Below are 72089 nucleotides of genomic sequence, written 5' to 3'. Positions count from 1 at the left end.
AGGAATCCACTCCTCAGCACAGCACTGAGAGAGAATAGGAGACTTTTCATACCATGACAGACTGTTCTCCCATTTTATGTCCTACCCAGACTGACCAAAGAAAGAAGTCTCTTTGCTCCCCACATCCCTTCATTGCTCTTCCAGGGGAAGTCATGGTGACTGAACCTCTGAGGATTCCATGATCTGAATTTTTGGGTAGACCTGTGTGGTGCCAGGAGTTAGACTTGATGATCCATATGGGTCTTTTCCAACTCGGGATATTCTATGATTCCATGATTCTATGATACCAATTTGGCCTCCCAGGAGCATGAAGATGAGGCTTGTTTGATGCTGTGCCAGCTTTTGTCATACAAGTTAGAGCAAATGCTCCCTCAGTTTTACTGAAAGAAGAAGCAGATATTATTAATGCTTACACATTGAAATAAATGTCAATAATATTTCACTGAAAGATTGTTTTTACTAAGAACTTACGATGTAAAAGGCCTTGTGTTAAATCATACATTAAAATAAAGCTTGCATACAGTTCCCATTTATTATGGTAAAATTTGTGACAGATGGAAAAACATTATTTCATCAGAGATTACATTAATGCAATGTGTATTTTTTTTCAGTGACAGTATGCTTGTACGCTTACTTGATGGATGGAAGACATTTATTTATAGCTGATACATAACTACCCAACTATTTACATGTCTAACTGCCATTGACACGTCAAAATACTATTGTGTTTTTCTATTGCGATACAACTAGAACTTTCCCAGACCTGGTAAAAACAACAGAAAAAAAAAAAAAAGTAGTAAACAGATACCCCTCATTTTACTTATAAATCCCAATTTTTTCAAAACCTCAGGGATCTCTTTCAAAGCCTGAGGAAGAAGCTCAGTCCTTATGCTATTGTAGAGGGGAAAGATCTGTTTCAGTCCAGGTAGAAAGAGATTTCCACTGCCCAGGAAATAACTCATAGGCAGTTCCCAGGCTTTAAGATAGCTATCCACCTCTGGCCAGGACTCTTCAGTGCTCTAGTATTACAGGTAAATAAAGAAACAGAAGTGTTAACAGCAAGGAATTAGCACTTTCAATACTTCCAGCATCACCTCTCATAGCTGCTATCCATAGGGAGATAATAATTTAAACCAATGAGCTTCAAGACAGTTTGGTCCTCACAGTGCTTAATCAACCCAAATTGCACCTAGAAAAAAGAAAGAGGCTTTGGCCACTGAGCACACAGGACCCATTCCCACAATAATTGAGAAGAATGACACAGAATTACTGCATCACTCTCACCTGACCAGTGCACAATTCTGAGCAGCTGAGCAGCTTTGAAGGTAGCTGTAGATAAAAAATGCTGTAGTGGCTTAATGCAATACAGATTCCTAGATTCAGTCAATGTAAGTGTTGACTTGACCTGGTAATTGGTGCATATCACTTAAGGAAAAAAGGCTCTTGGCAGGAAACAAGAAAGTGCTCTTCTAATCAATTATGCTGTGTGTTCATCAAAAACACCAGGGGGCTCAACTGTATCCTTGGGGAGGGATTTCAAGTACCAAATTTTAGGTGACATTTTTAAATGGCAGATACAAAACTCACAAATTCTGTACTCTCTTACTTACATAAATAATTGTTTAATTAATAACCTGTTGAAAACCTCGGTCTTGCAAAAGTACAGCCACATATATGCAACCAATATTTTTAAACAGTTTTAAAACAGGCAGAAGCACTTCTCCTGGGTGAGATTTGAGCTATTTTTGTCTGAGTTTGGAGTTTTCTCAGGTGTCAGCACAAAGTGTGGTAAATCTACGGATGGTATAGCCCCTTCCACCCCCCTTTCCTGGGCCAGGTAGGGGACAGGAAAACTTGTTTAGTCTTGTGGGAATGTTCTCTGATGTATGGGTTTCCATGTTTTCTGCCATTTCACTTGCTCTCCTTAAGGCTTTTTATTTATTTATTTTATTTTTTCCCTGCCCCATAAAGGGACAAAGATTATAAAATAAATCCCAAGAAGGGATTCTACCAATATTATTTTCTGTCCTTAGACCTCTACCTTCATTCTTCGTACTAAGCATTTCCCCTCTTTATAAAGTTTCAAGACGATTCACATCTACTTCATTCTGTGCATCATCTCACAGCTAAGTTACAAATACTCACTGATTTTAGTCTTTGGTTTTAATTTTCTCAGTGCTCAGCGAGAGTAAGTGTTCAGACAAATGAGCTAGAAGGCACTTTCCAAAATATATATTGCACTTTGTTCTGGCTTTTGTTCTCTTTTCTTTTTAATGTTGATGGAGGCTATTATTTGCTGCAAACTGGACTGGTTTTTAAAGGGTTCACCCCTACCTAGTTAGAAAGGTATTTTGCACTTACTGTGGATGTTCTGCTCAGCTCTGTTAGAAAATGAAACAACTGCATCAAATCTTTGAGTGATGTTGTCTTGGAGAAAATAGGTGTCTACAAGCAGGCTTGTTTTGGAACACAAAACAGGGTTTGAAGGAAGATTTTCTATATTCATGAGAGCTCACAAAAGTAATTAAGACAGTTAAACAACTGAATTTGCTCAACAATAAGCAAAGTCAAAAGATGTATGGGTCAGAAGTTCAGAAGATGATCAGTATAGGGAAAGGTTACAGCTGCAGACATGTGACAGATACAGCTGAAAATTCAAAAACCAGTCAGAAAATGCACTGATACGTTGTCCTGACAGGAATTTAAGAAGGAGATCTCCTTCCTCCTATGTCTGGAAGAAGAGGCTTAGTGCTTTGTGAAGAGAGGCTGTTACCCCTATCCGTCAGTGTATCCAAAGAAACAGGTTGTGCAGACAAACAAACCAAACCACGTACAATAAATATATATATAAATAAATACATTTTATCATCAGTTTCTTCTAATGGGGAAAAAATGCCTCAAACACTGAATACTAGCCACACAGAAAAAGAGGAACATAGGAAGCACAAATAAACAGACATGACAAGTTATTCCCAGGGTGGTAGGACTTTCCTGTGGCTTTTGTCCACCAGCTGCCCTCCTTTTTGTTGCCTTTCACTGCTCTGCTAGCTTTGACCCAATTCAAAACACACATGTGGTAGATGGCTTTCAGTACAGACACACTGACTGTCTTAAGTGCTGCTAGGGAGGTTCAATCACATTAAATTGCACAGAAGCATGCTGGAAAAGGCACTGATTTTTGTGTCTCTCTTCTGCCCTCCTGCTGGTTTTCACAAAATGTGCAAGAGTTTATTTATAAATTGCTAGAAGATACAGGCAAGGATGATGCATCTACAACAGTGGATTTTGTGGAAAGGGGTGTTTGTGCTTTCCCTAAACAGCCTCTCCCACTTCCACCGACTAAGGCAGAATTCCAGTGGCTAGATGTGCCATTGTGTGAGCTGGGAGTGTATTTCTTGTGTTCTTAAATGTGAGACATCCATACCTGTCAAATGTGCTTGATGTTGGCTGACAGCTTCAGAAGTTATGGGGACTGTGGGAGAATTAATAGGAAGAGAGACTGTATCAGTTTCATTTCCTTAGAAACCAGGCAAAAATATTCCAACCCATTATCTCTTTATGAATTATTTCTGTAAAGATTGCCTTTACATGCTTTAAATATCTAAGCTACACAAGTAGAAAATTCACAGTGTGTAGACTAGTCATAAATGTTTTGAGATGATGTTTTTATTTGCTTGAGAAACACAAGAAAGCAAGAAGGCACAGATAAATATAACATATTTTTGTACCTACCTAAGCCTAGCCAGTGTATTTCTCTATGTAGCTCACCAGGCCTGAGGTAAAGGTGGAATGTGATTCACAGCAGTCTGCAGTCACTCCAGATGCTGTGTCCTTGCAGGAAGAGGGGGCTCGAAAGGGATCACCCCTGAAGCTGAATCCTCCAGCAAACCTTTTGTGAATGCCATCACATTTGGTGAGATTGTCAGACTCCTTGCAGTGCAACAAGTTTGCAGTGTGTACACTCTTCCGGTGCCACAATTCCAGAGCATTTACGGCTTTAATTCTGAAAGGAATATCACCACTGCAAAGGGCCCATAAGATGTAACTGGCTTTTAGCCAGTCAGCATGTGCAGCTTGTGGTGTCTCTGTGGAGGTATGTTGTGCTTCTAATTAAACCTCTGGATTCCTTTTCTCTTCTCTGCTATGACATGAACAAGCTTTGTGGTTTGAAGCAGGGGTTGATATTTTTGTAATGAGTTCTTCCAGACACTTGTGAGCCTTAGTTCAGCTCAATCAGGGAATATATCAAATACAGGTTAGCACTGATAAATCCAGACCGTTATTAATTTTATACAATTAGCTTCCCTAGAATATTCTTTCTTTCTCTTTCTTTCTTTCTTTCTTTCTTTCTCTCTTTCTCTCTTTCTCTTTCTTTCTTTCTTTCTTTCTTTCTTTCTTTCCTTTCTTTTTCTCTCTCTCTCTCTTTCTCTTTCTCTCTCTCTCTTCCTTTCTCTCTCTCTCTCTTTCTCTCTCTCTTTCTCTCTCTTCTCTCTCTCTTTCTCTCTCTTTCTCTCTTTCTCTCTCTTTCTCTCTCTGTTTCTCTCTCTCTCTCTTTCTCTCTCTTTCTCTCCCTTCCTTCCTCTCTTCCTCTCTTCCTTCCTCCCTTCCTCTCTTCCTTTCTCTCTTCCTTTCTCCTCTTCCTTTCTTCCTTTCTTCTTTTCTTCCCTTCTTCCTTCCTTTCTTTCATTTCTTCCTTTCTTTCCTTTCCTTTTTTTTTTTTTTCCTTTCTTTCACTTTTTCCTACTACTTTACTTTAGCATTTCATTTGAAATACAGTAGTGGAAATATAACCAAACCTGAACTCCATTAGCCTAGTTATAAATCTCTTCTTTTAACAATTCCTTTACATGTGCAATATTATAATAATATTTGGAGCTTGGGTGATTCCTTATATTAAAAGCTGGCAGATAGGTAATACCAATTTTAAAACAGAAAATAGATGTATAAAGATTCAATGGTGAGAATGAGACACTGGGAAATGATGGCTAAAGAGCACTCACAAGTATGTTTAGTGATTAGTTTTATAGCAATTATAGCAATTATTCTTGTATTTTTTTTTCCTGCACAGAATTAGCACTGTCTCTTTGAAATAGATATTGCAGAAGCATCCAGAGCCAGTGTAATATCCATCCCTCAGAGCAGGGGGAGCACAGTGAAGAGCTCAGCATAATGCCAGCTACAGCCTTTTATGGGCTGAGCAGCTCAGCTCTTTTTGGGGCTGTCCTGTGACTTTTCACTATGTGCAAATACTGCTTCATTAACAGCACAGATTTAACCTGTCTTACTGAGGGCAGTGAAGCTTATGTTATCTCTTTCAGGAGTATTCACATAAACAGAGTCTGAAGTTTTTTGGTACAAATAGCCCCAGTGATAGAAATAAACATATTTCAGTGGTGAGGTTTATTGGCCATAGGGACAGTCCTCCGCTCTTCAATGTCTACAGGTTATGATTAGCTCTCTTCTTTCAGTGACATGCTGTCTCTCAAAATGAATTCAAAGACCTGAAGGAAAATATTAGTGGCTGTGGTTCCTAAGCAAACACTATTTACCATGGCAGAGTAATAATCCTTGATAATTTTTAAATTTCTGGATTGCTACAAAGTTATTTTTGAATTTAAACAAGAGACTATTTTTAAGTGTTCATATTCTGTGCCAGGCAGTTTGACAAAGGTAATGATGTTTCAAGTAATTTTTTTTTTTCTCTTAGTATTTGTGTTTGAATGTATGGCCTACCACTGCATAATTAACATGAAATTTTGATATTTTAAATTCAAGTATCCCACACTAATCCTCCTCTTAAACTAGCTTAACAATCCTAAAAGGAATTTTAGGCATTAAGAATTAAACATGTAACATAAATATTAAATTTTTATGATTTCTGTCAAAATTTTAAACTAGTCTTAAACCAGATAGAGACTATTTATTTATTTATTTTAAATAAGCTTTTAAAATAGTTGAAGAATCACAAGAGGAACATAATATTTAATATTTAAATAAAAATGTTAATATTTAAATGCTGAAATATATTTCCTATTGTTAAGGACAAAAAATAGAGCTGTACTAAAATAAAATAAAAAAGTAACATATAAAGAAATGAATAGCCCCTATTCTAAATAGCCCACTGTAGCTGAATTTTTATTTAAACAATAAAAAAAACATTAAAATGATATTGCACATAACTGTATTAACTTGCATTTAATTTTTAAATCCTTATTAATTGTTGTTGGACACTTCTTACTTTGTAACTTTGAGCTTTTTATCAGCTGTGTTTACAGCCTCTCCTCAAACTGAAAACTATCCAAAATATCTCACTTGGAAAGCAAATTATTCGGCAGCAGCAGTAGCACAGAGAAATGCTGTCTTAGATTTTAATTTTATTGTGATTATTGAAAAATATTAAGTTTCTGATATTTGGATTTAGCTAAGTAATACAGAAAAAGTAATTTGAATCGATCACTATTTCTGCCTTTTTTTTTTTGTTAGTTGTTTATTTTCTTTGCTTGTTTGTTTGTTTTCTGACCCTATGTGCTACATTAATCAAAATGTGTTTGGATTTGCAGAACTTTTGCTAGACAATGTCATCAGAAGGAGATTTATCATGAGAGAGCCAGCATGTCATTCTTTCTTTTTTTTCCCTCATTAGTGTACATTTTCTGAAGCATAAGACCCTCTTTTTTTTCATGTCTTCTAGCTCATGAGCAGATCAGCCAAAATGCACAGGTAAGAAAAATCCAACAAAGATATTTTAAAATAATATGTTTTCAAGCATATGAATTAAGTCCTTGTATTTTGGCAGTTTTTGTTGACTTCAAACAAATTCATTAGAAGCCCTGACGGCAGCTGTATATGTAAAAACAAAGATCTACAATATACTTTTATTACATATTACAACCCTTTGTGTTGTCAAATTCCTCGGAATTCTTTGGAGTAATTACGTTTCAGTGCATTACACAATACATCCCAGGTAGTATATTCAGATATTCTCCTGTTCTGCAGCACCAAAACTTGAAATTAAATAGAAATTAAGGGAAACTCCCCATGGATGAAGACCTGACAGAAGGTGGCTTTATAGGAACCAAGTGTCACTTTCAGCATCACGGTGCTTCTCTGGTGGACCCCTGCAAGCTACCCTTGGTTCTGGCAGTCTCTGATGTCGGTGGAGGTAGCTGGGGCAGGTTCAGAGCCAAGTTCCAGCAGAGACCCCCTTTCTGCAGGGGACCTTGACCCTTGTGACAGCTCCAGCCTGGCCATTGGTTGGTGGATCCCAGATTCCTGCAATGGACCTTCCATGCCTAAGCTATCCCGCTAGTGAAAAGCTGCCCAGAGATATAGGGCGTGGAGTCTCTTTCTCACCACCTCCAAGCAAATAGATAATGATCATACTGAAAAGAAACTTTCTTGGTTGTTTGTGTGAATGGTGTTCTCTGGATTATTCTGCAAATGCCTTTTTTTTAATGTGAAACATGGAATAATTTCTCATTATTTTCTGACCAGGAGAAAAAAGCAGTGTACTAAGAGTGATCCAAGCTGTTATTGTTTACAAATGATTGCCCAGAAAGAAGATGACTGAAATAAAACAAGTTATCTCAGAAGCAGAGAGGAAAAGATGACAATATATAATAATGGAAAAAAAAAAATAATAAAAAAAAAACCCAAACAACTGCACATACATAGTTAATACGCCCAATAAAGTTAACATACAGTGAGGGAAAAGAAATGCAATCCTTTGATCTTTTAATAGATAGACTTTGTGTTCAGAGAAATTTGAATAGTTAAAAGATAATATTTCCTAATTAGCTCTTTCTTTAGCACTTGTTAAGAAGATCTAAGATTTCTGTTTTAGGGAATATAACCCAGTGAGATTCACATGGCTGATAGCCCTCGCTGTGTTACTTGATTGCCTTCTGCCCTTGAGTGATGCTGCAGTGAAGTCTATGCATTATGCTCCCACTTGGAAGCCAAACCTCGCAGATGCCAGAGAAAACTCTCAGTGATGTTTCTTTTTTCTTAGAAGGTTTTTTTTTTTTTTTTTTATGCAATATTTTGCCTCAGCAAGTAAACAATGAAGATTTAAAGCAAAGGATGGCAAATGGGAATCATGCTGTTGGTAACAACAGGATGGTCATGCATGTGCTAAGCAGGGAACATGCCACATTCCTCTTGAATTGTCCCCACTTGACTTGAATTGTCCTAAGAGGAAATGGTCTGTACAGTCAGAAAAAGACCCTGAGTAAGAGTTTTGAAAACATTTTTCCCCTATTATTTTTCTCCTATTACTTCTTCCTCTAGACAAGCAAGCCACAGTAGTTTTGAAAACAAATGAAAAATGGTTGCACATATTATTTAGCAGAGATATTTCTGCCACCTTTAAAGTAAATCTCATTTTTATGTTCACTTATATATATAGAAAGGAAATCAGTAGTCTTAACTAAAAAATGCTTTGGAAAGCAATAGTGCATGGCATCCTCTACTGCAGGTAGAGGATGAGCCTTATTGAGCCTAAGCTAGACTTTCAGGGTAATTCTGTGCGTTAGAGTGGATCTTTGCAGAAAGAAACTCCTCTCCATCCCACCCTCATCCAGAGGGCCTGTCACTCTCTGCTGAATATAAAGGGAGTTCAAACTGCCAGCTTAGACCAGATGCCTAACTTCTAGGTAGCTAAAGCTAAGTGAGATAGTCCCACGGATAGTAGGCGGAATAAATATGTCTGTGATATAGATGCTGAAGTTCTACAGCGAGGTAGAAGCAAGTAGAGTGGGCTTGTGTAGGCAAGTATATCATTTATTCCAGATGGTGTTTTGCTTCAGTAAAAGCTGCAGACTCTCTTAAAGACTCTTCTGTGTCCCTCAACATAGAATCTGAACAATTTGTAACTGATGTATTCGTAAAATTTATGAGACATCGCTAGCAGAAGAATGTATGGTCAATGTCATCAAGTACTTGTCTTGGCAGGGCAGAAGATGAAGGAGGAGAAATTGGTGTGGCTGCATTAATAGTGAGAGGACTCAGAAATAGCAAGCTGCAACACAGGAACGCAGCTGGGGAGCCCCTGAAGGAAGCAGTTAACTGTACTAACTGGCCGCGAATGCAGCTGCGTCTGGGGCCAGTTGATACTCAAGAACAACCTCTAGTGAACACACAGGACGTTCTGGAGAAAAACCCAAGCATTTTGAACACAGACTTTCTGTAGAAATCATTCCATCAACGCCTACGATAATTCGACTCAAAAGTGTGCATTTGTAGAAGGTGCCTGGGGAGCTTTTTAATTTGTTTTTCTCTTTAGACAGAATTCTTTACCCAAAACCATAAACAAGGAGTTTAAGAAGGCAGAAACAGAACTAGAACATGCACGCACATGGATACACACACACACACACACACACACAGGCATTTGGCCAGATAACGTGATGCACCTAAGTCTAGGTGTGCCCAATCATGATTCCAAAATACAGTGTGCAGAAAAATCATCTGGTTTGGAAATAATCTCAAATGCAAATTTTGACTGAATTTTCCTAAACAGCCTTAGCTATAACAAGAACTTACCAGGCTGTGATATGAATATTTCTGCTGAAATCAGAGGTGCTCGCTGACCTGTATGTTATAAGTCACTTCACTTCTTTCACTTCTTTTGCTTCAGTTTCTTTGCCCTTTTTTTATTTTTTTTTATTTTTTTTTTCCCCTTAGACCCTTATACTCCAGGTTAACTCTTGGATTAGACTTTATCTTGGCCATTGATTCTAGTATTAGCGTAACAGAGAATATAAGTAATGAGGCAATTTAATTTATGTGTGAAATTACATAATTGCAGACCTACACGATTCAACTACTTTAGATTTTGTTTATTATTTAAATGTGAATAGAACTTTAATTATCATATTATCACATTTTCTTTTTTGAAAGAATCATCAGTAGAGATTCCTACTCTTATTTCTGACAAATAAGGAATGAGTATGACTTGACTTCCTTACCCCCAAAAACACATTGTGAAGAATATTCTCTGCAGTGTGATGTTCCTAATGAATTGTATGTGTCTTCTGGCTGCCTCTACCAATGTGACTGTTGAAAACACTGGGTTATGTCCTTTTCCTGGCTCATTCAAAAGGAAGTAAAACAGAACATTAAAGGTCCATGGTGCTGTAGTGTGGTTTTATTTGTCCTAGGAATTATATATCGTGTACCACTGTGAAGAGATATTGCTCTGTTCTTTTAAAAGAAAAGAAGGGGGAAAAAAAAAAAAAAAGCAGGGATGACTCCACTGTATGACTAATAGCAGAGTTCTGAGGAGATACTTCAAACTCAATTTATAAAAGCTTTGCAGCTCAAATGGTGACATAAAAGTTGAAAAAGATAAAAGAACCAGTATTTTAAATGGAAATAAAAGAAGAGGTGCCTTTGATACATATAAAAGAATAACAGCAATTTCTGAAACACAATAATTCTAACCAAGTAAATGTAGTTTAATGGTTATGGATAATAACAGATAGCATGCAGCTACGGAGCTAGTCATATTAAATCGATCAAAATAACCCCCTAACAGTCACCTCTGTGTGTGATAACCAGAAGGTAAATAGAATTAAAGATTTGAATAAGGTTAAAGAAAAAGAGGAGACAAAAGAACATTAATGATGAAGTAAAACAATAAAAGCTAAATATGATGAGAAGGGTTGCCTTGGCCATGTTTTACATATTGGCCTTTTCAGTGAGTAAGGTTAAAAAAAAAAAAAAAAAGAAAGAATGCAGTAATAACATTTGGTAGCCTTACCTCATAGGTAAGTTGTGGAGATTCATTAAGCAATTTTCCTATGGTAGCTGAAGATTGAAAGTACTGTGCAAGCACAAATTTTATACCACTGATAGAGCTGCTCATATAAAACTACTATAACCAAGAAGAAATAAAACCACATGACATTACAGAAAAGGGGAAGATGAGATTTAAGAAAAAAAGAAAAATGGGAAAAGAGGAAAAGCAGATGACAAGGGTTAAATAAATAAATAATAAAAAAGAGCTTTAAGGAGAATATAAAGAAGAAAAAAAAAATGTCATACACAAAAAAAATATAAGGAAGGAAAAAAGGAAGAGGTACTAATGTCACAGTCTGAGATTTATTCACTGAACTGAGGTGTCCCAGTCAGGATCCTAAGCTGGAATCCAGTCAGCCAAGCTTGCAGCCTTAAATTATCAGTCACCCACTGAAGCAGTCCTTCTGAAATAAACGAGCGAGCTGTCTAACTGTGAACAGACAGGAGTAAATGCCTCTTCTAGAGGAAGAGCCAATCTGCCAAGGTCCATTTAAGATTTCTGCTGAAGCTTCATGCTTGAGGTGGGGGGCTGTTTTCCCTCATAGTTTCCTAATTTAGCATGTCAATGAAGTGTCTGTAGCCTAAAGGCTTCAAGTCTGCAGCCTGAAATTAAATAATGTAGTTACTTTCCTCTTAAATAATTAAATTAACAAACTGTGCAGGTGCAGTGTGCAAACAAAACATTACTGTTTTCCCCAGCGTTGGTGCCCTGCTTCCAGGAAAATGAAATCATGCTATGTGAGTGTGTGAGTGGTTTTGTTGCCAGTGTATGAAGTCCAGCATGAGATAAAGTAGTACTAGGATGTTATTAAAGATTTTTGGTTCTAGTCATTGTGGTCCACATCTAAACAACACAGACTAAATAATACAAGAGCTAAAGAGGTATGGTGCTTGCATTTCTATATTCTTGCAAAAGAGAAGGCAAAGGGACAATTCCACTAGCTGTCTATTAATAATCTGAACTGCTATGCACCACCAAAGGAGGGACTTCTGCCCGTACAAAATCTGCTTGAACTCAGATCCACCAGTGAGGGAACATGGAGGAAAACTGTGTGAACCAGCACAACTCTGCAACTCTGCAGACCAAAACACAGAGGTTGTGTGATGAATGTACTTGTACTCCAAGCAAAACAGAGCACAAATGATTAAGCCTTCATGGGTTTCCTCATTTCCAAATAATTACTTATTTTCTTAAATTGATTTATCTTGGTATGGACTCATGTTGGCAAGTCCTCATTAAATCCCTGTGTATGTTAGCTAAATCTCCACAGACAACAGAACTCTTCTGTTTGACTGTTTCTGCAGCATGTTCCCATAAAAAGAATGCATGAGATTGTTAATGTGACAGTCCTTCGAGGCAAAGTCTATTTCATCAGTCGAGAAGAAATCTTTGTGGAATACTACTAGAAGAGATGAATGCATTTCAATTTTACGAGACTTTCATTATGAAAGGAATTTGAATAATTTAATCTGAAAGCATGTTCTCAAGTGATTTTTTTTAAATAGTTTTTAATTTTTTTTGCCTTTTAGTGTTGATTGTACCCTGTGAGAAGTCTGAAAATAATTTTTCCCTACAGACTTTTTTCCCATATGACAAATTTTATTTCTTTTCCTCCTGTTGTTTCAATGCAGTTGAAGTGATTATGATGACTTTTATTTAATCACAATATCTCAAACTTATGTGCATAGCACCTTATGTTGCCAAAATTCATTTTCTCTGAGAACAACCAAAATAAAAGCATCATTTTAGTGATAGCTGGTTGCCATGACTCCTACAGGAGAATCATGAAAAAAATTGTCTCCAGTGTTTACACAAATAGTGCCCACTATTAGTATTGCTTTAGGCTAAAGGAGGTAAGAGAGGAGTTTGTCTCCCTTGTAACCATCTGGAAACACCATGTTTAATGTCTTTGGCTTAACATGACAGCAGTAGATTTCTGGCTGTACTATAGCACTAACACATTCAGTGAGGAACAGATAATGTGATATTATTGTGCTTTTCTTGTCAATTAAGCCCAAGGTTTACTCGGGATCATCCAGCAGCCAATACTCTGCGATGATGAACGCTGAAAAAAAGATTATTCACCCCAGTTCAGTCTCTGAGGAATCTGTGCAACATTTGCTGAGACTGATTTTATACTGTAACATATTCAACAACAACAATATTTTCTGTTGCTGTTTTTCCCTTCCCTTCCCTTCCCTTCCCTTCCCTTCCCTTCCCTTCCCTTCCCTTCCCTTCCCTTCCCTTCCCTTCCCTTCCCTTCCCTTCCCTTCCCTTCCCTTCCCTTCCCTTCCCTTCCCTTCCCTTCCCTTCCCTTCCCTTCCCTTCCCTTCCCTTCCCTTCCCTTCCCTTCCCTTCCCTTCCCTTCCCTTCCCTTCCCTTCCCTTCCCTTCCCTTCCCTTCCCTTCCCATTTCTCCTTCCACCTCCCCTTTCCCCATTTTCATTAATTTTCTTGGTAAAGAATTTATATTTCATGTCGGATATATGTTTTCATCTGCTCCAGAGTGATGAGATGAGCTACACCTCTTCTGTTGAGTCCCAGTGAAGGAATTGCTGAAAGTTTTTGAGAGCCCATCGGAGAAGGCTGTAGTGGGAGAGGCTCCAGGACAGACAAAGGGATCTGAGTATACAAAAAAAAACAAGAAAGGGACAGTGTAACTTCTGAATGTTACAGTGCTGCCTTGTTAGTTTAGCAGTCTATGGAACAAGTAGTTTAATGTCTTCTAGTGAGAAAAAAAAAAGGTAGTCTTGACAGATAGACCAGTTATAAGACTTCAAACTGTATCCACAAATTGGCATCTGGGAAGCCAGTAAAATAGAAATTATTGCAGCAACAATTGCACCTAGTGCCTAGATGTGCTGGATTAACGATTCCTCCCTCAGTGAATACTTGAAATGGATATCAGACCTAATAATTTTCTCAGTCTGCACAGAGAATATGGATTAAATTTTGGGTGCTGTGAAATTCTGAAAAGTCAGAGGTGTGGTGGTCTTACACCTGTAGGTTGCTTCACACCACTACATCGCTCTCTCACTTCCCTTCCTCAGAAGGCCAGTGGGAAAAAATGATGGAAAAGGGATCAAGAGTTGAGATAAGGACAAAGAGGACACTCACCAGTTGTTGTCATGGGCTCACCAGACTCAGTGTAGCAAGATTAATGTAATTTATTGCTTACTTCTAACAGACTAGAGCAGTGTGAAACTAAAAGTAAACTAAAAACACCTTCCCCCCATCCAACCTCTTCCACCTCCTCCCCCCCAGGCAGCGCACGGGAATGGGGAATGGGGGCTGCGGTCAGTCCCTGACGCTTCGTCTCCGCCGCTCCCTCACGGTCCCTCTCTGCCCCTGCTCCCCGTGGGGTCCCTCCCACGGGATGCCGTCCTTCCCGAACTGAGCCTGGGGGGCTGCCCACAGGCCGCAGCTCTTCCAGAACTGCTCCCACACGGCTCCGTACCACGGGGTCCATCCCCCAGGAGCAAACTGCTCCAGCACGGGTCCCCCACGGGCGGCAGCTCCCCCCAGACCCCCTGCTCCTGCGTGGGCTCCTCTCCACGGGCTGCAGCTCCGGCCCGGGGCCTGCTCCTGCGGGGGCTCTCCATGGGCCGCAGCCTCCTCCAGGCCACATCCACCTGCTCCACCGGGGGCTCCTCCACGGGCTGCAGCGTGGAGATCTGCTCCGTGTGGGACCCGTGGGCTGCAGGGGGACAGCCTGCTCCACCAGGGGCCTCTCCACGGGCCGCAGGGGAACTTGTGCTGCGTGCCTGGAGCACCTCCTGCCCTCCTGCTGCACTCACCTTGGGGGCTGCAGGGCTGCTTCTCTCTCAGCTCTCACCCCTCTCTCCCAGCTGCTGTAGCACAGCAGGTTTCCCCTTCCTTCAATCTGCTCTCCCAGAGGCCCACCCAGCGTCGCTCATGGCTCAGCTCTGGCCAGCAGTGGGTCCCTTTTGGAGCCGTCTGGAGCTGGCTCTGATCTGACCTGGGGCAGCTGCTGGGCTCTGCTCACAGAGGCCACCCCTGCAGCCCACTCCTACAAAGACCTTGTCATGTAAACCCAGTACAAGAGGTTTTAAAAGTGAGTTGGATTTCGGAAAATTCATGTCATTCAACAATAACTGGAAACCACTTCCACATTTTAAAACAAATTTGTCTTGGAAAAAAAAAAAAAAAAAAAAAGTATTTTTCCTCACAGAACTCACAAGTATGTATATAACTTTTCACAAGGAACCTGTTTCTTCTTTATAGGCAAAGACAGATGAGACAGCTCTTTAATTATTTTAATGCATTCAGTAGATCTCTCACTATTAGAGCCATTAGAGCAATGTAAATAGCATAGGAGTTTATCATTAATTATAATGTACTTCAGACCTGGGGACCCAAGATCATAACACTGCCACTTTTTAACAACATTCGACCAGAGGTGTATTTGTAGCTTGAAAATATTTCCATCCCAGCTTACTTTGATTTAATAAATTTATACATTTATGCAGTGTGCCATAGAATGACACGAAGATGTGTTAATCCACAGAGTCTGTTCCAAGTCTCTTAATTATTCAATTTTATTGTTAATGTCTGAAATCTGCATAAATTCATCTTGCAGTATAAATTTACAGCATTTGGTAATGCCCTTAGAATTTCTTCTGATCTGTAAATGTTTTCAGCTAGAAGAAACCTTGGCAATCTCTTTCTTTAAATCAAGACTTAAAAATGAGCTTCATTAAAATGAAAGTTTTCAAGGATTTATGTCCTGCAGGTTTCCTTTTTGCAACATCCATAGCTCTTAGGACAATGCTTTATATTCAGATCTATGCCCGTGGGTTTTGGTTTGCGAATGTTGCAACCTTGATCGCCCCATTATGGTCTCAGTGATAGACCTTTTTGCCCTAAGAGAAATTATGCTGTGGAAATGGCTCAGAAGTACACAGAATAATTGCTAAGGCTGATGAAGTGTGACACCAAAACCCCACAAGTCAAGGCTTTTTATCAGAGGCTCTCATGCCTTAGAGAGAGCAACAAAGAAGACAGTGTGTTAAGCAGCTTTGCTAGCTTCCCAGAAACTTTCCCTTAGAGACTTAGAAGCCATTTTACCTCAGGTACAAGAGGTCAGTTGTCCAATTGTCAGTACCCTCATCTATGCTATTTGATTTACTCCTGAGCCTGTTACCTCTTTCTTTCTTCATACTTGAATGGAAGTTCTAAATAAATAAATAAATAAATAAATAAATTTAATTAAAAAAAAAAAAAGGAGTGGGAAAGAAAAGAAAGAACTAAGTACAGATCTGTTGCTCACCCTCCCAAACTTTATCTAATGGCTTTGCATTCTTGGCTTTCTGTTCTGGTTTCTTATGTCATATTTGTCCTCCAATACCAGCAACTCCTACATATACAATTGTGTCCCATAGGACATACTCAGTTTGTCAAGTTTCTCCCTTGTCTAAGTTTTTGTTGGATTTCTTACCTTTGTCTGCAATATCGATAAGACAAGAAGGTAAAAGCCAATGGCTATAGTAGTAATTTCGAAGATGATTTTGACATAAAGCCCATGAAATTTCAGCCAGCTTAAGTGAAAGTTTTACAAAAAGACAAAAGTGGGGATTACAAAAAAAAAAAAAAAAATGGTTCTGACAATCTTTTTTTCTCATGGTTTCTGCATTATACCTGTGATTTTCTGTGGATTTACATTATCTTCTCTGGAGACTTGCAGCCATAGAAGGAGAAGAGTCCACCTGATGTCTTCCTTCCTTCCAGTACAGTTCCTAATCCCCATTTTTGCCATTCTGGGACATCACTCTTCGGTATGGAAAGAAAGAAACAATATTATGAAGAACACAAAACCCTTCACTTCTTTGTGTATTGCAATTACTTTGTTCTGTGTTTTTCTCCTTCCCCTTCTTCCATGTGTCCTATATCTCTTCTTACCTTTAGATTTGATCCTGGCAAAAGAGGCAACAGAAAAAATAATAATAATTATAAAAATAAAAAATGAAGTGACTTCTGCCACTTTCTGCTGCTGTGAAATAATTGTCTACAGGAGGGAAAGGAAAAAAATACCTGCAAGAGAATTTATTGGTAGGGGAGTCTTCCTGAACCTTTCTTCTACTTTAGAAAAAAAAACTTTTACCCATTAAGGTGCCAGCTCTCTACCCTAGGTTTATGGAGCCCAAAATGAAAAGGTTTTAAGAAGATAGAAATTATTATTTTTTATTATTTTTCTTGGAGTTATTCTTCTCTCACTGAAATAGGCCAACTCATTCCTGACTGGATAGACTGCAACAATTGCAGATTTGAAGAACTTCTAAAATCACTTTCCCAAGTGTAAGCCAACATCAAGATAACATGTTTTCAAGTTAATTACAGTATCAAAGAGTTTCCCTACATGACTCTGTTATGCTGTTTTCCAGATGGGAGGGAATTCTCTGAAATCTCTGTTCTTTTTGTGCCACTAATCTTGCCTCATGACTCAGAGACTGGAAGCCATAAATAACGTTGATAATCCGCTGTACTCTCTTTTCAGTCTTAGCAGTGTCTGTCCTCTAATGAAACACGTTATATGCTTTGTAGAAGAGATCCCATGATTATTTTTGCTACTAAGCCTTCACTGTATGCTTACTTACATTGCAAGTAATTTTTCTGATTTATATCATAGAATAGGATTTAGAAATCCCGAGTTTGCATGTGTTATATGATCTGTGTATAATAAAAAGTCTAATTTTCAGAATCCACAGAATATTTCTCATGCAAATCTAGCTTGTTTCTCTGTGAAAGACATAAGGAATACATGGCTCTATCTGTGGCACCTAACTGCAGGGTTAAATACATGAACTCACAAGTAGCTATCTAAGTTGCCCCTATAGTCAAGAAAGATCTGTGTAAACACGGGTCCTTATTGCCATCTAAGATACCAAAGGACAGCAAAGATACCTATAAATGGCTGGCAGATGGGACACAAGATTTGAAGGAGGCTTGAAGCTTCAGACGTAGCAGCTGGAAACTGGGTAAGATACTTACACTGACAACACTGAAACAATCTTAGTGAAATCACAGACACTTATTCCTTGTATAGGCACCTACTATTAAACCTTAACCTGACTTACTCCCCTGAGTAAGGGGATTGCTATCTGCATTCAGCTTTGTCTCTGTTCAGTCATTTCAGTGCTATTTCAGAAGGCTGGTCTCTAGCTTCCACTGAAGAAAGGCATGGATCCCATTGCTCATGTGTCATATCTGTCAGCTCTTTGAAGATGTCTCAGGTATCCTAGATGTATTTCAGATATCCATGTATGACAATGGAGTCAAGCCCTTTGAGTGTGTGTGGTAGTGATGTGTACTCTGTTGGTACAATGGCATTGCTTTAACATCTGTAGGAGACAAAAGGATGTTTGCTGCTCTATTAAGCATCTTGTGGAGAATAATTAAGCAAATGGTAAGCTTTGTGTGTGTTAGTTAAAAATTAAATTTACGGTGACTGTGCATATAGTGTTGTACATTACAGTGCAAACCAGCTCTTCTGATTAATATGCTCAAAAGATAATTATCATCTGTGCATTTTCTATGTGGCTATGATGTATAGACCTCAGTGAAGATGACAAAAAATTTTGTGTGCCTACACAAATATGCTGGGAGTAGCTATTCTCTGCCTTTTGTTAAGATCCAGGAGTAAATACACACTGAACATGCATGCACACACATGCACACACACATACACAGAGATTCAGATGCACACACATTAGCACATTAGTAACATCCAGCTGGGTATGGATTAAACACTATTTTACTTCTTTAATTCAATAATGTTTTATGTATCTTCTTTTTTTGTAATTCACATTGTGTAAAGGAGCAACTGTGTAAACAACAGACAGTGACAGAAGTAACTTTCGCTTCACATGGAGCTTGATAAATAATAGCACACATTTTTAAAAACATGTGCTAAAGGATAGAGTCCATTACATCCTCAGTTCATTCTGGGATGAATAAAAAATAAATAAATAAAATAAAAAAAAAAATAAAAAAAGAAAGAAACTTTTTCGGGGTAAAAAAAAAAAAAGACTAAGGAAGAAAAACATTAACTTTCTGCACTAGCTGGTGAGATGCTCATAAAAAAGTCTAACTATCTATTGACCCTATGCTCTCAGAGCTGCAAATAGTCTGTACATAATAAAATTGCACTACAAAAGCTATTTTTGTTATGAAAAAACTCTTTATGTATGCATAAATAATTTAAATTACTAGCTCTATCTTAGGATAATGAATATTCATATCTTCAGTAGCACTAAAGCTGGACAAAGTGGAAATATCTATATGGTTTCATAAAATACACAGTCAAAGGATATCTATCAAAATCCAAAGGATTTTTTAAGTTCTTTTAGGTCATGGAAGAAGTTCAGCCCTGTGAACCTAAAGTGGATGGAGTCTCATAAACGGGAGCTATATAAGATCTTGAAGGAACCTAAGTAAGACAAGTGTCATTCAAGAAAGCCGGATACAAATCTCCACCAGAGCGATGTTCATCTAATCTTCTTTAGTCTTTTTTAGGGTATGGTTTCTATTCTAAGGTTGTATGGCTTTACTCTTTCTTCTTGGCAAAAGACAAATTGCCAAGATGAATAACTGATTTTTTGCCTGGAGCTGCCTATAGACACTGTACTCTGCTGCAGACATTGCCATTGCAAGTCATTCTGTGCCATTGCAAGGGTGTCAGAGTGACACGATATTTAAGGAACGTCAAAACAGAATTATACCCAGAAGGGCTGGTCACTGAGTCCCTGTCTAGACTGAATGGCTGGGGCACCCCACTGTGAGTCCCTGAGTCCTGGTCCCCTCCACATACTGTCCCTATAGGGATCACAGCTGATGAATGTGCCCACAAGAATTTCGAATGCATGGGTGTCCGGCTCACAGCTAACTTCTGTCTGGATGAGGGATAGGACTTAGGCAGGGGATATTCCTTAGGACCTGGTCCTGGTTCTCCTGCAACAGATCACTGGCAGCCCAGCAGTCCTTGAGGCTTTTACACTGATCTGTACATAGGTAAGGAACTAGCCTTTCCCAAGCTACCAATATTGCATAATTTGCAAGCAAACGGATCCTATTCTGTTAGGTACAAGATACTACCATGGAAGTTACGAGTATATCTTTGTCAAAAGAGGGTTCACCAATAATGTCCCTTACTTTCAGGGAAGATCCATATCTTCAAAACTTCAAAAGAGAACCCACATTCACTGAGTAAAATATGGTTGTAAATTTGTAAGGGATATCTCTTTCTATTACTTGCTTTAGAATAAAACAGGCTACTGCTCCTCTGCTTTTAGAAAACGTGGGTTACTATGCAGAGAGTTCAGCTGATTTGCTATATGGATTATATTGATTCTGCACCTTTAACAAGCTGGCTTAATTTGATGAGGGATAAATAGTCTAATTAATTAGTGACTGTTCCTATCCATAAAACTAAAAGATTGGTTTCAGATCACCAGAGACTTCAGTGCTTTGGAAGGACTTACACAGAATTTAAGTACTAATGTGCTGTTTCAACTCTCTACAACTCAGGGTGTCTTAGTCCGAGTAGGTAGAAGTGTATCTTTAGAAGTGCGAGAAGTGTCTCAGCGCAAAGACCTCTGACACCTCACCTTTACAAAATGCAAAAAAGCCAGTGGGAAAGGGCCCAGAACCTGAGACCTCTCCTCCCTGTGGAGCTGTCCCCATAAGTGGAACACAAAGGCAGGTTCCTCCTCTGGTGTGTTTTTTCTCTAGTCTCACACATTTGTGTCCACGAGGAAGCCTGGTGTGATCATGGACAAAGAGTGGCCCCATGTCCTCTGCTGAGAATATGATCATTTTAGATGTTTAACTGTACTACTCCCTTAAAATAAAGGAACAGTTCTCCACCAATGTTTCCTCAAAACTGATATATTGCTTCAGAAAATTTTTGGTTGAGATGAACTGAAATTTTGCAGAAAAAAATAAAAAAAAAAATGTTTTGCTGTAAGTTTCTCATCTTGCTCTAATAGCAATATTGTATAAAGTACAAAACTACAGGACAAATGCCTGCTACAGGAAGATTAATATTTATGTATACTCTCCAGCTCTTGGTCCAATGTAGCTTTACATGTCTTGGAAATCAGATTTCCTACAGTTGTCTTTGAGATTGCTCCTGCCTTGCAGACCTCAGCCATTTTCAGCTCCTCATTTTAAAATTTATCTTTTCTTAATTTCATCCCATTACTTAATTTGTAACCATTCCATAGGTTCATAGCTGATGGTTAGAATGTCGATGTAATATCATGCTGATAAGATTGACAGTATCAGGGCACATTCCTCCTTTCTGAATGTCTTCCTCTACCCTTTGTAAAAATTAATTTATGGCTGATTGGGGTTGTCAGGCGCTGCATCAATGCCACACAGCTACATCATATTCTGACTCCTGGCCGGCTTGGCTTATTAAAGCTTTTTAAAAACTTGGCATCAGCCTGTATTGGGGCTGTGAACTGCCCTGTTGTAGCAAAACAATCTTTCTGTCAATTCTGTTGATTTTAGAATGAGACTGGTCTGATCAGACCTTTCACATATGGAGGTGCACAGCTGGTTCTGTTGCTTTCAAATGCATCCAGAAATATGCCCACTGGGGCTTCATGGAGCTGAAGGGAAAATGTTATCTCACGAAACAATTTTCCCTTCTGAGGTGATATATCAGCTAGTAGTGACAGCTCTGTAGAAACAAGTCAGGTAAAATATGCTACAAAGATTTTCAGCATATTCATATTTAATTACAGTGGAGCTTAAATACTGCATCCTTTGAAAAAAGAATAACAACTGAGGAATGAATGAATTCACCTTGTTTGTGAACCTTTGAAAGGAATTTGCTGCGGACTGATAAAAGAAGCTTAACCAATATTTTAGTTACTGCAAATGCTTTTCCACTTTCTACTCTGAACGCATGACAGATGATGCCGGATCTGCTCCCTGCTGCATTAATTGCAGGATTATGATTTAAGCACAGTAGTTTTATTTTCTACCGTTATGGTCACAGTGTAGGCTGGGGTGATTTTCCAAGGGAATAGATAAATGTGTGAGTGTGTGTACATGTACTGGCATGATGTGGGGATGATAAGGTTGTCTCTTGTACATCCTAATTTACTAACATCTCAGTTTTAACTAATGTATTTCAGCCACTCAAGATCAGAATCTTTGTTCCACGCTTGGAAACTGAGTCTTGGCATGCAGATGAATGCTAAGTAGATGTGAAAAAGGTATTTAAAAAGGAGAAAGAGAAAGAGAAGGGGAAAACGAGAAAAGGAAAAAGGGGAAAGAGAGGGAAGGGGAAAAGAAGGGGAAGGGGAAAAGGGGAAGGGGAAGGGGAAGGGGAAGGGGAAGGGGAAGGGGAAGGGGAAGGGGAAGGGGAAGGGGAAGGGGAAGGGGAAGGGGAAGGGGAAGGGGAAGGGGAAGGGGAAGGGGAAGGGGAAAAATATACCTTACATTTCTTGAGCAGAAGGATCTGCTGTCCATAATGTGCCTTTGTGAAGCGCCTACTAGTGGTTCTGTGTATAATGAGAGACAGGAACATGACCAAAGATGCTCTTTGTTTTCATAGAGAAAGGAACAGGAATTTCTGGGCAGTTTTTCTGTGATTCTTGAACTTACACTGAAAGATCTTCAACTCAAGTCATTGAAAGGCATGCCTGTATATATATATGTATATTATATATATATATGTATTATGTTATATATATATAATCTACAAGTACTACTAAGTACTACTTGAGGAAGTAAATACTTTACCTTTCCTCACACTGCTTTTTCCACTAGTGCATTGCTGTTTTGAGATGTTGGATAATAAAACTGTATATAAGATACACAGTGTGTGCATATCATGGATTTTGTTTATTTATTTATTTATTTATTTTATTCCTTTTGCTATTTGAATATAAAGACAATTTCCATAAATGACTGCAGACTCATGGTCTTTCTGTTCTTCCATTAAACAGAGAAGATGTGAGGAAAGCTTTGACCCTCCATTTGAAATGCTCTACATACACTTCTGCAAATGTTGATTTTTTTATTATTATTTTTTATTTTTTTCTCTGAACCATTAAAATGCAGTTGCTAGACAGATATGGATAATCACACTGGGGTCTTATTGTTGTCTTAATTTAGGAGTAAAATTAAACTCCCATTTGATTAGTGATTCTGAGCATCTGTGATTTGAAAAATTGCTAATATGATTCTCAACTTCACCATCTCTGCTGGTACAGTATGGGCACACAGTTTTCATAGTACCCCTGGTGTCACTGTTATGCTCTAACATATGGATATTTTTATTTTTTTATTTATTTAAATTTCATAAGATAAAAGATATTTATTCCAAGGTATATGTGTGTGGGGACACCTATTACTGTTTAAATCCTTTAAAAAAGAAAATATTGTCTTTCAGTACGTTGAAGGAATATTAGTAAAAGTTATACTACAACGCAGTAAATATGCATGTTACAAAAACAAACTTGAATTCCACCTCATAACTAGGACCCCATCCTAGGTTTTAGTTTACACATACTTTAAGCAATTTCCCCTGAAGGAGAAGATTCTCATTGTTTAACTCCTGCAGGATGAATGGCTTGCTTTAGTGTGGTTTGACAGATCCCACACTCAAATTCTTATTTGTAGCAGTGCAAGAAATGTTTTGAAGTCTAATACGGAGGTGGCAGGTAGACATTAATGAACTCAGATACCACTATTTCAGAGAAGCATGACAGCTTAGACTACTTGCTTTCCATAGGAAGGTCTTCTTCATAAAGCCAGGACCAGCCTAGCTCACCTTTCTCAGACACATATTTTGCCTTCCTGCTTGGCCTTCTAGAGACATTTATCCTTCATGTTGATGTTGCTAGCTCATCTTTGTAAGCAAAAGACCAGGAGAGGAGAACCGGACTTTAGACAGGAGTTGCCTAGAAGAGACTGGAGTGGAAAGGCACGTTTTTCAGGCACTCTGGCATCCCAGAACTTGCATAGAATAACAAGTTTCTTCTTGTTCTTGGAACTCTCCTTTTTGGTGTTTCAGGGCAGATTTAAGAGACTGAGGAGTTTCTTTTTCATGTGGATGACAGATGGATAGTGGCAAACAGGTTGTAATGGAAAAAAAGACATGACAAATGAGGCAGCCAACTTTGTTCTCTGCAACTCTCCTTAGCATCTAAAAAGCATAGTAATTCAGAGACAGACTGTAATGTAGTTCCTATTATAACAGCAGAGAAGGTACATAACAAAGCTATGGATCTGACTGGAAGGGGACAATTCCACTTCATGGCAAGTTTTGAGGTTTCACAACAAAAGGAATAAAGCTTACAAGGTCAAGATCTCTATCCTTCTGTTTAAACTTTGTTTGTCTATCTATTACCTTCCTGATAGCTTCTGAGATATTAGGCCACTTTCAAGCAAACCCAACAGAACAGTTAGGGTATTGGAACAGCTACATTACACCATGTTGAGCTGGATGAAACAGTATTGCAGTTAACAACAGTTAATGCATAGTTTTTCAAAAGGTCAAATTGTTTTGCACCTGCTGCATACAGCACTTGCACACATTTGAACCGGTGAAAAGAACTTTTGCCTCTTGCTTCATTGCAGAGGCAGAAAGGAAACAAATTAGGAAACAAAGGATGCAAGCTCATAGCAACCCAAGCTGCATTAATTTGCATTTCTTGAAAATACTTGTTTCCTGTGCATTAAAATGAAAAATGAAATCTTTCAGTTTGGGAACATATGAATGCACAAGTGTCGTGTGTATGTTCCAGGCAAAACAAGAGCTGTACTGGATGAGATCTAACATTTGGTTAGCACTAGTGAGGTTAGTACTCTGTTTCCAGTAGTAGCCAGTGGCAGCTACCTAAGGAAGGATACAGGGAAGGGGCAGGATAACGACTGATAGTTATTGATAGTGATGCAGTGATAGTACCCCAGAGCTCTCTTACTTCCTCCAAAAGCTGATGGTTCCCAGGTGACATCAAGGGGATCTTGACATTTAGCAGCCCTTGGTGGATTTCTCTCTTTGCTTTGTCCATTTGCGTCTTGATCTAATACAGAAGTGTGCATCCACATCATGCAACAGAGGTTCACAGGGTAACCATGCATTTTATGAAAAAGTGTGGTTTTTTTTTTATTTATTTTGAATCTGCCACCTGCTGGCTTCAATTGATGTCTCCTAGTTCTTGTATTGAAGGGTCCTATAAACAATGATTCCCTATCAGATTTTCCAGTTTACTCATTATTTTCCAGATATTCTGGCATCATTTTGGAAGTTTTCTCTTCTCTGTCTGTAGACATCCAGTACTTGGATGAAGACCATTTCATACCTTTCATCACTGTGTGTATTTTCCAGTGTTGCTTTACTGTTTTGGGGTTGTTTTGAACAAGAACTATGTAAAAGCTGTACAATGAAAGAACACCATGAAATATTCATTTGTTGTTTGTTCTTTCATTTTGACTTTGTTTTATTTCTCATTTAGTTCTTGGCAAATTTGTAATATAAATATCTTTCTCCCCTGCCCTGGCTTTGTATGGGTTACTCATATGCATATACTATGGAGACAGTCTTTCTCATTCTGGAAAACCTTTTCTAATAGACATTATGTTTAATCAAAAGATAATTTGGAAAAAAATGTCCCAGTCAGTTCTATTTTTGAAAAGTTTGAAGAACACAATTCAGGGAATGCAAGTTCATTAGATTCCAGGGGTTCTTTGGTTCTAATTCACTTTTTATGGATATGTGATTTTGCACAGGGAGTGGTGAGTCTGTCTTTTCTGTGTGACTGCCCTTCTCAGTCTTGCTTCCTCTACTCATCTGTACCTACACAGTGAAGAACACAGTCATTCTTTCTTTGTGGTAGACAAATTTATTTTATGCTTTAGACTTTGGCAATAGCCTCTATGGCAGAATTTTGTCTAACCCAGTGTTCAGTGCTATATCTTAAAATTACTTATAGAAGAATGTAAATTTAGACAAAGCTCAAAACAAATGTTTGATTCTGTAAGTAAATACATAGACTCAGCTATGTTGTTTGGAAATTCCTTCATGAATTCTTTAGTCAGCTGTTAGGAAATGGTACCATACCATAGCTATCCAGTATGGATGAATCAACTAAAACAGCAAGCTGCAACAGTGCTGCCAATATATAAAATGCTAGCATTTATTTCTAAACACAACTGAACAGTAACATATACATTTATTTTAGAAACTTTTTTTTTTCCCCACATGAATGTCAATGCTGAGTTTTAATTTTACTCAGAGAACAGCCATGATGAGAGGTTAATTAAATTCTATGGACAGTGGATTGCAACTCCAGTTTATTTTGACTGGCAAGCTACAAAATAGTCGAATTAGAAAAATGCTGACTAAAATTTAGACAAGTGCCAACTCCACATTAAAGTTTTAGATGTAAAAACTTGCTTAGTAAAGCTGGGGAAGGACAAATAAAACTCTTTTTACAAGATGCATCCTTCTTATTGCTCTCTAAATAACAATTTTGCATAGTTCACCATTGTGTCGTTTTAAAGAATTAACATTTAAAGCATAAGAAAATGTTTTGCTTTCAGAATGAGGTACATTTCTTTCCTCGGTGCTTGCAGAGAACAACAGATTTTTTATAAATTATTTACAAACCATTTATGAGCCGGGATTTGCAAGCCTCAAAGCAGTGAGTTATAAAATATCATTCAACAAATTCTTTTACATCCTTCTGTTATTTTCACACTACTGCATAGTACAGACAGACCAGTGCAGGGTGTTTCGTTTTTCATAATGCCCTTTAGGTCTTATGAATTTGACCTAACTTCAGAATAAAAAAGTCAAGGGGTCACTGAAAAAAAAATGCAAATGATGATTCTTTTGCCCCTCTCACCTTATCTGTACATTTATGCACTGGCTAGATATATCTGGAAGGCTGCTGTTGATACAAAATAAACAGCGTATTCTTAAAAAAAAAAAATAATAAAAAAATAAAGTGCTGATTTTAATTTCAGGATGGATTGCATTCTGATAAAATGTACAAAAAGCTCTTTTCTCTTGAGCCACCATTATGTTCCAAGAGTGTAATAAGGGCATGCAACTGGTTATTATTCCCTGTAGTGAGGAGATAGTCTGCAAAACATATATCACTATTTGAGCTCCATCTGCACACTCTGCAAATCTCAAAAGCATTTTTCAGAGCCACTAAACCAGCACTAAGAAGGTATTCTGACACAGCATGAGTGGTGTCTGCTCATTACCTCTGAACATTGTCATGTAAGTGTTAAAACAACAGCAAAAATTGTACTAATATCCAGGTTGCCATCAAAAAATCAACTAACATATCATGGAAACATTAAAAACCTTAGACTGGAAGGAGTCTCTGTGTCCTTCAAACTCCCATTCAAGGTTTTCTTTTTAAATTAGATATAGCTGATGAGACATTGGGCAAGTTTTGAACATCTCCAAGGATGGAGATTCCCAGACTTCTCTTGGAACGCTGTTCTAGCACTTGAGCAATCTTATTGTGCATACTTTTTCCATAAGTACATTTTTTTTATTTTGTTATAAAGTCCAAGAGTTGTCTCTGCCATTAATTCTCCTCCACCCCACCCCCACCATCTGTTTTGTTCACAGAGCTTAAGAAACCTAATAAACCAAACAAACCCACTTTCCTCACCTTTTCCTTATTGCATGGAGACAACAGACTCCAGGTCCCAAGTTATCTTCTCAGTTCATTGTTCCCTCTGCTCTACTGGGACATTCAAAACTGGACACAACATTCCAGACGTGGTCTCACAAGTGCCAAATATAAGTGAATAATAACTTTCCTTGTCCTGCTGGTTGCACTCTAGACAATACAGTGCCAGATGTGGTTGGCCTTCATTGGTTGTAGGGAACACTGCTGTCAAATGTTCAACATACTCTCTGCCAGGACTGCTGACTCATTTTCTTTGGAGCTGCTTCTTAGCCAATAAGTCTTCATCCTGAAATTGGTATTTGAAATTAAGTTCCTGTCAGCCCCATCTTTCATCCTTGAGGGCCCTCTGAGAGGCAACCCTCCCACCATTCCTCGTTTTCTAGCGTTTGCAAATGTGCTGAGAATGTGCTACATCCCATTGTCCACCCTGTCAGTGAAGGTGTTATACAATACCAGCCCTTAGAAATTCCAGTCATTACTGGTAACCAGTTGGTATGTGAACCATTGACCACTAAAAACCCTTTAAACCATGGTCCGATATTTTTTGCCTAATTTGTAAGTTACACATGTAGTCCATATTTTGACAGGCTGACTACAGGGTTACTATGACAGAACATAGTATGACTATGCAGAAGTAGTATTAGACAATGAAAATGCAATAGATTTTCTTCTATTCTTGCCCTTTACACACTTCCAGAGGAATGAAATCTTGTCTCATATAACCTGAAAATATAGTAGCTTTATGCCTAACCGTAATCTATACACACACAAATGCAGAAATAATTATTCTAATAAATCTATCCTTCATTAATAAGTGATGAAGGTTGCTTTTATGGTACATCTGATATAACTCTTTAATGAAAGGAAATACAACCATCCCCGTCCCACCACCTCCTTATGACTTTCTTGCCAGTAAACTGTTCTGAAAACATTATATGGCACTGCTTGTAAACAGAAGGACTTACAGAATGAATGAGGCAGTTATGAACTAATACAAATGGACTTGCATTTCCTTGCTTTTCTTGCTGTTGTTATTTTTTAACCATCTATTCCACGGGCAATTAAGGATCCTATATTCATTTGTAAATCCTATAGAAATGCTGCACAAACTCATTCAGAAAAGGTAGACACTGGAGAAAAATAAATAAAATAAAATAAAAATAAAATAAAAATAAAATAAAATAAAATAAAATAAATAAAATAAAATAAAATAAAATAAAATAAAATTAAATTAAATTAAATTAAATTAAATTAAATTAAATTAAAATCCAAATAAGCTAGAAGTGCCTAAAGGCCGTTCCTCACCACTCTAGGAAGGATTTGTTTTTTTTATTATTATTATTTTTTCCTTTTTTTTTTTTTCTTTCTTTGTTCTAAAATACCAATTTTCCATTGGGAAAACTGTCAAAGTTATTTCATAGTCAAACATCTCTACATCTCCAAGTTTCCCCTGGTTTTCAACCACCATTTAGTTTTTCACGATTCAATTTTCTTGTTACTAGGTCTACCACGTGAATCACACTGGGAAAAGAGCTCCTCTTTAGAAACATACCTAGAGATGTCCATATGTCAAAAACATCATCTGGCTAAGCTGATATTAGACTGAACATTATTTAGAATCATAGAATTGTTTGGGTTGGAAGGGACCTTAAAGATCATTTAATTCCAAGCCCCTGGCCATGGGCAGGGACACCTCCCACTAGGTAAGGATCCCTAAAACCCCATCCAGCCTAGCCTTGAACAGTTCCAGGAATGGGGCATCCACAACATCTCTGGGCAACCTGTTCCAGTGCCTCACCACCCTCATAGTCAAGAACGTTTTCCTAATGTCTCCCAGCTTTCTTGTAAGCTCCCTTTAGGTACTGGAAGGCCGCTATAATGTCTCCCTGGAGCCTTCCCTTCTCAAGGCTGAATGACTCCAGCCCTCTCAGCCTTTCTTCATAGGAGAGGTGCTCCAGCTCTTTGATCATCCTCATGACCCTCCTCTGGACTCACTCCATGTCTTTCTTATGGTAGGGAGCCCAGAGTTGAATACATTACTCTAGGTGAGGTCTCACAAGAGTGGAGTAGAGGGACAGAATTACCTCCCTTGACCTGCTGGCCACACTTCTTTTGATGCAGGCCAGGCTGGAAGCATACATTGATAGCGCATGTTGAGTTTTTCATCCACCCACACCCCCAGGTCCTTCTCCTCAGGGCTGCACCCAGCCTGTATTTGTGCTTGGGATTGCCCCAACCCAAGTGTAAGTCCTTGCACTTGGCCTTGTTGAACCTCATCAGGTTCACATGGGCCCACCTCTCAAGCCTGGCCAGGTCTCTCTGGATGTCATTCATTTCCTCCAGTGTGTCAGCTGCACCACTCAACTGAGATTGCACTTGATCCTACTGTCCATGCCACCAACAAAGATGTTAAATAGCACTGGTCCCTGAGGAATGCCATTTGTTATTGATCTGCACCTGGCCACTGAGCCATTGACCTCAACCCTTTGAGTGTGATCATCCAGCCAATTACTTACTCACCGAGTGGTCCATCCATCAAATCCATGTCTCTTCCATATAGAGACAAGGATGGTCTTCTCTGTAAATTCAGCCTTTCTCCTCCTGCTTTCTTCTTCCAAATTCTTTCCAACAAGGGCATACCTGCTAAGAGTTGCCGAAGAAAGGATGCTCAACAATTTCTAGAAGGACACAAGTGGAAAATCTGTTGAACCATGAGGTTCATTTAAAGCCTTTGTGTCCTTCATCATTCAACAAAAATCTCTTGAAGCACCATAAGCACCATAAAAAAGTACTCTCTGTTTGCTATATGGCATTTGCAGGTACGTGTGTAACTGCTTTCTACAATTTTCCCTTGCTTTGGAAGGAATTGTTTTGACAGCCTACTTATCAGGATGATTAGCAGCACATATGAAGCAGTAGCAAAACACCGGCTCTTAACTTTTATTAAGAAAATAAATTACCCTAGAAGGTAGGTTAGCATATACTGATAGAAAACATCAATCATTGTTTTGTTCAGGGAAAGACAAAGTGCAGATGAAAGAAATGCAGTGGAGTATTTGGTGATGAGGGGAAATGGAGATTGGTAAGATTTGTTTGATGTTTCTGGGAAGAGAAGAATCCTGAGTGCAGCTGTAGCCAAGATACATGAGTTCTGCAACCTTCTTACTCTACTGCTTTCAGAGGGGAAAAAAAGAAGTCAAGAAGAGAAAAGTCAAGGTTTCCCAAAATGCTGAGAATAGAGTTCACAGCACAAACCATTGGGAACTGTAATTGCAGACTGAGTCCAGTACACAGATCTTCCACTAGCTACCTGACTGGTAAGGATTTCTGGAAAGAGTAAGATAATTCAAATTGTTTCTGTTCTGAGATTCATCTTTTCACATGCAGATCATTTGTCTTAACCCTGCCCAGTTTACCAGGAGTAAAAAAATCTTTTTCTTTTGCAAGTTTGCAGTCCTGTGCACAGGTGGGTCCTGTGCACAATTTGGTGGGTCTTAATTATGACTTAATCCTTGAAAAAACAGCTTCCTGGATTTGCATTATCTACCAAATAGTAGTGAGGACAATAACTGCACGATCCAGGAAGGCTAACGTAACTTGTATATTCCCCATGGATCAGGACTGAATCATGGCAGTGGGTATGTATCAGAAGTTAGCTTTACTGCTGCATTACAGATAAACACTGAATTTCATTTTCTGTGTACAGCTCTGGTACCTCCCTCTACTACAAACTTCACAAAAGATGTTAAAAATAAATGTTATTGCATAATGCATATTTATATGCAAAATTTATTCAGTAATTTATATAAAATTTCACACAAGACATTCCACAAAATTCAATAGCTATATTAAATGGTTCAGTGATCTTTGTGGAAAATTCCTAACAGTATCCTGAATTGTTTAAGATTTCATTCTATCATGTATAAGACCGTTTTTTATCTTGCTGGAAATGTTATTTTAGAAACAGCGAGTTTTATACATCAAAGCTGTGGTTCCACCTTTGCTAGCAAGATCATGAGTGTACTGTTTGTTTCTTAGTGCCTTTCAAATAATCAGAGAGTGCTTTGCTTGCCCAGTATTTGAAAAAACGTGGACTGGAAACTTTCTATTCAAGAAATTGTCCCCAGAATGACAGGCTGGCTTGGAATATGTTTTATTTCATCAGCATTCAGGGAGAGATAGAAGAAGTCTTTGCACAAACACAGATGAAGAGAATAGATAAAAGGAGAACAGTAAGAAAAAGAGTTTGTAAGTGCATTATGAATACAGACAGAGCACACCTTTCTTTCTTGTCAAATAGAGTAGAATAAGAAATAATTGGCTTACTTTGTATGAGGAAAAAAGATAGGTTCAATGTTAAGAAATTCTCACAAGCTTACGAACTGTTAGATAATGGATGCAGTGGCTGCAGGATGCTGGAGAATCAATATTATTGGAAAAGTTCAAAGAAACGTTTAACACTCTTCTATCTTTGATGAGTCGGGAGAAATCAAACTGCCTCTGTCCATACAGGGGTTGAATGCTAATAATATCATTAGTTTTCAAATGCTAACAATGGAAAGAGTACAATACAGATGAGCAATGATTGTCTTCCATTGGAAAAACTCAGAGGGGCCAATCTATGGTCAGTGCCAAGTAGCCTGACCTAATGCACAAGGGCCCTGCTAAATTGGGGCTGGGCAGAGGAAAGATGAAGGGTAAAAATACATGGAATAATAAGTAATAAAAGGCAGCATGGAACATTGACAAGACAAAGAAAAAGGGGGAACAACGTTGCATAATATAAAGCAGGGTTGCTTTACAAAAGGTCATACACATTTCTGGACCATTTGGATTATTCTTAAATGATTTTGATATTAATATTTCACTATAGCAAAGCTGAAGTGGGCTTATGCAGTACCTCAAAGAGGGAAATGTTGGAGAAGATAGTATCATCATGGGGTGGGGCTAAGTCACACCAAGGAGATGAGATAAAAAATGTACAGCAGGGCTGTAGAAGAGAGGAGAGAAAATAATTGTGTCCAAACAAAATGAGTGAGTCATTTAGGACTCCTTTCAGCCCCTGAATTATTATGCCAAAAAAACACTGAAAGGTCCTTGGGGCACAGCTGTACCACAAGTGTGTTAAACAAGTCTGATCTGAATAGTGAAGCTCACAACATTGGGGAAAGATTACAGAACTGTCTGATGAAGTCAGGCCTGGAAAAATGCAAGTCTTCCCTAACAGAGATCAGCTGAACTAAAATGCCAGCACCAGATTGCTGTTATTACATTGCACTTTAAAAGAAATGCACTGGGAATCCTGACAGCATCAGCCTGGGTACAGATTGGAAACATCACACCAGACATTGCTCTCCTGACCTTTTGAGAGAGACATACAAAACACATTAAAAACAAGAAGAAGAAGACAGGCCTTTGTGAACTGAGTCAGGCTTGGGAGAAAAACATTTTTCCAAAGCCTTTCTACCACCTCATATCTCTTCCTTCATTGTTTTTGACTTGTATATGTTTTCTGATATTTGATGCGGGTAGAAGGTCTTGGTATTCTGCAGAGCAAATAGTTCGCTTTATCCATTCACCTTTAATCATAATTATTACTGCCACCCTCTCCTATTTCTCTCGAGGTGGAAAACTACTTACTCACTGACCTATATGTCATCTCTCTTATTTCTGTGAAATTGTATTTTAAGACATACCTGAGCAATTCAGGAGGACAGCAACCACACCATCAGGAAAATCAAAATAAAATGTTGCATGGGTGGGCAGCTTACGGTTAAAGAAAGCAAGAAAGTACAGCATAAAGACCTGGTTACCTGCCTGCTGGATGTATCCCTTTATCTTGCCACATCCATATTCACAAGATCACTCCAACATGGAGCATCATCTCCACTTGTCCGTCACAGGCCAGGAGGAGAAGAGAAAGCTCTGCCTTTGCTTTTTGCTGCTCACTCTTCTGCCATCACTGAGTTGAGACACTGACTGCCCAGGGATTCAGCCAGTTCCTCTGTCAGCATCAAAAAAAGATTGTTTTTCCATACACAGTATGGGCCAAATGTATTAATTCTTGTGTCCCTTCAAAGTGCTGAGAGCTGGTGGGAGACGGAGAAGGACTCTGGAAGGGGACATGCCACTGCTTTGAGGCAGGGCACATTTTCCTTCATGGCTCTGGCTGGACAGCCTAAAAAATTTATCTTGCTGATGGCCAGATTTAGGGTCAGAAAGAAGAGCAAATTTTTTTTTTTTTTTCAGCTAAAGCAGAAAATATTACCAAAATTTTGCCTTTCTTTTCTGAATTTAATGTTGTCTGTTTGTGAATATTGTTAGGGCATAATTCATTGCTGTGTTGGTGCAACCTCATTCTACCTTGCTTGTGGTGAATACCACATCAGTCTCCCCAGCAAATCATGCTTTTCTTGTTGGACTTGCAATAGGGTAACTGATGTATGTGTAGTGAGTACCTCATGACAGTTGAAAACACAGGACTGGGTGGCTTCATAGTCCTTTCTGTCCTCTGTGAAAGAATGTCAAAGAGAGCAATCCCTTCCACAAAATTACTTAGAATATAAATAGGCCATGCCTATATACTTTAAAAGGAAGACTTGCCTTTGCTTACTCTGGTTTTAATTGGGAATAAGTCCATGGCAGTGAGCAGAGTGACATTGCTGAGATCTTGTTTTAGTAAGTGATGAGTAAAATCTGTGTAGTGCAGTGCACTGCTCTCCCCTCACCCTCCCTCATCTCCATAAAATCACTGTCTCTGCAGTTATACCATTGCTGATCCATGCAGGTAACTTCATAACACTGGCACCACACAGACCACAGAATTATTCCCTAATGGGAAATTTCATGGGATGGTGATAATTATCTCATCACTTTCATAAGCGTTAACTGGATTCCTGTTGTTATGTTTTAGAAGTTTTTCTGTCTTCCTACTGCCCTTCCTATTATCTTCTCTTCAGTGCAGCCCATAGATTATGAAATAACCTGCTGAAATTCATATTGTGAATTTCAGATTTGAAAAGAATTGCACTACTATGAGATCCATTTTCTGTATTAGAATACAGTACCTTCAGAATGTAAAACCTTAAGACTCCAAATATGAAACCATTTATAATAGGAATAACTTATAGCTCAGAAAATGACAGAAATTTGCCTACAAAAGGAGAAAATGATCAAATTTGAAATGTATGTTTGTCCCTGAACACAGATCCATGTGTCTGTTTATCAAAGAAAAATAAATCATAAGCAAATATATACACAGAGTAAGGAATTGATCCTATCCCTGCTCAAATAGACTACTTAATGTACTGTGGTTTTATTTCTTATTTATTTTGTGAAATCACTTGATTTTATCATGTTTATGAATGCTATCACAAAATCAGCTTTTCTTAATGAATACTATTAACACTTGTGGCATAAAGCCAAAACATGATTTGGTCCTTGTTTTTCCAGGATTAAGCAAAAACAGTATAAACATTCTGTACTTTGTAAAACTTAATGAAAAATGCCAACTTATCATTGGTAATCATTTTGGAAAATGACCAGCTGAATGAAATGAATAGCCTCTGTGATTACAGATTCAACATCATTATTCAAGGACAGGAGAATGAGAGGAAGAGATGTCTTCATTTTATAGAAACAAACAAGAAACTGAATGTAGTCAGAGGTGCCTAAGGAAGAGATGTGACTGCATCATCTAAACCCCCCAAGGTGCAGTTAAGATCCTTAGACGATTTAGTATCTTCCCTTGGATAGAGGGAGTTCATGCTGTCCAGATGATTTTATTCTCCCTCCCTTTCAGACTAGCATACCCTCAAAAATAAAACAGAGGAGAATCTGGGAAGGGGAAGCACAGCACAATTCTGCATTACAGAAGGTGCTGACTACTGAAGGGATTCGGGGGAATAATTTCTTTGCCCATCTTAAAAATCTCATGAGACTGCACATAGAATATTACATTCAGTTCTGGGACCCCACCATAAGAAGGACATGAACATGTTGGAGCCAGTCCAAAGGAGGGCCATGAGGATGATCCAAGGGCTGGAGCATCTCTTCTGTGAAGACAGTTTGAGGAGTTGGGGTTGTTCAGCCTGGAGAAGAGAAGGCTCCGGGGACACCTTACAGCAGCCCTCCAATACCTAAAAGGGGCCTACAGGAAAGCTGGGGAGGGACTTTTTGTCAGGGGGTGCAGTGATAGGACAAGGAGTAATGGCTTTAAACTACAAGAGGGTAGATTTAGACTAGACGAGACGAGACTAGATTATATTAGAGGAAGAAATTATTGACTATGAGTGTCATAAAGTACTGGAACAGGTTGCCTAGAGAAGCCCCATCCCTGGAAGTGAAGACCATGTTGGATGGGGCTTTGAGCAACCTGGTCTGGTGGGAGGTGTCCCTGCCCATGACAGGGGGGTTGGAATTAGATGATCTTTTAGGTCATTCCAATGTAAGTCATTCTTTGTTTCTATGAAAACTTGTGGCATTAGAAATCTGAAGCAACTGGATGGAAAAAAATAGCCCAAATAGAAGGAGGTTGGAGTAGTCATGAAAGGTGTTTAGTATGGTATAAGCAGAAATTTTGGAAGAGGTATATGAAAGGAGAGATTGTTTTGAAGTTCACATGTGTGATAGGGCTTAATGAGAGAGAACAGACAGGATTTTTCATTACAGAAATCTGAAATTGGAATTTGCCTCAAATCCCATTTGTGTATTATTGTTTTTTCAGGTTCCTCTTGCCCCATGAACATCCATTCACATTTTCCCACTTTACCCGTATTTTCTCACAATTATTTTCAGCTTGATGTGACCTTCACAGAATTTCAGATGCACAGTCTTCAGAAAAGTATCCATGTGTAGCTATCATCTGAAGGTTTGTATGACATGTTATTTATGTCTTTTCCCAATATATTCATTAAGATATTAAGTAAGTCCAAACACATAGGCAACCCATGCAGTACTTGACAAGACATGCACCATCTGCCTTTGGGATACATATTTATCAGTATTCATTATGCCTTATTTCCACCAAACAACTGTTTTTCAGTTTACATGTCAGCATTACTATCAGTGGCAATATGATGGTATAAACAAATTTCATGAGATAGAATTCACAGTAAAACCTCATACATTTTATCACCTGGCTTCTGTTTGTCTGCAATTTTGTCATTCCATTAAAGAAGTAATCCATTCTGAAAAGAAAGATATATTCTTTTATTTTTTTTCCTTTGTCAGTGAAATGAAGGTCCTCAGGTAACTCAGTAGTAGCCTAGGAAGTACCTTACCTCTTGCTTGTAGCCAAGAACCTTCATTGTTGGGCTGCTGCAGTCTGAGACTCTGTGTTTTCTCTCCTTCTGGTTTGTTAATCTTGATTTGACAGTTTGCCTGGTTTTGGCAGGAGGCCTGAACCTGCCCTCCTCCCCATCACATGTAGTCCTTCCATCAAGGTAATAAGTAAAGGTAACCAGGCTAGGTAAGCCCGGCTGCTGGGTACACCTCTGTGTTTGATATCCCTTGGGTTGAGGAGGAACCTCTTTCATACAAGATGACTGCCTAGACATTAAGCTTAAATTTTGAGGTCTTCCATTTCAGATTAAAAAGAAATCTAAATAATCACAAAAAAGCTGCATTACTTGTGGATGGCAGCCCAAAGTTTTGCAGAAATCTGTTTCATACTTTCTTCTTAATATTTATTTTTCTTCAAGTAATTCTCTGTAGTCCTTGACCATTCTCGCCACAGATATTTTAAGCAAATCTGGAAATGTAATATATACTTATATTTCTCTGGGTAGGACCATTGGAAAGCCTCATTAATGCTAATAGATGAAAGTATCTTTCTTTAGATTCCATCCTCATTTCTTAATTTACAGAGTAATTGGTATTATTCTGGAAAGACAGTCCCTTTCTATTGCAACAACTGGACAGAAAGAATGACTCCCTTGATGCTTTTGGAAGGATAATATATACTCTTAACATTACTTTTCTTGTTTGCTATAAACCACAAAGATACGGGAGTCAGCTTTTCCATATTTGACATTCCTCCTAAAGTTATTTCGGCTTTTTGCTTAAATGTACTTAATTATTTATCTGACTAATCAGATCTGCACAATATCCCCAGAAGAAATAAATGACATAGTTTAGATATGCAAAGGATGCTTATTTCTGAGAAAGAACAAAGCGTTTACAAACTCTTCCCAAGAGAACATAACATTGGAGAGAGATCAAAGGAGAAAACCCAGTCCAACACTATTAGATGGATTAAATTTTATGTGTAATCTTGCAGTGGTATTGCTCAAGTTTCAGGACCAGAAAGGTTTTGTGAGCATTCCCAAGAGAAAAAGAAAGAAACTGGCGTGATTTGGTCAAGATATATTCCAAGGGCAAAAATGAACAGGTCTGTAATCTGGAGCTTTCTGTGTAGTTACTTCTCAGCACTGTTATCCTCTTGGTGTGACAACTAGATCTAATGCTCATCTGGGGGAGGCAGAGATGCAGTCCTTAAGCAGAGCTGCTTTAAGCTCTTTTCTGGGGATTTTTATGACTTGTTCTTCTGTGCACAGAGATCTGAAGAAATGGTTTCTGTGAAAACTTAATTTGGTAGACTTATCTGAACATGTTCCCTCCTAACAGCTCTGCCTTCTTATATTCTTTCCTGATCTCTGTCAGATTTGTTCATGTCTGTAGATGTGGGAGGGATACGTCTTACCTGACAGTATTCCTCACCATAATTTGTTCTTTCATGAGCCCATGTCAGGGGAAAAAAAGTGTGTGCCATCCTCCGAGCCTTCCCTTACTGACCGCTGCCTGAAATTTCAATTATCAATAACTTGTGAATTTCTAGTTGTCTATTGTAACTGAACAAGTGCATGTTAAGAATTTCACTTTTCATTTTCTACTCCATGAAACTGTTTTTTTTTTTTTTTTTGGTTTGCTTTTTTCCTACCATTTTACTATAGAAATTATAGCTATATGTTATATAGAGTAGTAATTGCTATATCACAGTTCCACCTTAATCAGTTCATATTTCTCTGCTATAAGTGTTAGCAAAAAGAATGATAAAAACATTACAAGTTCTGACAGGGGACAAATTTATTTATTTAAAGTATATGTAAAATGTTTATTTTTACTGTTTTGTCCCAGTTTGATACAGAAGGTTTTGCATTATGCCTTGAAATATGAATGTGTCCCTTGTTGTTCTTGGTCTGCATGTGGGAGGTTAATATCCGTAAAGCAAAGTGACAATAGTGGAACAAAGCAGGGCCCTTGGGATATTAAAAAAAATATTGATTCAAAATGTACAGCCTCCTCATAAAAAATATTTCAGTAGGACATAAAAGACTGCATGAGAAAATAAACATAATACATGTGATCTTGGATGGACACATTTGTGATGAAAATTATTTTTCTTGGTTTTGGGATATAATAGAAAAAATATATAATGTCTGCCATAAGGCATTATCATATTTAATCACTTTTCACATGCTATTGTTCCTTCACAAAGCAGTGCATTTTCAGTACTACAGGCTATTTGGATATGTCTCACAGAACTCTGCAAGATATTGTACTCACTAAGAAGTGTATGCTATGCTTGGATTTGAGCAATTTGATTTCCTTGAGACAAACAGACAACCAAAACCAAAACCAAAACACAGAACAAAACAAAACAAAAACCACAACAACAAATGAAAAAACACCACTAAATGTCATGAGCAAGTGCAATGGCAATGCAGGTATGTGTTTAAAATTTCCATTTAAGCTCATGACCATTCATCTTTATATTTGTGAAGTAACTAGATAATATAAACTTGGGAATTTTGTTGAGTCATATCGAAAAAAGAAAAATCAAAAAATTTTGCCTCTGTAAAGTCATTCTAAGCAAAGTATTCCCTGTCAGTCTCCTTTGTTTTCATCCTTGAATTTCATTCTCAGATGAGTGCATTAAAACATTGCTTCTGTTGGAACCACACAATCTAACGCTGTAGATACTCAGATAATGACGTGGATTTGACCCTAAAGAACTTATTACTTCAATACTCTTTTTATTACACGAGTCATTGGTCTGCTTAATTTCAGCTCAGCAAATCACTACATAAATATATAGCAGGTTTTCTACTTAAACAGAAATGTGTTTTGAATTTTTGAAATAGAGGCAGCATTTTCTTGATTAGGTTTAATGATGTAATATACAGCATCATGCATGCCAGCTGAATTCCAGCTCTGAATCTACAGAAATGTAAATCAATGTTTTATATATATTACATGCAAAACATTGCATTAATATTGCACTACGACCTTGTCCTGCTTTTAGATGGGATAGAGTTTTTTTTTTTTCTAGTTTTGAGTTTAGAAGAAAAAAAATATGCTGATAACACACCAACATTTTAGTTGTTGCAGAGCAGTGCTCACACAGAGCCAAGGACTGTTCGGCTCCTTGTGCTGCCCTGCCAGCGAGGTACCTGGGGGTGCACAAGCTGCTATGAGGGAAGCCATGGTAGCTGACCCAGACTGACTGAAGGGATGTCCCATACTATAAGATATCATGATGAATAATAAAACTGGAGGAATTTGGCCAGAGGGGGAAAGCCACTACTCAGACACTGGCTGGGCATTATTTGGCAGGTGGTGAGAAATTGCATTATACATTATTTTTTTCTTTATATTCTTTTATCATTACTATTATTATTATTTTCCCTTCCTTTTCTGTTCTATTAACTGTCTTTAGCTCAACCCATGAGTTTACCTTTTTTTCCTAATCCTGCCCTGTTCCACTCGTGTGTGTGTGTGCGGCAAATGGCTGTGTTGTGTTTAGCTGCCTGCCAGGTTAAACCACAACATGTGGGCAACTACTCTGAACAATTATGCAGGTGCTAACATGCACTTAAGAAACCCACCTCTTGTTTTGTAGAAATGTCTTGCATTTTGCCTGGGCCTCTATAAATTGCACTGATTGCAATTATTTTCCCTAAAAAGTAGCTTAATTTCTTGTAAATGTACTACCCATAGACTGGGTAGACATTTTGTGTTGCTTACATATATTGACTATGCCATCTTATTTGGATAGTGAGGTTCAAGCCTCCCTGTGTGTCTTGACATTATTTCCATCTGTAAGTATTCAAAAACTGTGAGTCAGGCTATTAAAAAGTCACAAGGATGGCCTAAAACAATGATGCAACATTTCAGGGTTGTTCTCATTTGTAATTTTCAAGTCTTTATGGAATATTCAAGTCATTTTTTCAAGCTTCTGGAACCACAGGGGACAGAAAGCAGAGAACTGAACACAGGCGTTTTAAGTGGGAGGACTAGAGATACAGCTGGCAGTGATGATTCAGTCCATATGTGCATTATAAGACTTGATGAGGCAAAGAGACTTCTTTTAAAGATTTGCAGACAGACCTTGAACAAGAAGATCCAAAATGACAATTGTTGGGGACAGAATTACATTTTGACCGTTCAGTCATGGTGTAGTACTAAAAAAAAAAATAAATATATAAATAAATAAAAAATAGCGAGGGAGAGAGAGAACATTAGAAAATCTCACAAGAAAGGACAGAAAGGAGATATCCAGGAATCAGGGCCCAAAGGGAATGACATGTAAAAGACTGAAAAACAGAGTACAGACAAGTCTAGCAGAAAAAAAATAATGGAAAGACCAGCAGTTCTTTAGCAAACGTTCACTGAGCCACCAGAAGGTGATGCTGTTCCACTTGTTCTTCACTAGTAGTGAAAGCTACACCGGAAAAAGAGAAACATGAAATGAAGTTAAGAAATGGATAAAATGACTGCTAGCTAACATAGTGTATATGCTGATTTCAGTCTTCAGTCCTATGTTCCTAACTGCTGTTCAGTAAATATTTCAAAATGATCGATTATACAAAAAGAATTAAAACACTGGGGGGGGGGGGGGGGGGGGGGGGGGGGCGAGACACACGACATAACACCAAAAATTAGTAACCTTCCTCAGCTGATATCAGCATTGGAGTTAGCATCCTGTTTGCCCTTTGTAGTCAAGGGAAAGTGAGAGGCAATTCTAAGGACTGATTCATCCTAGCTCAAAGGAAATACCTAGAAGGTTGAATAGTGCCTTAAATGTGCCTCTTGTCTGCATTTGACATAAGATGACTAACTCAGTTGTGGATATCTATACCTTCTCCTGGGGATGCTTTTGATTTAGGACAAGATCCACATGCTTAGCTGAGAATTTCCAAGTTTTTGCAATATGAAAAAAATATGTACAATACTCTTAATGATTTTATGAGTTTCAAACAGTCCTCCTTCCTATTTAGTGAAAGTTCTTGACATTTGCTCTTTGGTACCAGGATGGATGTGTTGCTGTCTGTTTTGCAGACAGATGTTTTGCATCTTCTTATGTATTGGAAGAATTAGGAAATTGGTAGGGTATTCAACCATGTTTTTCTTTAAGAAAGTAAATCCTTTATTTTGTCAAGATTTTGTCCTGTTTCACAAATATACCTATTTTTGAGCCTGAGAGAGTTACAAAATTAATTTATTTGCTTAAGTATACCTAAAAGAGGTTTCATTATTTACATTTTATCTACACCATTGAATTTGTCCTGAAATAACCAGATGACGATAATAACACGTTTTTCGTTTGTACCAAGCATGCCAAACGAGAACTGAAAAACATATTCTTTTTAAACCACAGTGAACAAGTTAAATTGCCAAAGAGAAAGCTCTTATGCAGAATTTACAGAATAAACGGTCGTTGGTACCGTTTAGTTTAAATTTCTTCTTGCTGTATGACTCCGAATTAATATATTTTCAGATGCTACAAACAGTGTCATAAAAACACTGGAGGACTCTCTTCCCACTGGACAACATGCCACTTAAACCATTTATGTTTCTACCAGTTCTGGGTTAGATCATCGTTTCTTTGACCTGATCCTCTGGTTGCGAAGTTGCAGTAGTTGACCCATGGCTGCTGGACTTACAGAGGGGAGACCTGGGGACAGCTACACCCCACAGCCCGAGGTGCTTGCTGGTAAAGCCAAACAGAATATACTTTTCTCTGCTGTCTATGTCCTTTAGTGGCTGCTGTGTAGTCTGAGCCTCATTTTCAAATGGAAGTATCTGAATCAGATGAAAACCTTTCAATTAGTTAGCAACTAGTCCAAGGCTGCTCTGGAGTGCTCTGCTTTTATCTTTGTCCTTTTCCAAGGAAGGCTAGTTACTCTTCAACCTAGGGGATTAATTTTATTTCAGTTATTATGGTCTTCAACCCATCAGGGCTTTTTGGTCAGATTTTTTGTTGAATATGTGAAAATCTTTTCTGAATATGTGACTATGACGAATTTTCTATGTACAATCATTAAATATGATAATAACTGAAGTTATTAGCATAGCAAATACATTTTGAAAGAAAGATAAACTGGACAAAGTATACTTTCCCTTTCCTGCACTCTTTCGTGATAACCTGCCTGCTGGCCAGAATGCAGATTATTTGCCTCTTGCCAGGAACCTCCAGTGTATCCCATCAACCTTTTTTGTTCTCCTTCCTAATGAGCATGCTCCAAGGGGGCTCTGATGTGTTTTCACAGGTTTGCTTGACACTGATGCATTTGTCAGTGCCGTTTTTGAGAGGTGGTGGAATTACAGTCCTATTATCCCCTCCAGAAAATCCTGATCTTCATCAGACATATCCCTCACATGACATCCCCCAAACCAGGCTTCTGGAATACAACTGGCAAAGGACCGTGACGTGATATGGAGATAGAGAGAAGAGCTCTTTATTTTTGCTACTATGAATACATCATATAAGCATTAGGAACTAGGGATGCTAATTAATCATTCAAACATTTTCATGCACCCATATTGCTGATTGACTGAAATAAATTTATAATTCACTGAAATCCCTTGACAGAAAGAAGGTGGTTGGTGCGTGAATAACAAGTGACGTGTCTTCTGTATATTAAAGCAGAGCTGGCTGAGTAATATAAAAGTGTATTAACCAGAAGCAAGTGATATTTTCTATTTGCATCAAAAATTCTGGTGTAGTTACCTCATTTTAATTTTTTTTTTTTTACTAGATGTGTACTAGATGTCTAGAAAAGCGTGCATAATCTGTTCTGAGAGAAAAACAACAAAGAAACTGGTTTAGACCAACAAAACGTAGTGGTAAGGTAGCATTTGCAACAGCTGGAAGGAGATACAATGACGAGATGCTCAGCAGCTTTCAGGCAATGCAGAAACTACATGGTTTTGCTGTTTGTGTAGAAAGCAAGCACTACATAGCATATATGGCATTATAGTACTTAACATGGAAGACATACAAAGTAATGTCTTGAAACTTACAGACATTGGTGATGCATTTCAAGCAGAGAATCTGGCTTTATTGAAAGTGGCAATAAAATAATAAAATAAAATAAAATAAAATAAAATAAAATAAAATAAAATAAAATAAAATAAAATAAAATAAAATAATAAAAAAAATAAAATAACATAAAATAATAAAATAATAATAATTTCCCAGTGCTTTCTTGCTACCAATTCGCATTAAACTTTCTAAACATTATCACCAGGAAGACAAATGTAATCACTTTGGTGGAAAATACATTTAAGCATTGTTTTTGACGTTGTTTGTTGCTACTCTAGAGGTTGTTTTAGGTCCATTTAAAGTATGGAATCTTATTAAATTAGGACATTTTTACACACATCATTATTATCCTCATCCTAATGTCCCTTCTTTAGAATACGTGTAACCGAAGAACAATTAAAGGGCTGCATTCTCCGAACAGCAAAGAAAACACCTAAACAAAAGAAAAAAATCCCCATGCTTCATGACTGATGGTAAGTAGAGAACAAATTATCTATATTCTTGGAAGCTGTCTGAATTATTATTATTTTTTTCTGTAAGAGAGAGGCAAGAACAGCACAACTGCTCCTTTCCCAGATAACCTTCTGTACTTAAGTGACCAGGCAGTGACGAGTGTTTGGTGTTGAAGTCCAAAGGGAGGAAGGAATAGGCACACTAGTGAATGTAGTTTCTGTGTTATAGGTGGTGGTGCAACTCCTTACCATAGGTGCACCATTCCTATTCATTGTTTTGCACCTGTACAGAGGTTCAGGCTGGTCCTTTCTTTCCACCCATCTTTCCCTATGCCTTAGACCAGCCTCTCCATTACTCAGGCTCACTGGTTTATGTAGAGGTGCTCCAAAGCTGTTCCTTGAAAAGACTCGGTTTAAGGAAATAGAAGCCACACCACCACTTTTTACAAGATAAAAATCAAAAAGAATGTTTTCCTTGGCTCTCTCATACAGATATTATTTTTGTTATTTTCCCATTTCTATAATCAGAAAAGGCATTATATGTGCTAAAGGTTGTAGGCCTTTTGGTGAGTTCCTTAAAGCAAAACAACCAAGGCAACATACAACAAATAATGAATAATACTGGACTGCAATTCATGTGGACAATTACACATAAATGCATTAAGGGAAATCATATCATTTTGCAGAGAGTTTTCAACAAGAAAAATAGGGAAAATACTTGGCTCAGTAAAGAAATTGCTTATCCAACTTTAGTAGTAACACATTTAAGAGATTAATTTCCTCTGCTGAAAGCTCTTCTGCAATGGTAGGTCTGTCCTTTTCCTCCCCTGTGAAATATGGAACTGTGTCTACAAAGATTTGTGAAAATAAACAGCTTTCTTTGCCAAGGAAAACATAAGTTGAAAGTGTCCTGTTTTATATTTATATGGATTATAATCCATCCCCTCCAGAAATGTGTAATTTGTTATCTTAAAGACATGTGAACTGTAAAGCTAGGTATTGCTCAAATGCATTGTTTAAATGGGACTTTCATCCATTATGTCACTTTAAGGCTTCTTGAGGGAGTTGGCTGTAAATTGCTATTGGCAAACCCTAAAAGATGGAAAGGAAAAAATGTGTTGTTTATTAAGTGTGGACTGTGTGTTTAGCCCTGCACAACAGAGAAACCAAACCATACTGTTCCCCAGGAGAGTTTCTCAGTTTATATTAGGTGATTTAATACAAGCACACAAATTTCTTGCAGAACAAGAATAGTCCTGGCTTCAACAACTTGTTAAAGTATAGGGTGCATGGTAGACATTCAATTCATAGTAGAACATCTTGGGAAGGTGTGGTGGGAAAATATATATTAAAGAGGGATTTCAAAGAGCAAAAGCATAAAGAGGAAAACAGATACAAAAATGGGTTGAAGACAAAGACTTCACCAAGGGAACACTTTTCAGGTACCTGAAAGGTGTTTTTTTTTTTTTTTTTTTTTTTAGTATTGAACTGTTTTTTAACAAGTGCAAACATTTCACATTCTTTCAAAACTCTGGTAGTAGCTTATGAGAAATCTCTGTGCTCTATGATTTACACAACTGTTATACTACTGAGCAAAGGTGTACAGATTAAAAATGCATATATTTGCATGGTTCTGAATTTATTTGCATATTTTAATCGGATGTTATTGCTCATTTACTGGATTTGAGCCTCTCTGTTTTCCAGGTTTGCAATACTTTCAGGATTCTTTACTTGCCTTTGTACACTCTGTATCTCCTTAATGCCTTGACCTTTCAGTCTTACCTTTATATACTCAGAAAGCAGAAGAAAAAAAATGTATTAAGTAAGGAAGAATTGATCTGGGGAAAGCAATGATTGAGCAGATGTGAGAAGAGACAGAGGATTTCCTATGCATTAGAGATTTTCCTTTCACTATTTAAATCCATTTTACATAGGACTGTCTGGCCCCTCCTTTACCCTGTCTACAACATACCTCTAAAACACATGGAATCTGATTCAAATCCTCCCATCATAATTTCAGATTTTGCTGTTCCGTTATGCTGATGCAGCACACAGACTCCCCCTCTCACTCAAAAACCTCCTCAAGCTTTCAGAGAACTTCTGCCCAACTATCAATATCTTTTTGGAGTTCCTTTTTGGAGTTCCTAATTTCATGAGGACTCTGTGGTCAAAAAAAATTCTAGACTGTCTTCAGCACTCAGGCCAGGGTAAGGGTTGACTTCTCAGGGACAGAAATAGAAGGTAAGCCAGCAGCCCATTAGCAGAGCTAATAGCATTTTGCTATAATTTCCAGAAGGAGGTAGAATGGTTGGCAGTCCAGGGAATCTGTGCTGGTCCATATAGATGCATGCCATAGGAAATGTTTTATCTGTTAGGAATACCTGGAGAAAGAGTAAATCTGAAATGCACATTTTATAGTCTCTGTGGCTTTAATGCTATTTCTTATGTGGTAGAATTTCTGTGATAAATTCATTCCTCATAAAAATGTGCAGACAAGATATGGCAGGCCAAAAGTTTAAGGATCTTGTTTGTTTCCTACTTTTGCTGGTAAGTGGAGTGAAAACAAAAGGAGTTTATGATTTCAGGTACTACTTTGCACTGTACAGAGTAGCTACAAACCTTTGCATTAAAAATAACAAATAGAGAAGGGCTGAGTCTGCATTACAATCTCATCAGCTTTAGGTTTAAAAGGGAAAGACAAGATGAAAAAGAAAAGCCTTTTGCCCTGTCTGCACTGTTTCTGCCTAAACAATTTCTGTCTCCTTGATCTCTACAGATTTCGTGTTTAGACTGAGGATTCATCTAAGTAAAAAAAAAAAAAAAAAAGAGAGAGAGAGAGAGAGGGAGAGATATCAAAATCACATCTATTATGGTAGGTAGGATGATCTAGCCACATTGAGGATGTGCAATCTCCAATGAGCTTTGGTGACTTTCTGTTATATAATATTGTGTTGTGCTAGACAGTGATGATAGTTGGGAGGCTAAAAGCTATATCTATCTATTTTGGTGCCTAGGTGCCATAGCATATTTCATCAATATTGCATAGTATCAGTGCTGAAGAAACATAATCATTGGTCTTGCATTTCTGATTTTTCTACAGCCACAGAAAGCAACCCCAATATTGAGGTCCAGTGCTCTATATGAGACAGTCAGGTGTGATGGAACCTGGAGAGAGAAGTTAAAAGGAAAAAGAATAGCTGAAAACTAGGGATGCAGTTACTGCATGCTAGTCACTGATCATCAGCTAATTGGTATGCTTAGTTTGGCCTTTGTTGGGCTGTTTTCATTTATAACCATGACCAAGTTATGGAATAGGGATAGGATGGCTTGAAATTAGTTATAATTCTAGTGCAGAACAAAGTCTGTAATTTGTAACATAACTTTCTGAAAGTATGTAAGAAAGTGTTTTTGTTGTTGTTGTTGTTGTTTTGTTTGTTTGTTTGTTTGTTTTTAAAAAAAGCAGCCCACTGAGAATAAATATTGGCTCCTCTAATTTCTGAGAAATGCAGGTTCAAGCAACCAGCACTTCCAGTGCCAGTACAGGGCCTTAGAAATGTCACCTTCTGTAAATGCGCTCTCCTGGCAGACCTTGGAAACCTCTTCCTTGCTGACATATGGAAAAAAAAAAAAAAAAAAGTTAAGTTAAGCTACCTGAATTTGCTAGATAGTTTTAGATTGGATGAGAGAAAACAGAATATTCAAAAATGTCTCAGAGAAAATATGAACCCCATTTTATCCACAGTCCTGCTAATCAGAGTATTAATATGGGATATCGGAAGCTCTGACTGAATTCAGTACTCTTCTGGAAAGGATTTTAATCCACAATAGAACTTTATTGTCCTATTATTTATTGTAGGGTACTCTGAACTGGAAAAGTGTTCTTAATCTTAACTAAGGTATTTCCTTTTATATAAACAATTAAGCATGGCAGGAAAGAGGTTTTCCACCTCCTGGTAGTGCATGAGTACCTTTCCCTTCCTCCTGTTAGCTGCATCATGATATTCTTAATTTGCTTTTGTTATTTCTTCCCTGCTCCCTATTCTTAACAGTTCTCTAACTGGGGGACTCAAGGGGCACTGCTACTTCTGGCCAGGAAAGACTTCCTGGAGAAGGACAATTTTGTACCCTCCCCTCAGGCTGTCCTTAGGGACATAATGAACCATTTCAGTTGTAACTAAGAAGCTCCTGCATTTCAAATATTTGTATTTATTCTCACGTGAAATCCATCAGTGCTATCATCTCAAAGATGTGAAGGTTTATTAGCTGAAATATTTAGAGTACTTATTCCCAAACTAGACTACTATTAAGTGTCTAGATAATGACACACTTGAGCACATCAATCACCTAGTTATAGAGTAAGCACTGCCATCACATTGTTAAGACTTCCATTACCCTGAGTGAAATGGAGACACAATGTCTGTATGTCCTTTCTTCTTAGCATTTTTAAGGATAGTTATGGAGTTGTGAGTCAATTCCAAGAGGGACAATATAGCTGTATTAATATTTCTGGGTCAGCTCAAACTCATCTTCTATCTAAACTCTGATCTTCCTCAGAAAGGTTGTGATTTTGCACTCATTAAATGAGAACCAGGTGGGGAGTTAATTACATGAGTTTTCTTTGATAAAGTCTGCTCATATTCACAGTTTCGTGGAGCATACTTGAACAGTTTTTTTTCTCCTCTTGGATTCCAATTTATTTATCTAAAGTTAAAGCTCCCAAGCCAAGGAAAACAAACTTTATGTTGATTTCTAATCAATATTTTCCTTGCATCCCTGCAACCAACAGCACAGGGTGCCAATGTCATATTCAAGATAAACGGGCTTTGGAAATGCACTTTCCCTATATAATTGAAAACAGAGCTCTACATTAAAAAAGCATTTGCTTTTCAATGTTCTCTTGTATAGGGGAAATTGTCTGACAGAATGACTGTATGTGTGCATTTCACAGAGGTAAGGTACCTTTCTGATCTCTCCCTAGGTGTGGCTCCCTTCCTTCCAGCTCTCTCTGAAAGAGTAATATGCTGTATTCTTCCTGTTCTTCCAAAACAGGAAGTCCAATACTTGTTATTTTCCATTTTTCATTTCATCCAGAACTTTAATTTTAAAATGAACATCTTAAGAAAAGTTAGAAAAAATTATTTCCAGAAAATAATTTTAATAATTTTCTCTATTGCAAGCCATTGGGAAAGTGAATAGGCTTTAAAGTTTTCATTATTTTATTTTATTTTATTTATTTTATTTTATTTTATTGTTTTTATTATTTTATTTTTAATGTACTTTCTTATAAGGAACTACTTCAGATTGTTCATAACACTGATATGTATGACTTAGCTTCCATATAGTTCAAATGTATTTTACTTCAGTGCTTGGATGCTCTGCATGATTTCTGTTCAAATACTGTGTAGGTATTAGTTTTAGATCCAAAAGTACTGTTTTAAATATAAATAGTAAAATATTAATTTAGATGTTTCTGTTGCTGAAAAAAAAAATAATACAGAAAACTTTGTATTTCCAAAAATTATTCTATGAATTTTATGCATTTCTTTTTTGAAAGAAAATGAATATACTAAAAGTATGACTAATATTCTAAGTTGTGACATGTTGTTTCTCTTCATTGTATTTATGAGAGTAATCTTTCGAATAACAGAAGGCTATAAACTGGCTACCTGAGGCTGTTTCTGTCAAGGAGAGTCTTGACAGCTGTGGGAAAAAGGAAATATTGTTGCACAAACATTTTCAATAGTTTCCTTTCTTTGGCTGTGTAAACCTTAACTCCAAAACTTGCCTTATGACTCTTTTCATGCTAGACCACAGCAAAGTAGAAAAATAATGGTGGCAAAAAGAGATGTTGCTAGCTGAAGATCAGATCAGATAAAGATAGAAGCAATATCTTGGGTTAAAGAAATAGATTGTCATCAGATTTTATGTCCACTCCCTTGGCTAAGCATCTTTTTGCTCTGATTGTTGCTGGAAATCTTATTAATCTCACACAGTCTCTGTAGGTTCATATACTGGCAGTAGGAAAGAAAAAAAAAAAATGTTCATTGGATTTTGGCAAAGTCCTTTGTTTGGAATTACTGTTGATCTCTGTTCAGATCTCTGGTATTTAGCATGCTATCATCTGATTGGGAGCACATCCTTGGAGTCTGCAGTCACTTCAAATAATTTCTGGGCTTTGGCTTTAATATATCATTTCTTTCAGTTCTGTCTGTCATTAAACAAATTAAGTTGTAAACATTTCTGGTTAAAATTCTGGGACTGGGGCACCTCAATTTGCTATCTGCACCTCAATTTTAAAATTATCTTCTTGTTATTCCAATCACTACAGCCTACAGAAACAGCTCAGGATGTTGGATTTTTGTGGTTTCATGTTAGATAAGAGGTTTCAGTTTTAAGACTTCCTCCATAGGAATTACTATTCATGTTTTAGAAGGGGAAATTAGAATATTCTTAGAATCTTGACAAACCATCATTAAATATTAAATGAACATTAATTGAAGAGTTGTCTGTGTCCTTTTAGTCTAGGTCTTGAAAAAGGTAATTCAACAGATCAAGTTCCATCCCAAATCCACAAGCTTTCTTCCCTTACGCAGAAGCTTGGATACCACAACACTGAGCAGTAAATACAAATATCAGTCTTCTCTACCAGTTCTTCAGGGTTAGTGGACATGTAAGTGAAATATTTTCCTGTCCTCTACGGGTGCAGAAGCATTTGTTACATGAAAGAACAGCATACCTATGGAAGGGGACCCTATTCTTTCCTCTGCTGTTCTGTCTGGAAGGTGATTTTGAGGTAAGCCAAATAAACAGCAATGACAGCTAAACCATGAATTGGCAGGTGCACCTGCCAAGCAAAACAGCATGGTGCTGGTTTCTCCTATAATCGCCTGGTAGAGAAAATATAATTTAATCCTAACCCATCGTCTTTGCCAGCATACTTGGAGTGAAACTTAAATGAAAATCATATTACATATGATGCGCATTGTAGTGTCCAAGTTCCTAAGCCTCTCAAAGAAATAAACTAATCTTCATTTTCACTGTTCTTGAGTAACAATTCTCCATTTCTTCTGCTCTGGAGTTTAACTTCACCACTATTTAAATTATCCAGATCTTCTTGTTTTATGAGCTTTTCTTTTTCTGAAAAACCTCAGTTCACATGTACTAAGAACTGAATTATCATTCTTACTATTCTGATTACGGCCTACTGTGGCCCATTTTCAGTACAAGGTTTGGTTTTGAACTTTAAGTAGTCCTTCAAGTTCAACCACTCTCCCATACTTTGATTTAGATATTAAGAAATCGCTCCCATATCATCAAAGAATATCGCTCCCCTATTAAGAGCTTGAGTAATTTTAAGTTTTTATCTCAAATGCATTAACAATACACAAAACAAGAAACGTGATTTGATTGACAAGATGTTTTAGTTGGAAAAGTATTAAATGTAAACATGATAAATGAACAAGTATGACATGGAGATCACAGGAGAAAAAGAACTAAAGAATGACGTGAGATTTTTTACAAAATTGCTTTTCTGATAAAGCCACATTTTAAGTTGAATGATTAACACTTACTCAGCAGATCACCATGCACTGACCTTGGCAATATCGCTGGGGTCAGATTTGCACACATATTCACATGCATGGATAATTCTCAAATTTTCCATTACATTAGGCACAAACAAGTTTCTTTTCTCTATCATTATGCATGAATGTCTTCTCTTGCCACCATATTCCTCTTGAAATGAAAATAGCAGGTTCCCCCTTAGAGTAACTCATCATGCTGGTATTGTTGTTATTGCATTATAGCTGTCTTCCTTAAAAGTCTTGTGCCACATTAAGCCTGGTTTTCATTTCCTTTCTTCTGTAGCTATTAAGTAATGGGAAAGCAGTGGTCAGCCATGCTTGGGATGTGGTACCACATGCTTTTGGATCATTACCATTGATAAATACCATGTAACTCTAAGAGCTTGATATAGCCTGTCCTGTTAACAGGTATTACCTACTAAAACTAATAGTTGGACCAAAACAGCAAGGGAGGAAAGGCTGGATCCCTTCTACAAAAATAAGGTGGGAGATGGGGTGCAATATCTTTGTTCTTTTCGTACTCAGCACTTAGAACATCATGGGGATACCACAACAAGTGGCTTATAGGCAAAAATCCTCATTCTCTTAATGCATTCAATAACTTTTTGAAGGTTACTTAGCTCTTTAGCATGGCCACTTACTAGAATTGCACAGAAGATGAAAGTTGCACTTCTTGAAGGGTTTAAGATACAGATTTGCTTCAGATCTAAATGAAACTTGATCATTTGCAAATTACTTATAAAGAAAGTAATTGTCATATTAGAGTAGTTTGAATTTTATTTTCATTATAATGTTATATTATTTACACAAACTATGCAAAATCACCTGCAGTTTTTTAATGAAATATTGTTTCACTAGTAAAAAATTTAAATATTTCACTCTAAAATCTACCAAAGTGGAACTAAAACCTGGAGTATGATTCAGATGACCAGTCAATAAGTGTCTACCATAGCTGAACTCAGAGGCTCTGATGAGAGTATCGATGTAACACTTGTTTATGGGTAAAGATTAGAGACTCAAAATTTGATGTGCTTCCCTACACACAGGAATTTAACACCATGTGAAATGCCTTAACATATTCTACCTGACTTTTTGGCCACCACAGGATGACACAATCCTTCAATAAACCTCATATCATATATCAAGAGCAACAAGAAAGGCTTCTATAGGTACATTAGTGATAAAAGGAAGACTGAGAAAATTGTGGGCCCTCTCTGGAAGAAAACAGGAGACCTGGTTACTCGGGATATGGAGAATGCTGAGGTACTCAATGATGTTTTTGCCTCACTCTTCACCAGGGAGAGCTCCAGCCACATAGCCCAGGCCCCAGGAAGTAAAGAGAGAATGAAGAACTGCATACTGTAGGAGAATCATAGAACCCTTCGGATTGGAAAAGACCTCTAAGATCATCTAGTCCAACTTTTAACCTAGTACTAAAGTCCACCACTAAACCACACTACTAAGTTATCAATCTACACGCTCCTTGAAGACCTCCAGGGATAGTGACTCAACCACTTCCCTTGGCAGCCTATTCCAATGCTGCACAACCATTTCAGTAAAGAAATTTCTTCTAATATCCAATTTAAACCTCCCCTGGAGCAACTTGAGGCCATTTCCCCTCATCTTATCACTTAGTGCTTGGGAGGAGAGCCCAATCCCCATCTCACTACAACCTCCTTTAAGGTAATTTTAAAGTACAGTAAGGTCTCCTCTGAGCCTTCTTTTCTCCAAGCAAAACAACACCAGTTCCCTCAGCCACTCCTCATAAGGCTTGTTCTCTAGACCCCTCACCAGCTTTGTTGTCCTTTGGACACATTCCAGCACGTTGATATCCTTCTTGTACTGAGGGGCTCAAAACTGAACACAGTACTCGAGGTTTGGCCTCACCAGAGACGAGTACAGGGGGACAATCACTTCCCTTGACTGCTGGCCACTCTATTTCTGATACAAGCCAGCATGCTGTTGGCCTTCTTGGCCACCTGAGCACACTGGTGGCTCATATTCAGACAGCTACTGACAAATATCCCCAGGTCCCTTTCTGGTGGGCATCTTTCCAGCCACTCTTCCCCCAGCCTGTAGCGTTGCATGGAGTTGTTGTGCCCCAATAACATTTGCAGGACCTGACACTTAGCCTTGTTGAACCTCATACAGTTGGCCTTGGCCCACCTGCCCTCTGCAAAGCCCTCCTACCCTCAAGCAGACAAACAGTTGTGCCTAACTTGGTGTCATCTGCAAACTTACTGAGGGTGCACTCAATCCCCTCATCCAGATCGTTGATAAGGATAGTGAAGAGAAATGACCCCAGTGCTGAGCCCTGGGAGACACCATTAGCGACCAGCCTCCAGTTGCATTTAACTCCATTCACCACGACTCTTTGGCCACCCAGCCACTCATTCAGGTTGCTCATTCAGGTTTCCACTCATTCAGGTTTCTTAAAGAGCCATTCCAACCTGGTCTTAAACACTTTCAAAGACGGTGCATCCACAACTTCTCTAGACAACCTGTTCCAGTGCCTCACCACCCTCATAGTCAAGAAATTATTCCAAATATCTAATACAAATTTCTTCTCTTTTAGCTTAAAATGATTACCCCTTGTCCTATCACTCCACTCCCTGACAAAGAGTCCCTTCCTAGCTTTCCTGTAGGCCCCCTTTAGATACCGGAAGGTGTCCCCGGAGCCTTTTCTTCTCCAGGCTGAACAACTCCAACTCCCTCAGCCTGTCTTCACAGGAAAGGTGCTCCATCTCTCTTATCAATGTCGTGGTCCTCCTCCGGACTTGCTCCAACGTGTTCATGTTCTTATGCTGGGGTCCCAGATTTTAACACAGCAGTCCAGGTAAGATCTCATAAGAGTAGAGCAGAGGGGGAGAATCACCTCCTTCACCCTGCTGGCCATGCTTCTTTTGATGCAGCCCAGAATACAGTTGGCTTTCTGGGCTGCAAGTGCACATTGTTGGCTCAGGTTGAGTTTTTCATCCACAAACACTCCCATGCCCTTCTCCTCAGGGCTGCTCTCAATCCATTCTCCACCCAGCCTGTATTCATATTTCATATTGCCCTGAATCAATTGGCCTTGTTCAACTTCATGAGGTTCACACATGCCCACCTCTCAAGCCTGTCCAGGTCCCTCCAGCATGACAACGGCACCACACAGCTTGGTGTCATTGGCAAACACGCTGAGGATGAACTCGACCCCACTGTCCACATCACTGACAAAGAGCACCAGTCCTGATATTGACCCCTGAGGAGTATCTCTTGTTACTGATCTCCACTTGGACATTGAGCCAGTGACCACAACTCATCTATCATCTATTTCCTATCATGTGTGTGATTTTTAAGCAGTTAACTTGAAGGATAAGGTTTGTTTAAGCTTTGAAGAAAGCTTGGAGGAGGGATCAGGGGAAGGAGGTCACCCACTATGCCAAATTATGGACTTGAGATACAACTATATATAAGCATATAGTTTTACCAATGTGTCTGTCATACAGAGACAGCATCACTGCTACTACCAATAGCTGCACAGATCAAAGCTGGCAGATGTGTCTTTGAGTGTTTCTTTTATCTTCTTTATAGAAGAACATCAGTGTCCTCTCTGGTCCAGCGGAAATACTGTAACACCACCAAAACAATTGTAGAGCAAGAATAAAAATCAGAAAAACAAGTTTATGTTCAAGCCAGGAGCAGAGCAATGAAGTCAGGTTCTGATTTGCCTTTAGGGGATTAAAGTTTGATCTTTAAAACTCAGAATTTTGTTTGTCCCTTGAAAACCAATTTGTTTCATTGCTTTTTAAGTCCTACAGCTGCACAAACTCTGAAGTCTTGTCATGTTACGGGGTCACACTTGCTTTGAACTGAACTGCATTTGGTCTGTAGATACTCTGCTGCACGCTTACAAAAAAAAATGCAGGGTCCAGAAGTTAAATTTAAAATATACAGGAGAGAGGTCTCCCATATAATTGTTTTTTGTTTGTTAAGTAACAGATTCACAGAACTGGAAAGATACACTACTCCAAATTTTCTTCTTGTTGCCCTGGTTTTATCTGGGATAGATTTAATTTTATTCCTAGTAGCTAGTATGGTGCTGTCTTTTTGGATTTAGGTTGAGAATAACGTTGAGGACACACCGATATTTTAGTTGTTGCAGAGCAGCGCTCACACAGAGCCAAGGACTTTTAAGCTCCTCATGCTGCCCTGCCAGTGAGGTACTTGAGAGTGCACAAGATGCTGGGAAGGGACACATCCAGGGCAGATGACCCAGACTGACCAAAGGGATGTCACATGCCACATGGCATCATGCTGAGCAATAAAACTGGGGGGGGTTTGGGGGCAAGGGGCACTGCCAGTGCTCCAGGTTGGGCTGGGCATTGTTTGGTGGTGAGCAATTTCATTGTACATCACTTGTTTTGTATATTCTTTTATCATTATTATAAATATTATTTTCCATTCCCTTTCTGTCCTATTAAGCTGTCTTTATCTTAACCCATGAGTTTTACCTGTTTTTTCTGATTCTCTCCCCCATTACTTTGGGGGTGAGGGGAGGGAGGGCGGTGAGCAAATGGCTTAGCTGCCTGCCAGGTTAAACGATAACACTTGAGTAAATTAATGCAATTCTAATATAACTTGTGGAGAGGTATCAAATAAAAGAAAAAGATATAATGGTAGGCAATGTCCTTCTATAAAAGGTAGTTAGTCTATTAATTCCATCATATCATGGATTAATCTTTGAGGGTAATACAGTAATTGAGGCAATACTATAATTCATAATATATTTCTCTCATGTATGGAATTACACTTGTGAATGAACAGAATTGGAAAGCTGTTGCTACATTTTATTGAATGTCCCCACACTGGAGCAAGATACAGAACAAAAAGTTTCATATTACAGCTAAAAGATAAAAACAATTGTAGATCAGTTACAAAAAGGAAAGGGAGCTATGAGTGAACGAGGCAGAGAAAACATTAAATGACGTTGTCTCAATTTCAAAACAAAATATTGACTTTAAACAGATCTTTAATGACATTAATTTCAAAAGTAAGTTGTACAAAAATCTAGGCCAAATATGTTTTAGATGAGATAGAGGTATCCAAGTAGGAAAGTCCTGAGTTGCCTTAGGGCTTTAAAGGAACTAAACAATGTAATAACTGAATCACTAGCAATTATGTTTAAAGATTTTGAAGGACTGAATAACAAACATATCATTTATCCTTAAAAGGGAAAGTATGGAGGACTTGGAAAATTATAGCTCACAGCACTTAAATTTAATCCCTGGAACAAATCATTAAGCAATCAGTTTAAGTATCTAGGAGGTAAGTTGGTGATAGAAACTATCCAACATTGATTCTTTAAGAATAAATCAAGTCTTGTATTTTTTTTTTGTGTATTTGTGTGGGCTTTTATTTTATTTTGTTTTGTTTTGCTTTGCATTGGTTTTGATAACACAACCTATTTAAAGGAGAAGGGAAAGGTAGTAAATGTAACAGTTATCACAGAATCACAGAATCACAGAATCGTCTAGGTTGGAAGAGACCTCCAAGATCATCTAGTCCAACCTCAGCCCTAACACTAACAAGTCCTACACTAAACCATATCACTAAGGGCTACATCTAAACGTCTTTTAAAGACCTCCAGGGATGGCGACTCAACCACCTCCCTGGGAGGTTATGTTACAGTAATGCAGCATTCAGTATGAATTATAGCACTGCCTCAAATAATATTCTCTTAAGTATACCAGAGGAGCATGGTGAAGAAAAAATCCTCATCAGGTAGGTATGCAGTTGGCCAGAAAAAACAAAAGAAACAAACAACAAAAAAACACTGTGAACATGTACTTATCAATGGCTCATCATCAACATTGGAACTTACACCTTATTACTTCCACCTACCTTTTATTCAAAATCTGATGGCTTTATTTGCAAGAGGTTTTATGGTCTAATTTAAATCACAGTTGACACGAAAAAGATCACAAGGTACATTGGGGTAGAAAAAAAGTGAGGGTTCATAATGTTTGTTGTTGTGATTATCCAGTCCTGCATTATACTTATGTTGCAATCTGCTTCTGTAGCCCTTCATGAAATCCATCCATTATAAACAGAGCAAAACAATTTCTTTACTAGATCCAGAAAAAAATATATATATATATATTACTGGTTTTATTTTTTTCCAGAAATACTAAGAGCTAATATAACAACAACAATTCTGAAAACCTTTTACAACATTCAGATAAAGTTAATTCACAGAACCACAGAATGGTTGAGGTTGGAAGGGACCTCTGGGTCCCCCTGGTCCAACCCCTGCTCAAGCAGGGAACCCCAGAGCAGGCTGCCCAGGACCATGTCCAGGAGGCTTTTAAAGATCTCCAAGGAGGGAGACTCCACAGCCTCTTTGGGCAACCTGTTCCAGTGAATCCTACAATCATTAATACAAATAATAAATTTTGAATAATCAATAAATAAACATCAAATAATTACACAAAAATCATTAACATAAAGTAGAAGTTGTCCCAGAATTTCAAAAGTTCTGAAGTGTGTGATTCTGTGACCGCTTATTTTTTCATCAACTTATTTTAAGCTTTTTCAGTTAAAAAGCTTGAGATGGAACTTACCAGCTTTTAGAAGAAAGCAGTTCTGATTTACCAGGTTCTCTGGATATGTTACATTTCCAGTCACTGAAATATCCCTACAAACAATCATTGCAATTGATTGTGATCCATACAAAACAGGATGCAGATATGACAGATAAGGTAGATGTGAGGACCTTTGTGGGTCATTGATAGATCAATGAGTATATCAGACCTGGCATTTAGGGGGGGCAATATTATTGTGAGACACAGCGCAATGGATCAGATGCTTAGTCTATGGAAGGTCAAATTTTATCCTGATTGCTAAGGGGTAGATCACAAGTGGGCACATCATTGTCAACTGAAGCAGGATCCAGGGTTAGGGCAGGGAAGGGAAGGTGAGACTCGTACATCTTGTAATGGTCATTAAATTGTACCATTGCATTGTAATATCCTGACACTTCATCATTCTTGATGTAGAATTAATTGTTGGAAAAGCTTCTACCCTAAGGAGGGGAAAAAAAAAAAAAAGTACAAAGACCAATTCTGAAGCTCAGATCCATATGAGTATTTAAGTGCTTAATTTCCAATAAATCAGTTGTTATTAGGTTTTAATTAAGATGAAGAATTTGAAGGAATCTATGGTTCCTGGGATTCAAGTATTTCAAACAAACCATGAAGACATGGGACTGCCCTCTTAGCTGTAAGTTTTAGTGTCTGAGGACAGCAAAGTCTTTTTGTGAATCTTTATATTGTTTTAATTTTCCTTTTAGTTTTGGTTCTTCAAAATCTGCCAAGCCATGTTTCTTCACAAGCAATATCAGCAAAGTTTGAATCTGTGCTGATACATCATGCTTTCTTGTCTTAGCACATATGAAAATGACAAGATGTGACAGATGGGATTGGAATTGTTGTTATAATTTTTATTCATCTGGGAATGATTTGGCAGATTCATGACACTTATTTACCCCTTCCTCATTCCCGTTGTCAGTTTATGACCATTCCAGTCTGACACATTTTCTTACTCAGGCCCTGTCTCCTCATGCACGGTGCTTCAGCATGGAGAGAAAAGCATCCACTCATTCACCAAAGCAGTACACCTAGTCTCAATTCCCATGTGTTTTAGAGGCAATCTTTGCAGTCTGCTTCTGCTTTTAATCTGCTGGGGACCTCTCCACCACTCTGCATGCCCACTGAGCAGCAACAAGTATAAACTCATGTCTAACCTGGTAAAATTGACTTTGGGTCCTCTGTGAAAAACAAAACAAAACAAAACAAACAAACAAACAAACAGAAACAGTCTATCCCCACCATTCCAGTTTTGAAAGAGAAAGTAATTTCTACTCTTGAAGTCTCATTGTTTTGTTTCTATAGAAGACCACAAAAAATCACTCCCACTCTGATATCATGGCTGGGAACTGCTGAGCTGTATCACAGCAAGAGCTTCTTCTGGCAGAGCTAGGTATAGGCATTTTGCCCATAGCTCATCATATCCATTATTTGCTGTCCCTCCATAACCTCGGATAACACATAATTGTCCTCCGTCCTAATTCTACAGTGTGGTGGTTTTACTCAGGTGGACAGCCGAGCTCCACCACAGCTGCTCTCTCACTCCCCCTCCTCAAAGGGAAAGGGGTAGGAAATACAACGCAAAGGGCTCAAGGGTTGAGATAAGGACGGGAAGATCGCTCAAAAATTATTGTCAAAGGCAAAACAGGCTCAGAATAGGGAGACAGTCAAATTTATTCCTATTAATAACAAGCTAGAGAAGTGAGAAACAAAGAAAAGAAACCAAAAACTCTTTCCCCGCATCCACCCTCTTCCACCTCTTCCCCCCCGCACAGTGCAGGGGAAGTGGGGAATGGGGGTTGTGGTCAGTCTATAGCACTTCGTCTCCGCCGCTCCTTCACGGTCCCTCTCTGCCCCTGCTCCCCGTGGGGTCCCTCCCACGGGATGCCGTCCTTCCCGAACTGAGCCTGGGGGGCTGCCCACAGGCCGCAGCTCTTCCAGAACTGCTCCCACACGGCTCCGTACCACGGGGTCCATCCCCCAGGAGCAAACTGCTCCAGCACGGGTCCCCCACGGGCGGCAGCTCCCCCCAGACCCCCTGCTCCTGCGTGGGCTCCTCTCCACGGGCTGCAGCTCCGGCCCGGGGCCTGCTCCTGCGGGGGCTCTCCATGGGCCGCAGCCTCCTCCAGGCCACATCCACCTGCTCCACCGGGGGCTCCTCCACGGGCTGCAGCGTGGAGATCTGCTCCGTGTGGGACCCGTGGGCTGCAGGGGGACAGCCTGCTCCACCAGGGGCCTCTCCACGGGCCGCAGGGGAACTTGTGCTGCGTGCCTGGAGCACCTCCTGCCCTCCTGCTGCACTCACCTTGGGGGCTTCAGGGCTGCTTCTCACTTCTCTCTCTCTCCCAGCTGCTGTTGCACAGCAGATTTTTTTCTCTTTCTTAAATATGCTCTCACAGAGGCACAAACAGCATCGCTTAATTGCCTAGCTCTTGCCAGCAACAGGGCCCTTATCTAACATTGGGCAGCTTCTGTATTCGTCTCGCAGAAGCCACCCCTATGGCTCCCCACTACCAAAACCTTGCCATGTAAACCTACTACATACTGAAAGAGGAAACTCTTCCAGAGTCTCTATTTTTTTCACTCTTCTCAGTCAAGAAACTATGATGTCAAAAAAAGTTTATATTTCTACAACTTCACATTGGCTATTTTAAACTTTTCAAAAGTCTGCATTTTTATTTAGCTTTCCATACATAGTATTTTCATGTCCACATCTAGAGTGCTGGCAGTATGTTATCAATACATTATCCTTTTTGCCTACAATAAATTAAAATGCAGTACCTTGATGACTGTATAACTTACTACTTTATGATAATGTTTTTATATATAAATTCACTTACACCAACATGTTATTTTTTGTTTGTTTAAGAACAGAAATCTAAAGATATTTCAGAATCTGAATTGAACATTGGTTTTATATGAAATATACATGCTCATAAGCCATATATACTTCATAAAGTCTCAACTGAAGTTAGCAAATAGGAAATTCAGAGTGACAGGGATCAATTGTAATAGCCTATGAAGCCAAGGTACAGGCATCAGAAGTTGTGATGTGTTGAGGTTTTTAATTTAATTAGTTATAACAGCATCAGTTGGCCATCAACCTTGGATTAGACTACGGATTTCTGAGTTGACTCCTGTAATATCTTGATCTTGAAAGAATTTATACATATGTATATATTCCTGTCTGAGGCTAATTTCTATGATTCCACTGGTAATGTTCACTCAAATAAAATTAAGCATATGCCAGAATGTTTTAGGGAATCTTACATGGGAAATACAACAATTACGATCCCAATAGAAAAATTAATATAACTATATTGCATATACTGTATATATTTATGATATTGCATCCATTCAACATCATAAAACATGTTATACTAAACAGTTTACAAGAAAAAATGAGCACAAAGAATACTGTATAGCTTGCAGTTTTTTAGCATTCCTGTTTTTCATGGCAGATTTTCTTAAGGGATTCTGAAGAATTTTGCTATGTATGTTTCAATGAGACATTTTTGTTGTTTATTATGCAAACAGTCAAAGTGGAAACAGCTTGCGTCAGCTGTGCCAAACTGTGCATGGAGAATGAGAAATAATGCTACAAAATTGTGGAGTGGTCCATATTATTTCACAGTGATTCTACAGTAAAAACAATAGTATATGTAGAGGTGATGATACATCTGTGGAAGTATAAATGGAGACTAATAATAGTAATATCATTCAGAAAAAAAAAAAAAAGTGGGATGGCTTTAAGTATAGGAATCACAGAAATTGAACAAAATATCAGTTTGAAGTATAGGCATTATGTACTTCCAAATTCAAAAGTTTGGAATATAAACTCATAATTCATCAAGTGCAAGTCAGAGGAGAAAAAAAACTCACACATACACAAGCACACTAACAATCACAAGACTGAGCCATCCATTTGAGACTGAAAAAAGCATTGTAGGATGTGTCAGCTGAGGAATTTGTAGCTGAGATACAAAAATAATCATGTCGTAGTGGTAGTGCTTTCTTAAGAATATAGTGAAATTTTAGTCACCCTGTTCAAGGAAAAAAAAAAAAAATATATTAGGAGCAGTGGACCAGAGAACTGTCAGATTGTCAGCAGAACTGAGCTGTTTTCTTAAAAAAAAAAAAAAAAAAAAAAAAAAAAGGTATAAAACCATTCTTTTAAATGTATCATAATGTACTAGCATGGGGAAGAGGTATATATACTCAATAATAATTTACAACAAAATGAATTGATTTGGACTGGAAAACAACAACAACAACAACAAAATAGAAACCGGAAATTACAATGGTATAGGTGTGAAAAGACGAAGGAAAAAAAAATGAGTATTTGAATAGCACTGGAAACCAAAACCCTATCAGTTCACAATAGCAGGAATTTAAGGAAAAAAATGCAGTGTCAGAGATTTAAACCTTATGACAAAAGATACTGGCTGTAGTTGGACATGATTTCTGTAGTCCTTAAAAAGGCGAGAAGGTAAGCCCATGCCTATGTAGCAAGTGAAGCAGTTTTCATGCACTCTTTCCAATATCCACATGCAGATTTAAATTTCAGACTTTTTTCTGACTGTAAACTTTTTGGTAAGTAAAATGTGATCCTTCTGAAAAAAAAAAAATCAAACCTGTAGCTAGCAGAAACAGATTTTTTTTTCTTTCAGTTTCAATATATATTTTTATATAAAGCCCATGAATAAAATAGTTTTACCTCAAACAACTGCATATCACAGAAAATTTTTGACACTTAGGTTGGAAATGAAATATTCTCATAAACAATCTGGGTAAACTATTCCAAAACAGTTCATATGTAACAGCACTTAAAATTCAGGTCATGAGACACTGATCTCATACCAAGTTTACTAGTGTGTACTAGTAAACTAGAACGCTAGTACTAGTGTAATTCCACTGACTTCGTGAAGATACATCAGAAAGAAGCAAATCGGATGTGGCTCGGAATTCAGCCTATGCAGGAAAATTTTGAAAGAAGCAACCTGAGCTTGCACAGGGAAATATCAATAAAGTAAGCTATGCAGGAAGTGATCTTCTGCAGACTCGGTTAAGGTTTCATGCCCTTTATAGTGCGTGTGTGTGAATGGATATTTTCCAGTTTCCAGAGCTGTATATAGTATATGAATCCCCATTATAATGGGATCGGTGCTTTGGATTTATTTATTTATTTATTTATTTATTTATTATTGTACTGGGTCATTATCATTATAACATCCTGTTTTAAAAATCACAGTTTTCATAACATTGGGAAAAAAAAAATGAAAATGTGTCCAGCTGCATTTATTTCAAAGCTCTTTTTTGCATCTCAAATTGATAGTCTATATAATTTCCCTAATACAAATGAAAGCACAACATTATTGCTATTTTGTAAGTATAAATTTCAATGAAAAGATTAAGATTATAGGATTCTGAAACTTTTAGAGGATCTTAAATACCAGCTATAGGGAGAAAAAGTCTAAGGTAGTACTTCCTTTCTAGAAATTAAAAAAGGTTTCTAAAACTAGGTCATGTAATAAGCCAAATATGACTGAGATAAGAAAGGAATTATACAGCTGAGAGTGTTTCTTCACCAGTGCTGCTTAATAACAGTGTTTAAAAAGTGTCATCAATACCGTTTTCAGAGAAGGGCCATTTCTGCCAAGCTCTGAATTTTCCCCAGCTGGCTGCGTGCTCCAGCTGCCTGCAAAGGTCTGTGTTGTGGTGTGATACTCCTCTATGTGCTCACCTCCCTGGGGTCGGCAGCAGATGAGTCTGCTCAGAAATAACCTTTCCAGAACTGGCCGGGTCAAATGCCAGCCAGCCCCAACACTGCAGCTCCCTGTGCTCGAGTCCTCTCAGTTTTGACTTCAACAGAAAGGAACAGATTTACAAGAGGTGTTCAGTGCACACTAATGTTTAAATCCAAGATGAAAAGGCTGTGCCAAAAGCCTAAATTAAAATTAAGTGATGGAAAAAAAGTTTAATTCTTCCTTTTGGGGACACACTCCTGCTCCTTTCATGAGGTTTAGGGACAATTTACAGCAACTTGTAATATATACGAAATAATTTGTTTTGCTGAGTCAGCTACGTGCCCACAATATGAATTCTGCCGTGACAGGAATACAGAAAACTGTATTTCAAAAATACAATGTTCAGCTAGTAACATGTAAGATTCAAGAGGAATTTGAGCCTTCATTCTTTCTCTCAGTTCTGTCTGAATCCTTCATTTTTTCATTATCTAAAACTGTAATGGTCTTATTTCTTGTCTATCCCTATTCAGGCACTGTGCACAAACTGAATTTCATCCATTTAACAGGTTGAGGATGTTCCCACTGTATTGTCAGTGTCATTATCAGCAATGATTCATGTGCTCAGATGCACATGTGGTGACATTGTCCAGAAACTTGTTCTCATTGGTGGAAAAAAATACATATTCATTTTGAATGTCTCCTGTTATCCTTTACCTTAGCTTTATTAAGGTTTGGTAATTACTCTGCTAACCTTTCCCAGTGTGTATGATCTCATCTCTTGTTATTAAGTGGTGGAATTACTATCCCTGCAGTTTGAAAAGACCTGAATATTCTTTCATTTGACAGATAGCTTACCAAAATCTGGCTAAGTCTTAACCATGAGGAGAAAAACCCACCCCAATATTGGCCCCAAGAACAATTCATACTACAGTTATCTCAATATCAGAATATCAGAAGCAAGAACCTTTAAGACAAATGGAAGCTGAAAACAATTGCTTTAATTTTAACTTACGGTTCTTAAATAACTGAGGAAGAGGGGCAGAGGAAGAAAGCATCAGGTTAACAAAGGAGATGTAGTAAGCCAACAGACCTTTCTGTATGTACAAGTAATTACTGCTGACAGAAAATTGAGGGGTTAGCTGAAGATCTGGGATTTTCATCGCCAGATATTTGAACAGTTAATTATTCATGAGTCAAACCTGAACAATCTTACTGAGAATGAGCAGTCTTCCCCAGAAAGTGACTTAGACTTACCACCTTTAAGACAAAGAAAGCTTATCGTCATTGAGTAAGAGTTCAGGATCTGGCCATAACTTGGGCCTGGATGGCAATTTGGAAGATTTCATCACTTTTAGCCCTGAGACAAGCTGTTGCCTAAGATCAGGTCTTGGCCTATTCAGCCACTGTTAAACATCATCTCCACATCCTTGGTTTAGGGTGTTCATTCGCACCTACACACAAGGAGCATTGGTGTGATCTGATTGTGGATCTTGGGGAGATTTGTCATCCTTCCATTCTTTATTCTCCTTCCTCCTCCTGCTCCTTTCACAGTCTTCAAGCAGGCAGGGCTGGGAGGGGGACTGGAGGGTGGGGAGGGAGAAGGGTGATTCCCCACATACCTCCAGGAATGAACTGGGGAAGAGGACAAAGCAATGAGCTCAGTCTGCTGTGCTGTTCGTTTCAGTCCCGGCAACCCTGATTTTAGTACTGGTGACAAGATGCTCTTGCCAGCATATTGCTCACTCATTCCTGCTTTCCACCACGTTCAATCAATATGAGAAAGACCCCAGGTACAAATTCTCAACAATGTCTTCTACTTGCCAGTTATCTCTTTAAATAAATTGCTCACTCCAGACCTTATCTATCTTTATTACCTTTTTCAAATTGGAATTTCCATTGTGTTCAATGGGAACTTTGATTATGAAGAGAAGGGCTTAATTTGAAAAGGAAGGCAGATATGTGTTATTGTTCTCTGATCGTTGCTGTCACATTCTCTCTCAAACGCAGCACAGAGATTTCTTTCAAAAGTGTTTGAAGGTTTGGAGAAAAATGTTCTAGTCAATAGAATCACTTTCATTTTGTAAAAAATGCTCAGTACCAGCTATACATGAGAATAGAAAAAAAATATATTATAGCCTTTATGCTAAAATAAGCTAAATATGATTAACTGAATATTGAATGATTTAAAATATGCCAAGGAATTGACTGATTGGGAGAAAGACAAGAAAATAATTATGTAACTTTTTCTTAACTCTGCCTTTCAAAAAGCTAAACCAATGTGTTGCTATGTAAATAAAGTATGGCTGAGCCTGAAGCTGAGAAGCACAGCTAATTACATGATTTTCTAAGACAAGTCATGCTAATTTGTTCTAATGTTTGCATTTTCATTTTTATGAGATTCTCTTGTCTCCATGAAGTTTACAATTCTATTCTAAATTTAATGAAAAAACAGTTATGGTGACACTTGGCTTGTAACAACTGTACTATTCTATGACCTTGTGATTTAAAGTACATAGGATCTACATAGTAAGAAAGATATTTTAAATGGCAAGGAGCACTTCATAAAGTACCTCAACAGCATCTGCATAATAGAACATAGAATGACTGGACACACCACTCTTACATTAAAAAATGTGTGTTCATGTGGATGTCTGGATACATAAGAGGAAGCCAATAGCTATTAAATAGGAAGGTAAATTGTCCTTTATATACATATATGTACAGATTTGTGTTGATTTCTCCTCCTTTTTCCTCCAAAATGACCAGAAATACATTTTACCCCGGAGATCAATAAATTAAAATTCAAGTGCAGAAACAGAAATCATGAAGATATAAGTTCTTAGGCTTTTCTCCTTTACACAGGTTTCTGATAGTGAGTTTTAAAGGTGAACTGGTTGGCAGAATGACGCCTACTGCTTTACAGTCATGAAGACCAAAACAAATGGTGTGTTAGGTGGATTCCTCCTGAGATTCAGTCAATCACTAGCTGCCAAGATCTAGGGTAAAAGGTCACACCTGAATGGCAGCACTGAAAAATGAGAAGCCCATTAAGCAGTCCAGGTTAGTTGAGAACAATATGTTGATATCAGAAAATAGTGTCTTAATCTTTGAGGGATGCTACAGCTTTGAGGTGAAGCATTTAATAAAAAATAAAACTAGTAAGCCCAAAAGTAATAATCAAGGAGAGCTGAGAGAAAAAATGACCATTAAATAAAGAGTCAGTATTTTCTCTGACTGATAGTTCTTTTTCAAATTCTTTTGATTGGACACAGCTTTTATTATTTTATACTTTGCCTGTTATCCCTGGGGTAAAAAAGAAAGTGCCACTCATAAAGTTAGGAAGTGCAACCTACTAATGAAATGTTTTTTCCTTTGCATAAAGAAGATTGTAATGAAAGCAGAAAACTAACCATTTCTCTTGGTGATTATTACTGCTTCAGAATATGGTAAGTGAATTGAATAGTATGTTGTGCATATTTAACATTTAAACTGATCTTCTTCATCAAGAGGCACAGAACATTTAAGTATCCAAAGCTGTACACTTGAATAATTATTTAATAGCCATAAAAAATGGTTCAGCCAAGTGGTAATTATCTGCAGAACAAATTATTTTTAGGAGACTGAATGCTTGCTATACTAGATTGTTAAATGTCTTCAATTATGCTTACAATAAGTTTTAATGGAAATGTTTTATGGGAATTTTTGACGGTTCTAACTTTGCTTGACATTTTTAGTATGACTTTTGGATTTGTCAGTCACTTTTCTGGTATTCAGAAATGTTTCCTGCCTTACCCTTACTGGTCCCTCCATTCTTATACTTGCGCACACAATCATTTGTGTCCTTTAACTACTTGATTGTTTGCCGTTACAAGGCAAAATACATAGGCAAAGGAAATGATATGAGAAACAACATATTCACACCTTCATTTTCCTCCTCAGTTCCTAAAGATATTACTAGACAGCTAGCACCTCATGGACAAGAGGTATGTTAAAAATCAAGGGTGAAAGGAAGAATCCTTCAATGCATGTAGACTGGTTTGGCTCCATCTAGGTTAGTGGACGTATTGCAGATTTGCATCAATATTCAAAAGTGTCTGGTCTGGAAACCCTTCAATGCCAGTCATTAAAAAATACTTGTGAATTACTGGCTTAAAGCAGTCACAAATTAAAAAAAAAAAAAAAAAAAAAAAGTAATGATAACATAGATTTGTATTGTTTTTTGTCATCAGGCACACCCATCAATATCCATAAGTGGCCTATCTAACAGGACACTGCTAAGGACAATCTCTGATCATTAAGGTCAATCTCCATTAAAGACAATCTCTAAATAATATGCAATATGAACTGCTCAATTCCCTCTTAAATTTAAATGTTATAGTGATCACAGCATCCAAGCTAGACATTTGTATGTAAGAAAACACCACTTCATTTCTCTTTGAATATTCTGTTTATGGATTGATTTCTAAGAGCTCTATAATTCTCAGGTTTATGCAGTTCACCTTGGAAATTACACTACATACAGTATATTTATTTATTTGTTTTACATTCCTTATTTATTTATTTATTTTCCTGGAAAGAGTGCTGTCAAATGAGCAAATGGATTATGGCTATCTGATTACAACAGCTCCCATACCAGATATTGCCACCTCCTCTGATCCACTTATGGTTGTTTGCATGAGAGCTCCCTAAACCACTCCAGCTAAAGCAAGGCAAACTAAATTAAGTGGTTTAAAGGATAGCCTTTTACTAAGGTGGGCACTTTGGTTAGGTTCACAGAGCTTATTATCTGGTCAAGGGGACAAACACTAGGGAATGAATGACATGAATCGATATGACTAGACACTCTTTCATTCAAAACAGGGTGGCTTCATCCAGAGTGCCTTCAGGACATTTCCTGGCCCATGTACTCATCCATGAACCATGAGTGAATATTGTTGGTCAGATGTCTCACCAAAACTGTGCCAGAGGGAGTGCTAGCAATTAAACAGTACAGACAACTCCAGGACAATGCTTAAACCTGAGCCCTAACCCTATTTAACTTAGTAATAGAGAGGTTTTGACTAGCACAGTGTGGGGAATAATCCCATGAACCAGTCAACTATAACCAAGAGCCAGTATCTGTACCAGGACTAGGTTGAAGACAGGTGAGACGGAGGAGCAGAAAATTTCTCCTTTATTATAGAAATCTCCTCTTCCTTATTTTGAATCAATTCCCATATCCTCACCTCTTCCCATTCCTCTTCTAATGCTGAACATGCAGAGGATGACAGCCTGCTGCAGATACCCACTGTCTGATTAACTCCAGCAAGACAAACCAGTGTGCCTACAAATGCCAGTCTCAATTATTTGGAGACCTAGGAAACAATACAACCTTGCCACGTTTAAAGTATATATGTAAATAATTGATAATAATAATAATAATAATAATAATAATAATAATAATGATAATAGAAGGGATAAAAAGAACCATGACTTTCCTCAATTAAATACTCAAAATAGGGAAAATGTCTTTTTTAAAGCTGCCTGTGTGATTTTATTCATTATGTTTAACAACATGATTAACAAGAAATATTTCTAATTTCTTTGCTTCTGGTGTTCCAGGGATATAAGATGAAACACATGTAATAGCGAGTACCTTTGGTGTGGAAACACTAGCTTAAGTTGCAAGGTATAGCATTAGGGTAGTAAGTAGCTTTTAATAATTTCATATTAAAATATAAACAGGAAGGTGCCCTGTTGTTCTCAACCTTAGTACAACATTTTTATGTTTGGTTTGGAGGTTGTTTTTTTCCTTTTTTTTTCTTCTTTTTTTTTTTTTAAGATAAAAGACATTTTAAAGAAGGTGGTATCTGGTGAATTTTATGCCATTATTTATCACTTTCAAAATGTAGGAGTCAAAGCCTGAAGTCACTATGAGGGAAAATGACACTATTATTTATCATTGACGGTAATAAGGTAACTAAGAAAATTCTGTTACTACATATTTTGGTATAAAACATAGATAAACATCATCATTCCTTAAAGCCTTGATTGAAGTCAAACCTTGCATGGACCACAAAGAAGGACCACTAATCCTCATGTTGTCCAGTCAAAGGTTAGTTATACCTGTGCTTTGTACAATAGCTGCCTTTTGTTCCAGATACAAATGCAGATACAGTTATGCCAAGGCCTATATTTTTTATCAATTCCAGCCACCTCGGTGAGCAGTTTCTTTTGAAGAGCATATGCTGAATCCACTTAGCATACTTTAAACATTTTCTTGCATTAACATTTGCTATATTTTCTAAATAGATAATTTATTACCTAGTTTTGTAGTCTAGTTATATTTCCTATGAATTTCATGCAGAAAAACAAACATCTCTGTTTATTATTTCCATCTCTCTGAGTGAACCTGGCTCAAAAATTGAAAGTCTTGCCAGTCATAAATTACTACACTTTCTCCAGCAAAATGCTACAGGACACTTTCTAAAGAAAATGTAAATTATCTACATTACTCTAATTCCGTCAGTCTTTATACACAAGCTAATGCAACATTATGTTTAATTAATGAAATTAAGGAAGGCCACCAGGCTATTAAGGGGCATAAGACATTTATAAGGAAAACTAGAAATGAAGATTAATTTTTTTCAGCATAAACATTCCCAAGTGTCAGGCTTTGTGTTTGGAAACACATCACTCAAGAGTTACGAAATGTGGAGGTGAAACAAGTCAAAAATACTCCCTAACTCCCTGTTATTCCAGTCATGTGCCAAGTACAAGTTGCCTTTTTTTTCTCCCTTGGTTGCATTGATCACCACTGAGAATTGTGTAGAGAAAACCAAGAGACTTTCTATTCTGTTAGGTGGTTTCTTGGTCTTAATTATAACCATATTTAATTGAGGTTATTGCCCAGACCTTATCAAATATTGTTGTTGGAGATGTAGCCTAGGTGATTAACTCCGGGCAGACGTTCTGCAGTGGAGCGGGGGATCACAGTGTGCAGGGGGTTTCCCACACCAAGGAAAGAACTATCAGATTTTTAGCATGTACCACCGCAAACACTTCCATATATGGAATCCTGGCTGCTGATGTTTTAAATATCTTCCAGGTTGTAGTATTGCTCAGAAGCAGAAGTCAGTTTCCAAATACCATAGAGGTTTTTAATATTATTACTTCTGTGTAATGGACATAAATCTCAGTTACAGACTGCTTTCCCATTAAGTGCATGGGTATTCTCTCACTACTGTAGTCTTCCTAGCCACATCCTGAACAAAAAGCAGTCTAAAAAATATTTTTCACCATGACAAAACCATAGCCAGATATTTTGATTCAAAATCTTGCATTCATGGGTTGCTCTTCATAGTGCTGTTTTAAATAATACCTTCAATTTTTCTAGTCACATCCATCGATGCGTCTCTAATGGGCTATCTATCCTTAGCTGCTGAGGTGCATAATGTCCTTGTATATGCTGGTGTGAAAGGAATGGATAATGACATTTTCTTACTAAGATCCAGTGACAGGTTTTGACCAAAAAAAAGTTTTTCCAGGAATGAGTGAGGCTGTATACAAGGGATTTGTGTGATCGCTTTTCTCGTGCTTGAGCTGTAAGTAGTGCATTTGAGGTTACTCCATGGTGTTCAACCATAGTAGGGGGTTTCCACCAGGCATCTTGGAAATTAGAAGTGAAGAAAGCTCCTAGGAGCTGGTTTCATGAGTGGTCTCAAAAGGTGCTTTGTCTCAACTCAGTCCTTGAAACTGTCCATTAAGAGTAATGTAAGATGATATCAGCATATGTAACTCTGGACAAAAAAGTCCATTGAATTTGTGATGAAGTTCATCATGAGATTAGAGAACAGCATAAAACTAATAATCTCATAAAATTTT

The 72089-nt window shown here is 38.0% G+C and overlaps 1 long non-coding RNA gene across 1 annotated transcript; it reads right to left on the bottom strand.

Annotated features, from left to right (window-relative positions):
- Positions 1-11535: 11535 nt before the first annotated feature.
- LOC136789614 (uncharacterized) lies at positions 11536-28359 on the bottom strand. Its single transcript, XR_010828401.1, has 4 exons — positions 27471-28359; positions 16459-16590; positions 13326-13422; positions 11536-12866 (listed from the first exon to the last, which is right to left on the bottom strand). It is a non-coding gene; the product is annotated as an uncharacterized lncRNA (long non-coding RNA).
- Between the last annotated feature and the right edge of the window lie 43730 nt (positions 28360-72089).

The sequence above is a fragment of the Anser cygnoides genome, chromosome 1, assembly GCF_040182565.1.
Source record: "Anser cygnoides isolate HZ-2024a breed goose chromosome 1, Taihu_goose_T2T_genome, whole genome shotgun sequence".
Classification (NCBI taxonomy): Eukaryota; Metazoa; Chordata; class Aves; order Anseriformes; family Anatidae; genus Anser; species Anser cygnoides.
Note: the sequence above shows the minus strand (reverse complement) of the source record. Positions and strands in the feature narration are given on the sequence as shown.